The 72089-nt window shown below is 42.1% G+C and overlaps 3 protein-coding genes and 1 pseudogene across 3 annotated transcripts; all 4 read right to left on the reverse strand.

The window, feature by feature from the left end:
- LOC131310466 (transcription factor MYB106-like) overlaps window positions 1–2979 on the reverse strand; it is a 39901-nt pseudogene extending 36922 nt beyond the window's left edge.
- Window positions 2980–16675: 13696 nt separating this feature from the next.
- On the reverse strand, window positions 16676–20654 carry LOC131309380 (transcription factor MYB106-like). The gene is made up of 4 exons (XM_058336030.1): window positions 20222–20654; window positions 18800–19122; window positions 17265–17330; window positions 16676–16693 (listed from the first exon to the last, which is right to left on the reverse strand). The coding sequence occupies exons 1-4, from the start codon at window positions 20652–20654 to the stop codon at window positions 16676–16678; spliced, it is 840 nt and encodes a 279-aa protein (XP_058192013.1).
- Window positions 20655–21798: 1144 nt separating this feature from the next.
- LOC131309382 (secreted RxLR effector protein 161-like) lies at window positions 21799–22359 on the reverse strand. Its single transcript, XM_058336031.1, has one exon. The coding sequence runs from the start codon at window positions 22357–22359 to the stop codon at window positions 21799–21801; it is 561 nt and encodes a 186-aa protein (XP_058192014.1).
- A 36817-nt stretch (window positions 22360–59176) lies between these two features.
- On the reverse strand, window positions 59177–60423 carry LOC131309383 (uncharacterized). The gene is made up of 2 exons (XM_058336032.1): window positions 59476–60423; window positions 59177–59335 (listed from the first exon to the last, which is right to left on the reverse strand). Exons 1-2 carry the CDS (start codon window positions 60421–60423, stop codon window positions 59177–59179), a joined length of 1107 nt encoding a protein of 368 aa, XP_058192015.1.
- Window positions 60424–72089: the final 11666 nt, after the last annotated feature.

Here is a 72089-nt window from a genome sequence, read left to right on the forward strand (position 1 = left end):
ACTGGGTCTAGGAGGGTTGTCATCCGCCATGAGTATATTCAGAAAAGAAGAAAAGATGGAAATGGGTACGAATTGAAACCCTAGAAACGACCCACCAAATCTGAGAATGAGATCTCAGATAGAAACCTAAGAAGAAGAAGGGGAATGAGAGCAAGAATCTTACGAGAATATTGTGACGATTCCCTTGAATCCAATCGAGTTTGCAGGCGGCGGCAATGGCGGAAAGCTTTACGGAGAAAAACTGAAAGTTTGAATGTTTTGGATGAAAAACCAAAGAGAGCCCTTTCAGGGGTTTAAGGGTAAGAGACGGAGACGAAACGTCTCCTCTCACGCCGTTACAGGAAAAAGTAACGGAAAGCAGAAACCGTTCTGACGCCGTTTCATAGAACGTCAGTTCGAAGTTAATGCTAGGCATATGAAACGTGCCACGTGGAGTCGTTTACCCCGAAATGGTATAATGACATAGGCGCCAAAAGGCATCAATAAGATATCGAAATTATTACTGCACGGGATCAAAAGAGTTTGGTCTAGATAGAATTCTGTTTCTAAGCATCATATATTGCCCCCGAACAGTGGTAAATATATGAAGCTGGGGAGCAATTGTAGGGAGGTATTCCCGAGCAGGTACATTTAGTTATCGAACACGTGATGTCTAGGAACACGTGGTAAATACGACTAGACTTACCGCCGAGTAGTTCGGTGAACAGCGATATGGACCAGTGATATGAGAAGTCATGGCTATAAATAGACTGTTCGGTTATGATACAGCCGAACAGATGATGTAAAGAACCTAGCACGTGATACGAGTGATCACGGGTTGAAAGCAATGCAATCGATATCCGAATAAATGGTACGTGGGACCATAGTTTGAATATAGACAGGACAGTCATCATGCTAAACAAGTGTTCGGCAATATGGACCAGTGACATGAGAAGTCAATGATCCAGGAAGGTTGTACGGGCTCAAGGACCAGTTACATGTGAGTTAACTGGTCCAAGACGTCTGTTCGGCTATAAGACGGCCGAACAAAGATGGAACTCCAATCGAGAGTAGGAGCAGAGAGAATATTTCTGGAAGATTCCAGAATAGTCATGTCTCATATAGGGATAAAGATCCCAAGAATATAGGATCTGAGAAAGATACCCAACGAGTATGGGATGTTCGGCTCTTAAAGGAAAAAGAATCCTAAAAGGACTCTTTTCCATAAACTGATAAAGGAAACGAGACTCCTTGAATCCTATGGCAATAAGGATGCTTGGACAGCAAGCATCCATAAATCTATAAATATGAGGAAAACCTAGAGGTGAGAGGTACGCAATATTGCATTATTATTGCTTTCCTACTGATAATTAGGGCTGAGTTTTCTAGTACGTGATACTAACAAAAGCATCGGAGGGCCTTTGCCACGAGAGGCAAAGGTGCACTCACCCCCTGTCTATTTTGCAGATTAGGGTTCAGACGTCGAGCTAGGGTTCCGGTGAAGAGGCACGAATAAGCCGTTGCAATCCAGTTGATCCGAAGCGTCAATTGTTTTCATCCCCCTACACCATTAGAATGACCAATCATTCCAATTTTGATTCCATTGGACCAAACATACCCTTAAAGGTTTGACATAAGTGGAGTTACACTGGATTAAAAGCAAAATCTATTTTTAGCGAATTAGTGAAAAGGGTTAAAGGAAATATATTTCTTAGAGTTGTTCCATACCACCCACCTGAGCCAAGCACTCAAGATTGATTAATCCTAGAAGCACTCAACATTGCTTAATCCTAGAAGCTACTCTATTTCTTGTACTCCATTTATTCTCTCCGTTCCTAAATGATAGTTCACTTCAAAAAGACATGCAATTTTTATGTCAAAAAATGAAATACTTTATAGCAATTTTTTTTCATTAATATTTTGAAATGATTCAAAATATTAAAATGATCATGGGCAGACCGATGTCGTCACCCAATAACTAAAATCAAAAGAAGGCAAGATACCAACCAAAACATCCGCTAAAAATAACTCAGCGACAGCTAATACCAAAACAAATTAAAGCCAAAAGATTAAACTTCAAACCCAAAAGAAACAAACCAAAAGGACAAAACCGAAGACTAAGAGAGCAAAGCAAAATAGCCAAACCACAGAATTAAAATTCCAGAGAAATAGAGGCACCATCCTCGAAGTCATCATCATCCTCCACGAAAACATCACTCTCCAAGTCATCAAGAGCATTGATCCAGTCCTCCATGAATACTTTCATGCATTTAAATTTTTTAAAATTAACTTAAAGATTTCAATTAGTTTTTTAATTTGGTGTCCAAAAATTTAAAACTTTATGCAAGAAAGTACTTTATTTTTTTCTTCAAAAATATCACGTCTTTTCGTAGTGACTATCATTTAGAAACGGAGTGAGTAGTCCTCCAAAAATCTAACAATGTGGGGAGCCCAATGCCACCGATTTGTGAACCAAGCAAAGGCTTTATCCCTTACCTTGCGCACTAAGCCTTAATTTTCTTAGCAATGAATTAGAAAGCACATAATTTTGAATTTTCTTTCATATATTAAAGAATTTTTACTGCCCAAATTCCTTCTCAACCCTTTTATAGAGTATCAGCTTCGCAACCTCAGTGCATCTAAGTGTGTACATAGCTACATAACCATTGTACCAAGTGTCCCGGTTACCTAATTGAGACACTTACACGGGAATAGAATTTTTGCGTTACATTGTACCCACCAAAAAAAAAAACAAAAACGAACAGAATCTATACAGGATGACGTGGCAGAATTATAAACCAATCATAGAGATACCAGCTTCTGCGGGGAGAGCACTCCAGCTTCCGGGACCATATTGTTCAATGTAAGCCAAAAGCTTGTGGTCTTCTTCAGGTGTCCGTGGCCCTTTCTTCAACCCCACCTTCTCACAGCATGGTGGCCTGCCCATCCTAGAGAGAGAGAGAGAGAGAGAGAGAGAGAGATGTTTTCCTTGTTTCTTTGTCTGTTTTCTTTTATGGAAGTAAAGATTGGAGAATGTGATGGGGATAGTATGAAAGGCACATCGCATTTTATGAAAAGGTAGATTGGACCATTTAATGGGATAGGACCGTTTAATGGGATACTCGTACATATGGATGTACGTAGTAGTAGAAAATTTGTTGGATTTTTTTACTCTGTATTTATTTTCCCAGGACGTTGCCCAGAAAGGGCAGTTACTAGGTCTGTCAGTGAGATACTGCTAGTACGGTCCATAAATGTTTCCTGTGTAATAAAGGAAGATTTTTACGAAAAATTTAATGTCGACCATGGTTAGGATATTACTATGTGAGTTGTCATTTTTACATTGATAGAAAACAAAAGAGGCGGGTAAAATTCCACAAATGCATTAAGTTACATGGTTTTCACTTTTCAGGTGCAGAGCCGTCTCATAGGGCAGACGAGATAAGCAATTGCTTCTAGCTTTTAAATTTTGGTAAAAAATTGAGGTCTCAATGTAATGTAACTTACATATAAATATTACTCGTAGAAAGTTTCCAAATGAAAATGCAATGATGTACTTGGTTCAGTGGTGAGATAATATTGTCATGTTAAAATTGAAAAATTTGAGCGAGCTAGATATTACTGTTTGTTATTTTTTCACACAAATCATATTTATAATTAAATATGAAGCAAACTATCTTATTTTTCTTACAAAAACACTTGCAATAGTATCTTTTTACGCTTATGAAACGATAATTGTATCCTTTTAGTTTTATTTTTTTATACTTTTATCAAATTTTTTAAGGAATTCGTGAATGTGTAAGAGGCCAAATATTGGAAATTTGCTTCGGGCCTCCGAAATATGTGAGCCGACACTATTCAGGTGGATTTCTACCGAGCGAAAATTACTTTTTGAAGGTTTTATCCTTATTTAAAAGAATTGCGTTCGTTAGTTTTATGCCAAATTTTTGTGAATTATTGATTCGTCTAGTCGAGAGCAATTGAAAAAGTAATTTTTTTTCCAATAATTCTATTGACACACCCAAACTCACACCCACACTCACATGAGTGGTGGGCCCCATACACACACTAGAGTGTGTAGTGTGTGTGGGACCCACCACTCATGTGAGTGGTGGGTGCGGTACTAGCACCATTTTTTTTTTATCCAAATATTTTGAAAAATAACCACTTTTAGGCAAAAAGAAGAAAAAAAGTTTGACTTTTTTTTTTTGTGCTAAAATGTTGTTATTTTCTAAAATATTTGGGTAGAAATAAATTTTTTTCTTTTTCAAATTTTCTCGTCTAGATAATCCACAAAAAATAGTCGCAAAATTAACGAATGAGAATTTTTTTGAATGAGGACAAAACCTCCAAAAGTGCTACAAGTTAAGCGAAACAGGCTCTCAAAATATGGTCGCCAAATGTGATCCCCATAGACTATTGTTTTTTTAAGTACGAAGAAGAATCTCTTAACCTTTGAATTGGGAATTACATCAAATATTAAAAGGACCCTGTTTACCAATTTTTCCCTCGATCGAAATCGACGGAGATTTTGGGAAACAAAGCCAACAACAAAAGTAAAGGCGAATGCGGCTTGTCTCCACAAACGGATTTGAGGTTCCTTGCCGTATTTCAGGACTTCACTGGAAAAGAATTGACGAATGATTCAAATGCTATTCTTGGTGGTGATGAATTGACTCGTAAAAGAAGACCGTCACCCGCCAATCTTCAAGAACGGAATCGACCCATCGATTGGGCGGAGTGGATTGATGGTTTAGTGAAGTGGGGTGTAGCGGAAGAAAAATAACAAATGGACTTTGTTATTTTTCCAAAGTAGATTTACAATAAAAAAGGACGGATCCCCATCGAAAGTAAGAAAATTAAGTTAATTCTACTCCTACTCCTAGTTATAACCCGAATGGGTTGGTAGACAAAAATTAATAACAAAGTTGATTTGTTGAAAGAGTTTACAATGAAGCCAAAAGAGGCTATTTATAGAAAATAAAATGTGCAGGAAATAACTTCCTAACTTCTCACTACTCTTCATCATCTTCCAAGCGTCCAAATAACTTCCCACAAACTCCAAAGTGTGTAGGAGCATGCCACTTGTCCAAATAACTCCTCTTCAAATTCAAAATGTGTAGGACAATGATAAGTGTCTTTTTAACTTCCAAATGTATAGGAGCATGCCAAGTGTCCTGCACTTTATTAAAATACAAACAAATAAAAAAACTAGTTATATTATTAATACGAAATAATAAAATAGGGAGCATTCCCATAAATGCCACCTTTTGATCGATCGACAGGCGGTGAAATATGGAACAAACAATGCCCCCTTTATTCATTTGGGTGAAGTGCTAATGTGACCCAAGTGAATAATTCAACTAGTTTTAAATCACCCATCTATCAATATCGACGGGTGATAATTTATTGTGGTGTAAACATTATGCCCCCTAACTCTCGAAGAGTTTTAGATAAATTTCACACCAATCCTTTTACTTTTCGATGGGTGTAGCAAAGCCTTCAAGGCTTAATTAAAACCCACAGTCGAGAAAAACGTTGCCCCTGTCGATTAGTTCCTTGAAGGAAACTTTGGCCAAACAACTATCAAAGGCTACACTGTGAGCCATTTTAAACACTATAGATTATAGTTGGCCATTTGTATAGTCCTCGACAGAAAAATCTTGTGCCAGCAAGTGGCATTAGGACGTACACTTTTTGTATACAGAAAGCCAAAGGCCTAACATCCAAAGATGACAAATGGCCTGTCGATATCCATGTCAATCGACTGGCCCAAAAACAATCGACCGGCCCAAAAACAAAATGGTTTCTGTCTTTTATATATATATTAGTAAATTTTTGGCTTCTCTGTCGATTCAACAAGGCCAAATCACGTCAAACAAGAAACAACAAAACATGGCCTATCGAATAAAGGCCTATCGATCAAAACTCTAAGAATGGCCTATCGATAAAAGAATTTAATGCCATGAGCCTTAATCAAGCCCAAGCGTTTGCTTACTTAATTTCTCCCCCAACATTTGATAAAGAAAAGGCCAAACCCATGCGCGCAGCAATACGACAACATTCCCTCTATCGAATTCATCCGAGATTTCGAAAAACAAAGTCGAAACAAGAATAAGGGCCAAAAGCAATAATTTCTTTTGGATTTGGAGACCAATAGAGTTCAACCTCCAATAGTAATGGCATGAACATCCTTCACGTCGAAGATCGATTGGTTGCATAATATGGCTAAGAGAAAGATGATCAGTTTGCCCCCCAAGCAAATATGATATCAAAAGAGGGCTATTTCTCATTTCATAATTGGCCACATATGTTCTGATTTTCTTGTAAAATCTGAAACGAAAAATTTATTGAGTAGCCATTGGCCTATGTTTGGCCAAATAAAAGAGCCATTTTCATTATTGGCTTCTGTTTCTCCTCTACATCCTTAAACAATATGGACGTGTATATAAATATACGCCATTATTATTTTGTTTTATCGGAAAACAGACTGTTCCAACGATGAATCTTTGGCCTCGTTCAAAGGCAAAACCTTCCAGAACCATAGTTATGGCTTTCTATATTTTAATGTTCACGTTTCTTTGCATGAATAAATTGTCAAGCCTTGCGAGGCTTTTATTAATATTTGATCTTGCTTCTTCCAGATGTCATTCATAAATACAGGCTCAAGAATTGGCCATTATAGCCATTATCCATGTTTGTCGGTTCTTTTTTTTTTTTTTTCCAGAAGATTCAAGAGTAGGCCAACTAATGGCCGTTATTTCATTTTCGTAAATTGTTCAAGCCTTACATGCAAGGCTTGCGTTTTCACATTGATCTCCACCATTACTTCTGATTTAGTAATGATGCCCTCCTTCTAGCGCCAAAATTGTTTACCAATTTTTCCCTCGATCGAAATCGACCGAGATTTCGGGAAACAAAGCCAACAACAAAAATAAAGGCGAATGCGGCTTGTCTCCACAAACGGATTTGAGGTTCCTTGCCGTATTTCAGGACTTCACCGGAAAAGAAATGGCGAATGAATCAAATGCTATTTTTTTTGTGGTGATGAATTGACTCGTAAAAGAAGACCGTCACCCGCCAATCTTCAAGAACGGAATCGACCCATCGATTGGGCGGAGTGGATTGATGGTTTAGTGAAGTGGAGTGTAGCGGAAGAAAAATAACAAATGGACTTTGTTATTTTTCCAAGGTAGATTTACAATCAAAAAGGACGGATCCCCATTGAAAATAAGAAAATTAAGTTAATTCTACTCCTACTCCTAGTTATAACCCGAATGGGTTGGTAGACAAAAATTAATAACAAAGTTGATTTGTTGAAGGAGTTTACAATGAAGCCAAAAGAGGCTATTTATAGAAAATAAAATGTGCAGGAAATAACTTCCTAACTTCTCACTACTCTTCATCATCTTCCAAGTGTCCAAATAACTTCCCACAAACTCCAAAGTGTGTAGGAGCATGCCACTTGTCCAAATAACTCCTCTTCAACTTCAAAGTGTGTTGGACAATGATAATTGTCTTTTTAACTTCAAATGTATAGGAGCATGCCAAGTGTCCTGCACTTTATTAAAATACAAACAAATAAAAAAACTAGTTATATTATTAATACGAAATAATAAAATAGGGAGCATTCCCATAAACGCCACCTTTCGGACGATCGACAGGCGGTGAAATATGGTACAAACAGACCCCAAGGCCCAAGCATACCAACAAAGTTGGTAGTTGGCACCAAAGTATGGTTTTAAATAACGGTAGCATTTGTAGTGTACCGATACCAAGAGTATTGCAATATATGTAGTTTTAAAAAAACGAAGTTTTGCAATAAGTTTTGAAAAAAAAATATTTTTAATTTCCTGAGTAACCCGTAAGGATCAAGTATTGGCCGTGAACCGGTGGTGCTATGGGCGGCAGCTACGGCTGTAAACGAATCGAGCTGTTCGTGAGTTTCGAGCATCGATACCAAGAGTATTGCAATATATGTAGTTTTAAAAAAACGGGGTATGGCAACAGTTTTTGAAAAAAATATTTTTAATTTCCTGAGTAATCCGTAAGGATCGAGTATTGGCCATGAACAAGTGGTGCAATGGGTAGCAGCTACGTCTGTAAATGAACTGAGCTGTTCGCGAGTTTCGAGCAATAAACAAACCGAACTGTTTATGAGTAGCTCAAAACTCGGGTCGATAATAGCTCGGATCGGTTCGATTCTTGATATTCTAAACAAACGAGCTAGAGCACTCAATTTTCGCTCATTTCGTTTATACATAAACTTGCCGAGCTCAAATTACCCAAAGCTTAGCTTGAGTTAGATCGCAAGTTTGTATATATGTATACAATACAAATAGGCGCATTAAATTGGCTGTCAAGACTTGCAACTTGTAAAATCACGTGCTGAGTAGAGCTACCACCATGAAGCTTATATAGGGGAGGGAATGGTCTCACTACAAGAAACTAGACTATTGGCAACCAGAAAATTTGCTTAGGTAGTTTTACTGTTGTAAAAGGTCAATTTTATTGACTGGGTTTTATATTTGCTACTGCTAAAATTCCTATTGCAATTAGTAATGAAAAAAATATCCATCTGCCACGGTAAAAAGGATCCGTGGCAATCTAAACAAGTAAAAGCAACTGGTTGGTCCTCATGGCAAATATAGGGAAAAAATATAGAGTTTTAGTTTCGTGGATTTTTCCCCTCCCCACACTTAGCGAATAAAAAAAACTTATGGCATAAACTTATGACATAAATATTATGGACTATATTTTTTTAATTTCAGTTATATAAAAAAAATTGAAATGGAAAGATATTTTAATCTCAGTAATCTAAAAAATGATATTGTAACTTAAAGAATAGATCTCATTTTCAAAAAATTAAGATTACATATAAAATAATATATCTAATTTCAAAAACACATTGAAAAAGAAAATGCTATGCCCAAGACTCGAACACACAAGCTTGCACAAACTATACAAACGAGTTGCCACCAGTATGCAGAGTTCTGTAGTATGCACAAGAGAACTTGGTACAACATAGGACAGAAAATATATATAATATTTCTGACCGTTGCTTATTTATTGAATCAAAGCAAACCACGTACGCTCGTGATTTTTCACACAATAATTAAGCGTCCTCATATCGTGTACTATGAATAAGGTAGTTCTACGGAGGGGGTGTTCCCCATTCGTCAGTGTATAAAAAGGATTCTGGGCCATCACAAACAATCAATCCATCATCAATGGTTGAAATAGAGCAACAAATTGAAGCTCGTCTCACCGAACGCTTCACTACACAGTTTGAACAACTACAATCTCAAATGTTCGGGTACATGGAGTCTAGGGGCTCAGAGGCTAGATAGGTCAACTTGATTATGTAGAATACAGTTCGTAATTGCTACATTTATCGGAATTAGGATGCATGCATACGCTTACAAATTTCTCATTGATATTGCAGTTTTCGGATGCGACAAGTGGATATTGAACCGTAAGAGAGTCTATCAGAGATGACACCCCATCGTTGGAGCGAGGTCATAGAACACCGACACTTTCTCTAGGACCTGTTGAGCAGGCATCTTATAAATTTTGTTTCATGAATCTTCCTTCAATTCATGCTCCACAACCTGGTCTAAGGTATTTGAATGACAAAAAAATGATGCTATATATACTCAAATAAGGGATTGTTTTTGTGTGTCTGTAAAAATATAAAATTAGGTAGTAAATGTTAGGATGTTGCGATCACGGTTATAGCTGCGATCACGGTTAGCATTGGAGGTACCGCGATCATGGTTAGATGGGCCATTGCGCTGAACCAAATTGGCCATACGGGAGGGGTCAGGAGCAGCATCAGAAATTGTCACAGCCCATGCAAACAAATCACCATTCAGAAACTCATGACTGAGGAGAAGGGCATGCAATTCAGCGAAAGAAACAGGATCGGGACGGGCTGCAAGTGTGGTAACAAGGTCCTTAAATTCTGAACGAAGGCCCTTGAAAACATAGATTTTGAAATTAGTAGGGGATAACGGATGACCAGCAGCAGCCAATTCATCGGAAATGGATTTAGCCCGATGAAGAAATGAGGACACAGATTTATCCTCTTGCCTAATTTGTTGCAATTGCATGTGATCGAAGCTGTAGGATATGGGTGTTGGATGGAGACGCCAACGACGCCTCGAGAGTTTCCCATATGGCCTTGGATGTGGTGAGGCCAACAACCAAGGGAAAAACTTCATCAGAAAGGGAACCAATGAGAAGACTCATTAGCATTTGATCTTGACAGACCCAAACATCGTAGGCCGGATTTTGTGGTCCCGAAGGATTAGCATCATTGGGTGCTAGGTGAGAAGGAGGACACGATCGAATTGGTGCCATCAACAAAACCCATCAGTTTGTGGCCACGAAGGAAGGAGCAACTTGTGTTTTTCAGTAAAGGTAATTGGTGGTAGTTAGCTTGAGAGTGAGAAAATGGTGGGCACTTGGAAAAGACAAGGTGGAAGAATTGCAAGTGATATGTGGAGAGGAAAGAGGCAAACTGGTAGCAGAAGAGGAAGAGGATTGAGAAACCATTTGGCTTTGAAGCTCCGATACCATAAAATAATATTGCAAGTGTTTAGAGAATAAAGGCTCACACACAGAGCCATTAGATTGCCGTGTATTTATAATACAATTCGTTACAAGAGATAAACTTCACCATGATCTAGGATACATACAACTGATAAGGATTTAAAGATTAGATAACTAAACTAACTCTTCTTATCTTTATCTAACAAGGGCCAATTTTCCAATTTCTTTACTGTTGTGTATTACAAAGTAGACCAAAGTGATGATAAAAAAGACAGCATAGGATTTGAGTTATTTAGCAAGTATTTGAAAGCTTGAAAATTGGGGCTTCATTTGTTTTAATAGAAAAAACCGAAGTAGTCATAATGTTGGTAAACTGTGTTTGAATGATGGTAGGTTGGTTGAATAAATGTTAAAACACAGAAAAGACTGACTTTTGTGTTTTGCGAATTGAAACTTGTTTGCCTATAGTAAACATATGAAAGTGCAACTAATAGAACAAGGAAAACAAGATAAAACTCTAAGAAAGAGTGAGAATCAGCATTTCTCATGAAGTATAAGTGAGAGAGCTACTAATGTGCATGGTGAATATGGAGTGGTTGCTGGAAAGTGCCATGTGAAATCCTTGTTAACTTTCATGCTTTATAATGCTTCTACATATTATAAATTGGTGGTTGGAGTCTGATTGAAATTTAAATTCTTTCTAGTATGGACGAGAACTATACTTGCAAACGTCTTGTATTCCAAAATGCGATGTGGGTGAAGGACTCTTTATTACTTCGGCCGATCCTGACATACAAATAGACGGAGAACGACTGGGTGAAAGCTATTGTAAAGTATATGTTGGTAAAGCAGTAATGCCCAATGTTCTTTTGGGAGGACCTCGTCCAGGTGTAGAAACGGTTGGAGATGCTCTCGGTCGCTATGTTGCATGGAATCTTTGTGATGTATGTTGCGACTCTGATTCTATTGTTTCGTTTAATTATTGCTTCAATTAATAAGTTGATTTTAATTTTTTTTTACTATTTACTTTTCAGGTGATCGATAAAGATATTGATGATTATTGAGCATGTTCTTTACAACTTTGTAGTCTTTCTCTTAGAGACCTTGTTTTGTTTTTCATTCTCTCCACGTGTTTTATTATTTTTGTCCATATGGTTGAAAGTGATGGATGATGGATTGTGTTGCTATTAAGGATTTTGAGAATTATGGTTTTATCAAGTTGGTTTTGAATATAGACGAATGGATGAATTCAATACGAGAAGATGATGGATTGTGTTGCTATTAGGAAATGAGAATTAATATGATTTTTTCCATCTTGGTTTTGAATATGGATGAATGGATATTTCAATACAAAAATCAAGATGTTTAGTTTTATAATACATGAGCTTGAATGAATGGTTGATTTTAGAGCTAGAGAAGCTCGTTCATATTGTGGATTAAATTTGGTTTACAAAAAAGAAAATTTTGCAATGGGAATTTCTGTAGTAGCGAAAACTACCAAAAAAAATTGCGACGGGTAATATTATATTTGACACAGTATGCTATACCACGGCATCAGAATATGATTTTTCCTATTTATTTGCGTCGGGTAAATTACCGTTGCAAAGGATCAATTTCTTGTCGTCAATACTTCGCAACGGGACTATCCCGACGCGAAAATCCATTTGCCACCCCCTTAATGCCACCGTCCAATCCTATCGCTGCCCGTTGCAAAAGCCTTTTCACAACGTATTTGTCCAGTTGCAACGGTAATTTCCTGTCGCAAAAACTGTTATTTCTTGTAGTGCTCTTGAACTGGTAAATCTTCCGATGGGGACAATGTTCAAGTGAACTTCCTCCTTTATAAGATGATGGCTCCACGTTTCCTTGAGCGGTGAACCTACCATACCATCATGTTTTCGAGCCAAAGCGAGCCGAGCTCAAGCCGAAAAAATTAAGATCGAAACATGATTTTTTTTAATAAATACGAAAATAAGCCGCTTATTGGCTTAATTTTGTCTTTGTTCAAAAATTTGAGTTTGGATCGTACCTTTTAGATTCCTCTCGTTGTGATTGCTTTTGCAACGAAAAACTAAGAAATGCAAAAAAAAATTGAATAAAAAAAAATCTAAATGAATTATTTGGGCAAAATGCTCTGTTCCACTACCTTGAATTCATTATCATTTTGGTGGTTATGGCCAGTGGGTAAGCATCATCATCTTGAAATTCATAAATTCAAATAAAACATTTAGGTGATTTTTAAAGTCGGATAATATATACTTGTCCTTTGTTGGATTCATAGAGCATTAATTAATTTTACCACTGTACATGACTCGTACTACCATATTAATAACCAAGTTCATACCTCCATAATCGTGTGATTTTGTTTGGGTCTATATTTTGTGGTCCCATAACTTCCATTTGAATAGATATCTCTAATCAATCTCACAAATATAATCCACCTAATTATTTCACAATATTAACTAGGCATGTCCACCTATCCGATCGATGACCATACCTGACCCGACCAAAAAATAGGCAAAATAGACTCATCTGATCACCTTTATCGACCAGGTTCGGGTCAGATTTGTCGGATATTTCATTTGGTCGGTTGGGTGTCGGATGCACCTAATCTTTTTCAATCCGACCGAACTAGATAGACTGTTTACATATATAAGAAGAAAAACCCTAATTCGGCCCTCCACCACTCCACACACACGCTCCTAATTGATTAGACGACCTAAGAACCCTAAATGCTAATCGATCAAACGACCCAAGGTTGCTAATCGATCACCCAACTCCTCTCTCAGAGCCTACAACGATTGACTCAATGACTCCGGATATATGGTTCATGTATCGGATACTATTTTCAATTACTCCAATTTGGTATGTAGTCTCAGAGCCTCCGACGATTGACTCAGTGAATCCAGATATATGGTTCATGTATCGATACTATTTTCAATGATTCCAATTTGGTATGTAGTTAAGTTCGTTTAGCTTATCTTTGTTTTTATCGGGGAAGAAAATATTGTGTGATCACTTAATAAGATACATTGGGGAAGGATTAGTAGCCAAACATCATGGTTTATTACAACATTTTTTTTTTATGGTGCTTGTTTCATATTATCTTTGTAGTTATGAACTTATGCATGAATATGTGCGGTATGCACATAACATAACGATCAGTTTGACAACTATGAAAAATATTATTGAAAGTAAGAATCGTGTACTACACCCTCAAATAATTTTCAATTTTTTGTTTGGATAAGGGCTAAAATATTTCATTTAAGGCAAGTTTTTCTCCATCTCTTTCCACCAAAAGTAGCTCGTGCTAAATTTTCTCTATCATCCTTTAAATTTCCTCTCAAATGATCATTCGAGATACTCCTAGTCAAACATTCCACAACAAACAAGGCTGGCTCATAAATTTTTGAGACTCCAAACGAACCTCTTGAATGAGGCATTTCTATATTTTTCATACAAAAGTAGTCTACATAGAGTCTCATAAAAAAAAACCATTACAAAAGATTTACCATTACAAAATAGAAACATATAATTATCCCAAAAAAAAATGCAACTATTCTTCCGGCTGTCCCTTCTTCTTTTTTTTAATGCCTTAGTGTTTCTAATCAGTAATTCACCATTTAGGCATATTTTGTGTCTACTAAATTTCAATTGGACTTATTTTGTGTAAAGGAGGCGAGTGCAAAATTTTTTGGGCCACACACACACACACACAAAACTTTCAATAAGGAGCGCCCTTAACTTAATAAGTTAAGGACGTTCCTTTTCAGACTAATTTGCGATGATCCGACCCGCTCAATATGTTCAGAATGTGATTTTAAGGGTACGGGCGAGAAATCAGCAAATAAAAAAAGACCGGAAAGGACTTGATCCGAGTAGTTTTTGTTTGTACTCCCTCCGTCCCATTTTTATTGTCCATTTTCGTTTTTCGTGTCGTTCTTTCAACGCTTATATCTCCTAATCTACAATGTTTTTTATAATTTTGAAAACTTTGTATTATAAATTTAATCGAGAACTATCAAACAAGATCCATATTGCATATTTTTAGAGATACATATTGGAAGATATAAGCGTTTAAAGAACGACACGAAAAATGAAAATGGACAATAAAAATAGGACGGAGGGAGTATTTTATTGAACAGTTCAAATAAAAACTACTCAAATCAAGTCTTTCTCGGTCATTTTTTTGCTGATTTTTAGCGAGTACCCTTAAAATCACGTTTTGAACACATTGATCAGCTTGGATCATCAAAATTTGATCGAAAAAAGGGAGAAAGTGGAACGTCATCCCTTTTTTGATCAAATTTCGATGATTCGAGCCCCTTAATGTGTTTAGAACGTAATTTTAAGGGTACCCGCTAGAAATCAGCAAAAAAAAAAGATCACTAAGGGCTTCATTCGAGCAGTTTTTGTTTATTTTTTATCGAATGGTTAAAACAAAAACTGCTTAGATGAAGCCCTTCCCGGTTATTTTTTTTTTCTGATTTCTCGCGAGTACCCTTAAAATCACGTTCTTTTTCACACTGAGCGGTTGAATCATCGAAATTCGATCGAAAAATGAGAGAAATAGAGAGGTCCTTATTTTAACTAAAATAAAGACCTTCTCATTTGAAAGTGACTTTCTCTCTCTATATATACACTCGGGATCTAATGAGGGATTCCGCACGGCCTTACTGTGAGGGAGTACTTCCCTTTTCCGATTGAATTGCGACGATCTGATCCGCTCAAAGTGTGCAGAATGTGATTTTAAGGGTACCTTCTAGAAATCAGCAAAAAAAAATGATCGGGAAGGGCTTGATCCGAGCAATTTTTTACTGAATCGTTCAATAAAAAACTGTTCGGATCAAGCCCTTTCCCGTCAATTTTTTTTGCTGATTTCTCGCGGGTACTCTTAAAATCATGTTTGGATCACTTTGAGCAGATCGGATCGTCGCAATTCGATCGGGTAAGGAGAGTCCCACACGGTAAGACCGTGCGGGATCCTTAGGATATCCGGACTGTATATATATATATACACACACATACGGATCCTAAAATTTTGGGGGTCATCATTTTAAACTTTTTTTGGGAGCCAGAAGCCTATGCTTCTCCTACTTTTGCCATAAGCCGGCCTTGAAAACAAAGCCACACATGAGTAGGGTGTAACCCATAACCGGAAAGCCGGACCGAACTGGAGGTTTCGTCCTCCATTTTTTTTTTCTCGGTTCTGTCCCGGAATATAATTTCTCCCAATTTTAAAACTGGTTCAGTTTCTAGTTCTTGTGCCTAAAAGCCTGACCGAACTGAACCGGGCAGGTAGTACATATATATATGACTCACGTGACCCTGCCCAGCATTATGAACCCTAATTTTTCCCGTGACAGGAGAATCGATGGCGCTGGCGAGGCACGAATTGAAGCAACCGATCCAACCTGATCAGATCGACAAGATGAGTGTAACTACAATGCCAAAAATGAAAGAGCAAATCGATCGGTAAACCGAAGCTAAACTATATATGGCGTCATATATTAATGCCAAAAGGAAAGAGCAAATCGATCGGTAAACCGAAGCAAAACTATATATGGCGTCATATATTAATTACGTCCCAGGATTAGTTAGCAATAATAATAACCAAAACACATCTCTATACAACGATATTTATTATCTCGAAAATAATTAACTCTAATCTCTGAAGCTAAATTCGAAAATGTCCAAACAAAATGAAGTCACGGAAGCGCACACAGCTATCAGAGCACATGGAAGTCAATTTCTGTTCTCGCGCGTGCACGTGGAAGGCGAGATTAGGTCAAAACGAGTGACTAATCGGAGCAGATCATCTAAATATTAAAAAAATCCTACCAATTAATGCACGATTTCGAGAGATACTAAAATAAGAAAATCAATTCCAAATTTGGATCAATTATCTGAGATTTGACTATAGTACCAACGTATCTGACTCTAACTGTAACGCTCCATCCTCCATGTAGATTATTGGCTCAGTATCTTGATTTTGATCCACAAGTCATACCACGCGGCCCAAAAACTTAAGCCCAAAGTACTAATAGTAGTTTACATGGTTTATTATATGTCCAAAATTACCCATGTAGACTTCCGATATGAAATTGATTTTGAGTCCGAGATCTTAAGAGAGAACAAACTCCTAAGTCGCATGCTTTACCTACAAGGCCAAACACTCAGGGTTAAATTGATTTACGTTAAAGCAGTGGCAACACTGTATTACGTGACGAATTCTACACGTGTGAAAGCACTTATTCACACAAAATCATTTAGTGATGGGCTTTTTACCACTAGGTATAAAAAAAAGTGCATCTTAATATTTCTATTAAGGAGTAACACACTTTTTAATTATCACTAAGTCTAGGCGTGTACTGAGAAAGTTCTTAGAGCTGAGAACATCTGAGAACGAACTACTACTAAGTCTAGGCATGTGTTGGGAACGTCTAAGAACATTGTCAGAGTTGAGAAAGTTCCCAATACTGAGAACGTTTGATGACGAATTACCACTAAGTCTAGACGTGTAATGAGAACGTTCTTAGCTTTGAAATATTCAGAGCTATCAGTATTACCACTAAGTCTAGGCGCTGTCAGTATTACAAATAAATCTAGGCATGTGCTCTCACGTTCAACGTTCTCGATGAACGTCGGTGGTCAATGATCAACGCCAATAATTGGTTAACAGTCAACAATAGTGGTGGAGAAGTAATTTTGTTATAAATTTTTTGACTTACCTTGAGTCTATATGTTTTTTCTGATTTGGGCCCGACCTGGTGTAAATTATGTTGGATGTTCTGTACCTACACGTAAATTGCATGACAATAAGATTATGCTTCTTTAGCAGCATCCTTTTTACTTTCCGAAAGCTAATGCTTTATATTTTTGTTTTTGAAATGAGCTAATGCTTTATTGGCTTTACCCATAAGCAAAAACCGCCAAGAAGCAACCCTCAGGGTAAAATAAATACATACGTACGAGAAATTTTTGGGTGCTGGGTGGGTACCACATCATCCGGCCGGCGTGGTGTTCGAACAACACATCCGGACCGTTCAAAAGTGTATTGAACGGTTCAGATTGAAATACTTTCCCCTCTCATCTTAACACTTTTCTCCTCTTTCTCTCTCCATATCCGAGCCGTCCAAAACCAAAATAGATGGCCCGGATGCGCTGAGAGTGCACCATGTAGTACCCGCTCGGCACTGAAAATCTTCATACGTCCGCATTATATACCCAAAATCGTGCCTTATTTGTAACTGTGCTTGAAACAAAAAGTATAAAACCACATTACGAAAACGCACAAACACTCACAAGGATATGAACCCAGGAGGTCCCCAAATGGGACGGAGAGAGTATTGACTTAAATTAGACATCAATTGTGCTCTAAACAATTTACAAATGTGAAATTTTTTCTTCTGTCAACGTAAAGCTATATAAATAGCTATTGATGCTTTTGTCTTTCACAAACGTAAACAGTATACACAACTGCTGATGTTCGATCATGGTTGTGACTTTCGATCCTTGTTGAGGATCGGGAGTGGGCTCACAATGGTTCAAAACCAAACCAAGCTGGAGGATAGGAACTAGACCAGAGCTTGGTGACTTGGTCTCCTCTCCCCTCCGCCGTTTCTCTCCCCACTTCCCACTTCAAGTACCATTACAGTTAGATCTGATCAATTACGTTCGGAAGAATTAAATGTTATAGTACTATTAGTTTTGACAAATAAAAAAAGAAGGTTTTTAATTTACTAAAATGCATTTCACAACACCACTGGGGATGACAAAGCCGACTCATATATTTTGGAAGCCCAAAGCAAATTTCCTATATTGAGCCCCTTCCATAATAATGAATTTCTTAAAAAAATAATAAAAGTACAAAAAAAAAAAAAAAAATTGAAAGGATACAATTAAAACAATATAAATGTAAAAAGATATGATTGTAAGAGTTTTTGAAGAAAATAAGATACAATTGTGTTTTTATTTGAAACATTATGATATTATGTAAGTTACATTACAGTAGGGCCTCAATTTTAGACCAAAATTTGGGGGCCAGAAGCGGTCCTTATGAGCCGGCCTTGGGGGATGATAGGAGCAATTACGAAATTACCTAATACTTCTAACTTAAGCTTTATGCCTTTATCAATAAGCATTGCAATTAATAAATTAGCAATGCTTATTGATACATTAATTGCAAAGTGCAAACTAATACATTAATTTTCTTATCGTGTCATACAAGAAGTTAGTATGGAGAATTCTGTCTCGTTCAAAATACCGGCGAACCCGATTGTGAACAATTCACCAAATTCAAGATGCTGTTCCCGTAATTATTCTTGTTCTCTTCGAGATTGCCGCAGAAAGTTCCAGCGACCATACCGGAGTTTTCGCCCGCGATGGATGGGTACAGTTGATTAGAACTGTCGAACAACAGATCGCCAAGCCCTGCTGCTTCCATAAAATTAGGTAGCAGGATGTTTTCATTTCCTGTAGCCATAGAGTAGTCATCATGATCTGTGGAATATCCCAAGCCCTGAAGCTGCAATAGTTCAATCTCCATTCTTTCCAAGTCAGCCCCTGCTTTCATAATCATGGCTTCACCTGTATTGGAAAATTATCCAGTGTAAGCAATTAATTGACAAGAAAAATGTTCTGTTACCAGTTTTTTTTTTCTTTCCTTCAGACTTTCATTTTTATGGAACGAATCGGAAAAGTAAAATTTTTTACTTTTACCCAAATATTTTGAACAAGAACCACTTTTAAGTAAAAAAAATTCGACTTTTTTTTTAGTTAAAAGTGGTCATTATTCAAAATATTTGGGTAAAAGTAAAAAAATTTTACTTTTCCGATTTGTCTCATCGAAAAGAATCAAAAAGTCAAAAAAATTTGACGCAAAACTACCAAATGAGAAAAAAAAATTCAAATAAGGACAACAAAAAAAGTGAAAAAAATTGTTAGCGGAACATCACTCAAAACAGCTGTGTTACGCTAACCGCTCTATTTTACTACTTAAACATTCACTTCTTAACATTTTACCGTTGATCTCGGCAATCAATAATCGGAATTTTAAAATCACGTACTCTTTCAGGGAAGAGTGATTTTAAAATCCGGACAGCCCAAAATACTTTTGAACGGTGAGATTAAAAGCAGTGGTGGAGCGGTGGACGTGGAGTCTTTGATCTCCAATTCAGACCATTAAATTAATTACTTCCAAATAAATTAGCACCGATTAATAACCTACGAGAATTTGTTGATACCCTATAGTGCGGAAAAAACAGGTACGTTATATATATATATATTGCTGTCGTGGTACTTTTGACATTATGAGCCTAAGCTATTTTTTTGGAGTTCTAAATGAAAAAGAATGACCAAAAAAATGTCACATAATTAGATGTCTTGATAACTCATGTTTCCGGGAGGAAATAGATATTCGTGTTCCAAAAATTACTGATGGCGCTCCATTGTGTTCATGAAATTACTAGTAACTTCACATTATAAGTGGAGTGCCATCAGTAATTTTGGGAGCGCGAATATCAATTTTCTTCCGGGAACACTACAAAAAAAGAGAGCAATACTCACAAAAAATTTGTCACTAAAAATTTTTAGCTACACACTTTAGTGACAACTTTTTTTTCACTATTGCTCAAATTTTTTTTTTGGTAGTGAAAACAGATATAGAGAACAATTAATTTGACATTACCTTTTTTTGAGAAGTTCAATGTGGATGTAAGAGAGTCAAGAGAACTATTAGTGGCGGCAAAGGTACGGGCGGCAAAGTCGTTATATTTTGGTGCTTTTAGCCATGATCCCAGCCAAGCTATTAGAACATCCAGACATAGTGGTTGGAGTGGCAGAGGCGGCAGTGGTCGTTTAGTTGTCGTTTCGTAAATGAGCTGAGTTGAACCCGAGGAGCCCAGTTGTGTTTGGAAAGGATTGGGGACTTGTAGCTTGGACTTCCAAACGAGTCGGGCTTCGGCTTCAAGCCGTGCGCCCTCCCACTGAGCCATGTGGCTGAGGTTGGCGGCGTCCTTCAACTGGTCAGGACTGCGGGCGTGGCTCTTCTGTTTATGAGTCACTGGATCGATTCCCATCTTGATTAACCTCTTTTTGAGGTGTGTGTTCCGGTAGTTCATCGGTTCTCTTTGGTAAGTGAGCTGCTATGACTGACCATCTAAATTAAATTAACCGAATTAGTGACAAGTATGATAAAAGAAAATACTACGTATGTTGTTTTTGTAAATCTATATCTGTATTAAAACTATTATGCGGAAAACAGATATAACAGGATCTTGAATTCAACACATCTCAAGAACAATAAATAGCGTACCTTTGATGGCCATCGTGATTAGAAAGAACAAACCCTTTAATTAGAAACATCTTAATTCTTGGCTCACCTTCTTCTCTATGTCTCTACTTTTCTAGAATACCCCAGTACTTTAATTGATGGAAAAACCGTATGAATAAGAGGGGAGTATTCTACCTTTTATAGAGTAGAGAAGAAGACCTTAGAGATAATTATTAAAAGACACATAGTCCATCAAAGTCTCTTTTATTATCATGAGTTTTCCTTAATCTATAATTCTAATTAGTTATCGTAATGAACCATATCATTTTATTGGCTTATCTGATAGTGGAATCCCACATATACAAAATGTGAAGGCTAGTGGGCCACACTAATGGGAAAAAACTAACATTCTCCCACTTGACCAATCAAGCTGATTGTGATGCAAAGTGTATTTCTTCAAAATATGCATTTTGTTTAAAATGACTCGAGTGGGCTCCACACTAAAAAACTTTGACATGTGATCACGGATTTAAAAATAGCCAATAGGTTCAAACCAATTAGAAACTTTAATACTGTGATTAATTCAGATCACCAATGTGAGTCATAGCGGTTGTATAGCACCATGCCACATTCCCTTCTATGCACCACACCATTGATAACCTTCACTAATCAAGTCCATAATAGGAAAAATATCATTATTTAGGCTGTAATGCCTAAAGCTCTTGTAATTTGTCTTGTTAAGACATTTCCTGTTGAACATAATCCAAAATAAAATGTGCACGCATAATTGAAAACAAGAAAATCAGAAACAAATTTTTTATTTGCTCTAAATAGTGTCAATAACAATAAGTACTCAACTACTAATATCAAGTATTACTCAAAAGACCCATCCTAATAACATGTTCTTTGTATGTCTTTGGAGGCAATCCCTTTGTCAACGGATCAGCAATCATAAGAGTTGTGCTTATGTTTTCAATAGACACTTGTTGTTTCTAGACTCGTTCTCTAACAACCAAGTACTTTACTTCCATGTGTTTCGAACCACTAGAGTACTTTCCATTCTTCGAGAAGAAAACTGCAGCGGAATTATCACAATAAATCTTCATCGGTCTGGCAATTGAGTCGACAACACCAAGATCAGAAATGAAGTTCCGCAACCATAACGCATGACCTGTGGCCTCAAAGCACGCCACAAACTCAGCCTCCATTGTAGATGAAGCAATAATGGATTGCTTCACACTCTTCCATGACACTGCCTCACCAGCTAATAGAAAGACATAACCTGATGTAGACTTTTTGCTATCGTGACAGCCAGCAAAATCAGAGTCCGAGTATCCGATCACATCCAAATGATCCGATTTGCTATAAGTAAGCATATAGTCCTTAGTTCCTTGGAGATACCTCATAACCTTCTTCACTGCTTTCCAATGTTCCATTCCTGGATTACTTTGATAACTGCCCAGCATCCCTACTGCAAAACTAATATCCGGTCTAGTGCAAGTCTGGGCATACATCAAACTCCCTAATGCTGATGCATATGAAATTTCATCCATTTGCTTTTTTTCTAAGTCATTCTATGGGCACTGGCTTTCATTAAACTTGTCACCCTTGACAATGGGCGCATCACTTACCGAGCAAAGCTGCATATTGAATCTCTCTAGAACTCGGTTAATATATCCCTTCTGAGACAGTCCTAGTAGTCCTCGAGATCGATCTCTAAAGATCTCTATGCCAATAACATAAGCTGCCTCGCCCATATCAACCATTTTAAAGTTTTTCGAGAGATATCCCTTAGTTTCATGTACTAAACCAAGGTCATTACTGGCTAACAAAATATCATCCACATATAGCACCAGAATGATAAACATACTCCCACTAACCTTCAGATATATATACATTGATCAACAGCATTTTCTTTGAAACCGAAGGAGGTAATGGAATCATTAAACCTTAAGTACCATTGCTTGGAAGCTTGTTTAAGACCATATATGGATCTCTTTAATTTGAATGCCAAATGCTCTTTCCCTTTTATTGCGAATCCTTCAGGTTGCTCCATGTAAATATCCTCATCCAAACTACCATTCAGAAAAGCGGTTTTCACATCCATCTGATGCAGCTCCAAGTCATAATGAGCTACTAGGGCCAAGATGATTCTAAGTGAGTCCTTCTTTGACACAGGAGAGAAGGTCTCTTTATCGTCAACGCCTTCTTTCTGAGTGAAACCATTGGCCATAAGTCTGGCATTAAATCGTTCGATATTGCCTTTTGCATCGCGCTTAGTCTTAAATACCCATTTACAGCCGACTTTCTTACAGTTAGTAGGCAATTCAACGAGATCCCAAACTTTATTCTGGTCCATTGATTTCAACTCATCATTCATAGCGTCAAACCATTTATTAGAATCATCACTATTCATGGCTTGTGAAACGAAATCGGGTCTTTCTTAATCCCAATATCGAAATCCGATTCTTGTAGATATACCACATAATCATTTGAAATGGCAGACTTTCTTTCCCTCTGAGATCTTCTCAGAACTGCCGGTTGTGGTAGTTCTACAATACTTTCAATGGCAGTATTCTCATGAAGTGGAGAATCATTACCTACATGTTGTTCATTCTCCTCAACTGGTTAAGGAATAACAACTTCTCGACGAGGAAGAATTGTTGGGATATCAACTCTTTCTTCATCGAAATTAACCTTTCTTGATTTCTCACTCCCACTATTTTTGCCATTTTCTAGGAATTTTGCATTTCCGGTTTCAACTATTCTCGTACTATGGTTAGGACAGTAAAATTTGTACCCCTTAGACTTTTTTGGATAACCAATAAAATATCTAGAAATTGTTCGAGAATCTAACTTTTTCTCTTGTGGATTATATATTCTAGGTTCCGCTGGACAACCCCAAATATGTAAATGTTTTAAACTGAGTTTCCTACCAGTCCACAACTCAAAAGGAGTAGTTGGAACTGCTTTACTAGGAACCCTATTTAAGAGATACATAGCGGTCTTTAATGCTTCACTCCACAAGGAAATAGGTACATTTGAAGAACTCATCATACTTCTAACCATATTCATAAGTGTACGATTACGCCTATCAGCAACACCGTTCTGTTGTGGCGTACCAGGCATTGTGTATTGAGCACGAATATCTCGCTTTTCTAATAGTTTGGCAAATGGGCCAGGATTTTGGCCTGACTCATCATATTTTCCATAAAACTCACCACCTCTATCTGACCTCACTATTTTGATCTTTCTATCTAATTGTCTATCGACCTCAGTAATGTACACCTCAAGGATGTCAACGGCTTGAGACTTTTCATGAATTAGATATACGTAACCATAACGTGAGAAGTCATCTATAAAGGTGATAAAGTATTTTTGTCCAGTAAAACATGGAATATGACTTTCGCAAATATCAGTATGGATTATCTCAAGAAGTGCATTCTTCTAGTGGCACCTTTCTTTGTGTGTTTAGTTTGCTTTCCCTTAATGCAATCCACACAAATTTCAAAATCAGTGAAATTTAGGTCTTTTAAAATCCCATTCTTCACCAATCTATCAATTCTATCCTTGGAGATATGCCCCAATCGTCTATGCCACAGGGTAAATGATTTTTCATCAATTCGACCACGTTTTAAACCAACATCCGAATGCAGGGTCACTAATGATTGTGCATGTAGGTGGATAAATTCAAGTAGTGCTTTGAACAGCACTGGAATGCAGCGGCTCCACGTGCCTCTTGAACATAACCCTAATTCGTCAGAGAAACCCTTATCCTGCAAAACAGACAAGGAGTGAGCGCACCTTTGCCTCTCGTGGCAAAGGCCCTCCGATGCCTTTGTTAGTATTTCGTACTAATGATCAAACCCTAATTATCAGTAGGAAAGCAATAAGAATGCAGTGTATTGCGTACCTTTCACCTCTAGGTTTACCTCATATTTATAGATTTATGGATGCTTGCTGTCCAAGCATCCATGTTGCCATAGGATTCCTAACTCGTATAGGAAACCCAGGATATCAAGGAGTCTCGTTTCCTTTATCAGTTTATGGAAAAGAGTCCTTTTAGGAATCTTTTCCTTTAAGAGCCGAACATCCCATATTCGTTGGGTATCTTTCTCAGATCCTATATTCTTGGGATCTTTATCCCTTTATGGGATATGACTACTCTGGAACCTTCCAGAATGTTCCCTCAAATAGTACTTCTCTCTCTGTTCGGCCATCTCATGGCCGAACAGATGGCCTGGACCAATTACCTCACGTGTTACTGGTCCTGAGGAAATAATTTGAACCATATCCTTTGTAAGGAGCTTTCCTCCTGTTCGGCTCTCTCTTGCCGAACAAGTTTCTATGAACAGTGGCATCTCATGTCACTTTTCTTGTATTTGGTCCTAATAACATCTCATGTTATTGTACCGAGAATCGTACAACCTCTCTGGACTATTGACTTCTCATATCAGTGGTCCACAGTGCGTTGACCCTCAGTTGACCATGCTCGGGCTCATTTTGCACCTGTTCGGGAATACCTCCCTACAATTGCTCCCCAGCTTTGCTCGTTTATATTTTACTCAGATGACGAGTAAAGCTTTTAAGCGAACAAATTCACTTTGTTTCTGCACCTTATTTCACATATTGGTGCAATATTTCACCACTTTGCTTAAGAAAAAATCATCTTTTCTTGTGGCCGTCACAGGCTTTTAGCCCTAACCTTTACACGCGTCGATCATCGTATTGCGTTCCATTAAATACGAGCTGACGTGTTTATGGGAAAACGGAACGCTCAAACGGCGTCTGGTATGACGTTTCACGTACGCCACCCACTTTTGGGGTATTTTTGGGTTTTCGTCCCATTTTTCAAAACACCCCAATCTTCCCCTTAGACTCCCTCTGCAGAAGAAAAAACTGTTCAAGCGTTCGCCCGCCATTGAAGCTCTGTTCATCGTCTCAAGACCTCTCCTTTTAAGGATTCCATCGACTATTCTCGTAAGTCATCATTTCTTCTTCTTACAACTCCATTTCTCTAGTGGATTATTTTCAACCGCAGTTTAGGGTTTCATTGTCCCCATTGTTTTACACTTCGTAGAATTCCAAAATCCTATCTGGTAATGGGTAGATTTCGTAGGCACTGTAGTACTCCTCAAGCCATGGCTAGTTTCAGATCTCGATATGGGATTCCTGACAACGTAGCTACTGTTTTGGCTCCTGAGGATGCCATTCGTGAAAGCTTCGATTTTGACACCCTTCATATTCCAGTAGTAGCCGTCGTTGAAGGCGGAGTTAGGTTTCCCCTAGCCCCTCTGCTCCGCCAAGTCTTAGCGTATTACAGGCTTTCGCCAATGCAGGTTTCTGCTAATTTCTTCAGGGTAGTTATGGGCATAAATACCTTAAACCAAATGTTAGGGACTTCGCTAGGCCTGTATGATATTCACCATCTATACAGTATTTCCAGAACTGGGGATGCCCTTACTTATTATCTAAAAAGTAGGGATTCTAGAAAAAAGCTAGTCCTTGAACTCCCTGACTCTGCTCGAGGGGATGACGACGACTTCCTGATTGTCACGGGCAACTTCGAACCCAGAGATGAGGACGGCCAAGTGATTGGTTTTCATGCCCCTCACATATTCGGGAGCCCACGTTAGTGCTTTTCCCTAATTTCATATGTGTTGTCCTTTTTCATAGGAAGAGCTTTTTCGTGCTTCTAATTTCTTTGTGCCTTTTTTTTCAGCATCAAATATCAACCGTGGTTATAACATTATAACCCCTCAAGTTCACGTAGCTGATATCAGACGAGCACTTGCATTCAACGGCGAAGGGACATACCTTGCAGGCCGAGCAAGAGCAGCCCAAGTACTTCTCAGCTACAAAGCTTCATATGGTGGGTTTATTGATCGGCGAACCCGAGCAGCTGATAATCCTGCAGTAGCTGGTCCTTCAAGACCAGTTCCCGAACAAGAAGAGAGGCGTTCCCAGACTCCTCCAATCTCTGACGAGCCTATCCCTCTTGCTGAGGAAGCTTCCAGTTCCACATCCAACTCGTCTTCCAGCGGCCGTACCTTCTCAACTTCAGAGATGAACCGGCCAATTGACTTGGGCAGCCTCCTCACCATTCCTGGTAGAGGTCGTGGTCGGGGCCAAAATGTTCAAGGTCGTGGTCGTCGCCTCCAAACTCAAACAGATGCTCCCCCTGGATTTTCCCTTGAAGAGATTGAAACCCTTCACCGTGAAAAACGTCAACGAGTGGAGGAAACTCAAGAAAGACCCCCTACATCCTCCTCATCTCCTGCTCCCCTCTGGGCTCCTCCTTTCTCACACGGGAGCCGAGCTATCACTGTTCGGGACAGTGTTGAGTCAGAAGGCACTGCCCTTGCCTTGTCTCAAGCTTTTCTGCTGCCAGGAGATATGCAGAAGGAGGTGGCAAGCTCGCCTGACAACCTTCTAAGCTCATTCATGTCTCACAATGCCAAGGTAAAAAGTTCGCTTTTGTAAATCATAGCATACCATAGCATTTGGTTTCCATGTTTAACTATTTTGATCGTTCCAGGTGATGCAAAAAATGGTGGCTATGGCTCAAAAGCTTAGCCAGTCTGAGCCTCAACGTGTCAAGCTTGCAAGTGAGAATACCAAGCTTCAACGTACCATCATTAGGCTCGAGAAAGAAAGGAACCAAGCCTTGGCAGTGGCAGATGGGTTAAAGGGACAACTGAAGGGGGCGGAGGACAGTCTTGCTCAAACTTTGAAGGAGCTTGAGACGACCCAGACTGAAGCCAAAGCTGCTTTTGAGAAAGGATATAATGAAGGAATCAAGATTGCCACGGAGAGCTATACTAGCCAAATGCCTGGGATACAAGACCAAGTCTGGGTGGCCTCTTGGACAGCTTGCCTTGCCAAGGCTGAGATTCCTGAATCATCTCCTCTATGGACCAACATTGAACTACCCAGTGCTGCTAGTCAAGAGGAGGATGTTGCTGAGGAGACAAATGATGAGCAGGAGGTGACCATGTCTGCTGAGCAACCTGTGTCTGAAGTGGAGCCTCAAGTTAATATGACCAATCCTGGCCAAAAGGAAGTCAGTGATGGTCAACTTGGAGATGAAAATCCTATAGAAGAGCTGGCTGCTCCAGTAGCTCCTATAATTACTCCTGCAGCTGTCCAAGATCTCACAGAAGATGAATGAGCTCTGCCTTTCTTCACATCTGTTTTTGAATTATTCCTGTCAAGATACCTTGTCCACATGTTGCTGATATGGATGTTTTAAGATGTTTTAAGTATTTCGAACTTAATTCGTCTCACGTATTTAAAATTTTCACGTACTTTTATGCATATATGCGTATGCTTCCAAGTTTTACGTACTTCTCGTAGCGTTTAAGTTTCACGTACTTTAAACGTTTAAGTTTTACGTACTTATATGTTTGAAATTTACACAAGTATTTCGAACTTGTGTTACAACTTTTAAGTGTCACGTACTTAGAACAATCTCTCAAGTATTTCGTACTTGTTCGTACTTGCGTTCTTTCAAGTGTCACGTACTTTAAAGTATCACGTACTTAGAACAATCTCTCAAGTATTTCGTACTTGTTTGAAGTTCACACAAGTGTTTCGAACTTGTGTTCAAGTATCACGTACTTAAAAGGATATCCTATACCCTGCTCCCCAATACGAATGAGGGAAACCAATGTCGTGATTTCGTATTCAAAACAAATACCAAGAAAACAGCAGTCTAGACAAAAAAAAACGTAACTTCATTTATAAACTGTAAAACCCAAGAGGGCGTTACTCGTATCCCTTGTAAAAATAACAAAACTAGAACACAAGAGAGTTTTATTCGTAACTCCCACACAATCACGATGTGCATAAAGAAAAATTATATAAAAAACTTTCTTAGATTATGGACATTCCAAGGTCTTGGCACTGGGTTCCCATCCAAGTCTGCCAATCGATAAGCCCCAATGCCTGCGATTTCTGTAACTCGATATGGGCCTTCCCAATTTGCCCCCAGCTTTCCCTCATTAGCCACTTTAGTATTGCCGAGCACTTTTCGTAGCACAAGGTCTCCAACACCAAACTCTCGTGGGTGTACATTCTTGTTATAACCTTTGATGAGCTGCTCTTGGTATGAGGCCAAGTGCACCAAGGCCCGTTCTCGTCGTTCCTCGGCAAAGTCTAGCTCAATCTCCAAGGCTTTGTCATTTCCTCCACTTTCAACCAAAGTGGTCCTGTTGGTCGGCAGACCTATTTCTAATGGAATAACAGCCTCTGTTCCATATGCTAATGAATAGGGGGTCTCTCCCGTAGACCGCCTAGGCGTTGTTCGGTATGCCCATAGGACCAATGGCAATTCATCGGGCCATTTCCCCTTTGCTTTATCCAAACGTTTCTTAATCCCATCAAGGATTGTTTTGTTCGAAGCCTCTGCTTGTCCGTTGCTCTGAGGGTAAGCTGGAGTTGAATAATAATTTCTTATCCCATACTGGGCACAGAAAGTTTTGAATTTCCTCTGAAATTGCGATCCATTGTCTGTAATCAACGAATAGGGTACCCCAAAGCGAGTTATGATGCTTTTCCACACAAACCTTTCTATCATAGGTTCAGTAATCTTGGCCAACGGCTCAGCCTCAATCCATTTAGTGAAGTAATCTGTTGCAACCAATAGGAATTTTCGATTCCCAGTTGCTTTGTGTAGTGGACCCACTATGTCCATTCCCCATTGAGCAAACGGCCAAGGACTTGTCAGTGGCACCAGGTCCTCGGCTGGTGTTCGAATCATTGGTGAAAATTTCTGACACTTCTCACAAATTTTTACGTACACCTTAGCATCTTCTTGCATGTACGGCCACCAATACCCTTGGGTGATTGCTCGGTGGGCTATGGACCGACCACCAGCATGGCTTCCACAAGTCCCCTCGTGAATTTCGTGGAGGAACTTTTGCACCATCTCAGGATGCACACAAAGCAAGTAGGGTCCTGTAAAAGACTTCCTATATAGTTTTCCCTCTGGGGATAACCAGAACCGAGCAGATTTGGTCCTGATTTTATGTGCCTCCTTTTTGTCCAAAGGAAGTACTTCATCTCGTAAAAACTCCACTATTGGGTCCATCCAACTTGGTCCTTGGCTCACGTCCAAGACCATCTCTACACTTCTGCCAATGCTCGGCTCAGCCAAATATTCTACGGCTATTTTTCTTCTAAACTCAGATGGCACAGCTGCAGCTAACCATGCCAATGAATCTGCATGAGCATTCTTTCCAGAACTTATCTGTTCAATATACACTCTTTCGAAGGTATCGAGCAGATCTCTGGTCACCTGTACATATGCCGCCATCTTCTCGCTCCGGGTTTCATATTGCCCGGACAGTTGATGGACCACGAGCTGTGAGTCAGAATACACCCTAACTCGTTTAGCTTTTAGGATTTTTGCACTTCTCAAACCAGCTAAGAGTGCCTCATACTCTGCCACATTATTTGACGCACTGAACCCTAGCCGAACAGATAATTCTAACATTGACCCTTCAGGGGGCAAAAGCACAACTCCAATTCCTGAACCGGTGTTGCAAGCTGATCCATCAACAAACAGCTTCCATTCCAGGGGATCTTGTTCAGCTAATGCCTGTTTCTTCGTTACAGGAGACTTTGCTTCACACTCCTTTCTCGTAGGAGGCAGAGGTGCAACCGCAGGTGAGAACTCTGCCACAAAATCTGCCAACACCTGGCCTTTGATTGCTGTGCGCGGCTGATAGTCGATGTCATACTGGCTCAACTCAACGGACCAAGTTGAGATCCTTCCCGAGAAATCTGCCTTTCGGAGCAGCGATTTTAATGGGAACTCAGTGTAGACCACAACTTTATGGCTCTGGAAATAATGTGGCAATTTTCTAGTTGCTGTCTTTAGTGCTAGGACCAGTTTCTCGAGGGGCAAATACCTTGTTTCGGCATCTAACAAAGTTTTGCTCACATAATAAACTGGGATTTGCTCGGATCCCTTATCTCTTAAAAGTACTGCACTTACAGCATGCTCAGAAACAGCTAAGTATAAAATCAGAGACTCACCTGTTTCTGGAGTCGAAAGAAGGGGAGGAGAGGCCAAATATCCCTTTAGATCCTGAAAGGCTTGTTCACATTCTGCTCCCCATTCGAACCCTTCCCTTTTCTTCAATAACTGAAAGAAAGGTCTGCACTTGTCACTTGATCGGCTAATAAATCGATTAAGAGCTGCTGCCATCCCTGTTAATCGTTGGACTTCTTTCGTTGTCCGAGGGCTTTCCAGATTCTGTAAGGCTTTTATCTGGTCGGGATTTGCCTCTATTCCCCTTAGAGTTACAAGATGGCCCAAAAACTTTCCAGAGCCGACTCCAAACGCACACTTCGAGGCGTTGAGTTTCAACTTGTATTTCCTCAAAATCTCGAAAGCTTCTCTCAAATCTGCTATATGGCCTTGCCCAGATTTACTCTTTACCACCATGTCATCTATGTAAACCTCCATAGTTTTGCCGAGCAATTTTCTAAACATGATGGTCGCCAGTCTCTGATACGTTGCCCCTGCATTCTTCAATCCAAAAGGCATGACATTATAACAGTACAACCCTCGTGGTGTAATGAAAGACGTCTTCTCCTGATCTGGCCCAAACATTGCAATTTGATGGTATCCTCGATATGCATCGAGAAAACTCATCCGTCCATATCCCGCCGTTGCATCAACCAACTGGTCAATCCTTGGAAGAGGAAAACTGTCTTTAGGACACGCCTTGTTTAAATCTGTGAAGTCGACACATACGCGCCATTTTCCGTTCTTTTTCTTGACGACAACAGTATTCGATAGCCATTCTGGATAATAAACTTCCCTTATTGCCTTGGCTTCCAACAAGTGATCCACTTCTTCGATTACAGCGTCAACGTGCTGTACGGCTGCCCTTCGTTTCTTTTGAATGACCGGTTTGTGCTGTGGATCTATATTCAAGTGATGGCAAATAACATCTGCATTTACCCCAGGCATCTCCTCTGGTGTCCAAGCAAATACATCGACATAAGTTTTCAAGAAACTTATTAATTCATTTTCTTCCCTTTCTGGCAACGATTCCCCAATTAGAAAATACTTATCTGGATCAGTCTCGTTGATCAGTGTTTTCTTCAAATCCTCAACTACCCTCTCGGTTGGGTCTTTTCCAATATCCTCAATGGTCGGCAGATCCGGAATTTCCACGGTATTAACATGGTGGGCATTATGGACTCTTTTAATGATGGAAACCAAACATTGTTGAGCTATCTTTTGGTTACCTTTGATGTGCTCAATCCCATTAGACCCTGGGAACTTTACCATCTGATGGAAAGTTGAAGAGACTGCCCTCATCTTGTGCAACCATGTCCTTCCTATAATCACGTTATAGGAAGACGGTACATCCACCACTAAGAAGTCGGTTCGCAGCACCACCGTCCCAGCCCGAACAGGCAGAGTTACTTTGCCTAACGGCCAAACTGCTCCTGCTCCAAATCCGACCAATGGAGTTACTGATTGTACCAAATCTTCTTGTGTGAGCCCCAGTTTCTTGAACGCATCGTAGTATAGTACTTCGGTGCAACTTCCTGAATCCACCAGGATTCTCTCCATATCATATTCCCCAACTCGTAGGGTTATGACCAAAGCATCATTGTGAGGTACCTGGACTCCTCCCAGATCTTCATCAGTAAAAACTATGCCTTCGTTGCTTGCCCCTTCGTTGCGACCTCTTTTCTTCCCCAACTGCATCACATGTTGGTTATGTTTTACTTGCCTCTGAAGCAATCTCACCTCATTTCTCGTATAAGGTTCGGCTAATCCATGTATCATATGGATTACCCCTTTTGGATTTTGTTCGTAATCCAATTCCATTGCTTTGTCTTTATCCTTGGAATCCTCTTGGATAAATTCTTTGAGGTAACCTCGTGAGACCAAATCATCAAGATGTCGTTTAAACATCTCACAGTCCTCTGTCATGTGACCCCAATCCTTATGGTAACTGCAGTGCTGATTCGTAGCACGTTTTGCATCTTTATTCCCACCAAGAGTTGGGGGCCATTTGAAGTATGGTTGATTCTTTATTCGATAAAGAATCCTGTAAATGGGTTCTTTCCAAACCGTGTTTATTGAAAAGAATGACTTGGGATCCGGAGCTTGTTTATCCTTGTACTGCTCTTTCTTCGCCTGCCCATAGTCTTTCCTTTCACGATAAGTTTTGGGCTCTGGCTTGTCAACTTTCTTTATAGGCCCCTTCGCTTGCTCGGCGGCCAACTTTCCATCCTCTCGTAGGATGTCATCCTCGTTCCTGGCGTGCTGCTCAATCCTTTCCATTAATTTTGCCAATGTCTGCACGGGACTCATGTTTAGAGATTTACGCAGTTCCCCCCGAACAGGTAAGCCCGTTTTGAACGTGGCTATAGCGTATTCTTCACTACATCCTTCAATTTCGTTGAAGGTTTCCCAGTACTTCTTTGCATAAGTTCTGATCGGCTCGTCCTCTCCTTGTTTCATAAAAGAAAGACTCTCAAAGGTTTTGGGAGCTTTCCTGCTCGTCAAGAACCGTGCAGTGAATTCCTCGGCCAATTGCACCCATGTCCGGATGGAGCGCGAGCCCAGTTTGTGGAACCAGGACAGAGCAACCTTCCCCAAACTCGACGGGAACATTTTGCACATGATTGCATCATCCCCTTCATGCATAAACATCGCTTGCTGGTAATGCTGTATATGGGCCACGGGATCAGCGTCTGTCTCGTAGAGGATGAATGTCCCGTGCTTTACCCTGGTCGGCAATCTAGCCTCCTGTAACTTTCTTGCAAAAGGGGAGGATGCTATATTCTGCAGTGCTTTCCGTGCTGCTTCCCGTGCAGTCATGGCTTCATCCTCTGGTCCTTTCTTGGATCTAGTTCGTTCCCAATCGGAATCAGGCCTCTCGTACCTGTCCCTATGATGTTTTCTACTCCCTTCTTCTTCGGGGGTAGAACTCCGACCTCTGCTTCTCCTCTTTCTTGGAGATATCCTCCTTCGCTCGGGTGTTCGGATCCTGCTCCTCCCTTTTCGTGGAGAAGTTTTACGTCGCCTCGGGGTCAGACTTCTGCTTCTGCTCCTCCTTCCTCGTGAAGGAGCCTTTTGGTACTGTACCAAAGCGTATTCACTGTCTTTAGAATTTCTTCGAGATAGTCCAGAGTCTTCCGGATGTTCTCTGATTCTCTCTAATTCTCTGATCTCATGTTCTCGTTTTTTGATCAAACGAGCATATTCCTCGATTTCTTGTCTCTTCTTATCAAGAACGTCTTCGCTACGGTATATACTCCTGGAGTGTGCAATCGATTCATCCCCTCGATGGGATTTAGTCCTTCTCGTGGACTTCGATGCCGTCTCTCCATCTCTATTTCTGGAGTTGCCATGGATAGTAAGGGGGTGGCCCTTACTCGTGGTCTTTTTGTGTCCTCCTTCGGGCTTTCTCGGAGCCCCGGGTGGAGACTTATCCCCTCCTCCAATTAGCACATCCTTCGGGTCGTGTGGCGTTGCTGGCTCTACTTCCACCATGGTCGTATTTCAAAGGGAACTCTTTCGTTTCCCACAGACGGCGCCAATTGTAGGTGGATAAATTCAAGTAGTGCTTTGAACAGCACTGGAATGCAGCGGCTCCACGTGCCTCTTGAACGTAACCCTAATTCGTCAGAGAAACCCTTATCCTGCAAAACAGACAAGGAGTGAGCGCACCTTTGCCTCTCGTGGCAAAGGCCCTCCGATGCCTTTGTTAGTATTTCGTACTAATGATCAAACCCTAATTATCAGTAGGAAAGCAATAAGAATGCAGTGTATTGCGTACCTTTCACCTCTAGGTTTACCTCATATTTATAGATTTATGGATGCTTGCTGTCCAAGCATCCATGTTGCCATAGGATTCCTAACTCGTATAGGAAACCCAGGATATCAAGGAGTCTCGTTTCCTTTATCAGTTTATGGAAAAGAGTCCTTTTAGGAATCTTTTCCTTTAAGAGCCGAACATCCCATATTCGTTGGGTATCTTTCTCAGATCCTATATTCTTGGGATCTTTATCCCTTTATGGGATATGACTACTCTGGAACCTTCCAGAATGTTCCCTCAAATAGTACTTCTCTCTCTGTTCGGCCATCTCATGGCCGAACAGATGGCCTGGACCAATTACCTCACGTGTTACTGGTCCTGAGGAAATAATTTGAACCATATCCTTTGTAAGGAGCTTTCCTCCTGTTCGGCTCTCTCTTGCCGAACAAGTTTCTATGAACAGTGGCATCTCATGTCACTTTTCTTGTATTTGGTCCTAATAACATCTCATGTTATTGTACCGAGAATCGTACAACCTCTCTGGACTATTGACTTCTCATATCAGTGGTCCACAGTGCGTTGACCCTCAGTTGACCATGCTCGGGCTCATTTTGCACCTGTTCGGGAATACCTCCCTACAGTGCAAACTCATGATTCAAGGCAATTTTATATAAACCATCATATAAATTACAAGAACCAACCATTATTGAATTAAACATCAATTTGAGTTTTCAACAACCAAATGAAATTGAATATCCAGAACAATCTAATCTAGATAAAGAAATCAAATTCCTAGAAATAGAGGGAACATAAAAAGTGTCTTCAAGATCTATCTGATGACCCGTCTCTAAAACCAAACGATAGGTACCAACAGCTACCACTTCAGCCTTGAGACGGTTCCCCATAAAGACAAATCTCTCGCTTTCTTCCGGTTTTCGGGTTGAAAGGTATCCCTGCAAGGAATTCGTAATGTGAGTCGTAGCACCAGAATCAATCCACCAAGTATTAGAAGGAACTTCAGCAAGATTTGATTCATAACATACAAAAGAAAGATTATTACCTTTCTTTTCGAACCAAGCCTTACGCTTGTTACAGTCCTTCTTCACATGTCCCTTCTTGCCACAAAAGTGACACTTGACTATGAAACCATTATTTCCATGAGCTTGGCTACTTTCCCCAGGTCCATTGGCTTTCTTTGGTGGATACTTCTTTGCTTTACCCTTTTTCTTCATAGCAACTTGAGTCACTGCCAATGCAGTGTGACGCCCTTCCCCTCTCAATCTCACTTCCTCCTGAACACACATGTTAGTTAGCTCATTCAAACTCCACTTGTCTTTATTGGTGTCATAGTGAATTTTGAATGGGCCAAACTGTGCTGGAAGTGAGTTGAGTATAAACTGAACAATGAATGACTCATCCACTTTCATTCCCAAGGTTGCAAGCTTTGCAGCTTTGTCAGACATGTTCAAGATGTGCTCTTGAACTCCACGACTACCATCACATTTCATGGTGGTTAATTTAGCCATAATTGTGCTAGCGAGTGACTTATCAGCAGATTTAAAGCGGTCTTCCACAGCCTTTAAGTATTCTAGTGCATTAGTATTCTGTGGTAGGGAGGTTTTGATGTTATTCGCAATGGTCATCTTCATGAACATTAAACTGAGCCTGTTCGACCTTTACCATGCATTGAAATTGAACACTTGATCCTCGAAACTTTCATCAGTAATTTCCGCAGGTTTTTCAATAAGTAAAGCCATATCAAGGTCCAATACACCCAGTGTGAACTGAATATGCTCAGATCATTCCGAAAAATTTGGTCCAGTGAGGGTTGGAACATTGGATGCATGAGAGTGCAGTGAAACAGGAACTGTAACTGAAATAAAATAGGACAATACTTAATAAGAAACTTTGAGAATTGTAAACATTTATAATGATGAACTGTTGACATCACCTAGGTCCTCCATTGGGCGAAACCTAAGCATATCTATTGTTCACTCATTAATTAGGTGCAACATAATCACCTAAATAGGTCTAAATAATTTATACAGCTCATCAAGTTAGTCATGTTATCTTTGGATATCCAATTCTAACCCGCTAAGTTGCATAAATTACTCACCCTACCCAGTTCATAATTATTTAAATGTGACTCTCCTTTGGGCCTAGTCCCATTCTTATAATTATGACTGGAATTGAGAATATCATTGACTTAATTGTTACCATTTTAACAAAACTTTGATGTAGTTTAATAATTATAAGTTTCACTAACCTAGGCCACTTTGGTGACTACCAAATTAGTAATTCCTATGAATATTAAACTAACGAATGATATACTCTATTCTTTTATTCGAGTTATGTGGATGTCATTCTTTTATTCAATCACTACTACCGAAAAATAAAATATACAACTAAGTAATTTTTTTTTTATGTGATTGATAATCTGTTCATGACACTCAATCTAACCATAACTCTCACATACACAGTAACACAGTAATAGAAAAGCTTTCCCAATTAAATGCTTCAAAATAATCATACATAATTGCAGAAAACATAATCTGACAAAAATAAATTAATTTGCAAGCATGTAGTTATGATTGTTTTTTTTATTTCTTTTACTGACCATGACCATAACGAAAACAATATCCATACATACATTACCAAAAAACATGTATATGTTTTCCAGCCCATTAATTATGATTAGAAAAGCAATAATTCAATCAAAACGGAGAGAGTCAATCTATTTACCATAAACTGATTTGCCCAATTACCATACGCAAACAATATCAATATATAAAGATGGCGAACTGTTAGTTGCATAAAGGAGTAAAATTAATAGACTCCATCAAGTAAAATCCACTACGGCAATTAAGATCTTAAAATCACATAGCTAACATGTGAACTTTAGAAAAAATAATTACGAGTAATTGCCGAGTCGAGGACTTCTTTACCGAAACATTAATTAGCAACCAACGAAGCAAATAGTAATCGATTATGCTACTACTATATTAACCCATTGTTCAATAACGGCATGAATACTTTCTGGATTCAACGACAATTAATAGAACACTTAATATTCGAAGGCCAATTTCAGAGATCATGGATCTCTTTACCGCAGTAGCAGATGGGCAATAAACAAAGCAAGAAAAAATGGTTACAATACTATATCCACTTTGTTAGCCCACAGCAGTAAACCAATGACGGCAAGTAAGGGTAGCATAAAATATTCGATCATTCACAATAACTATTTGCCCAGCTCACCGTAAAGGCTAATCGACATGCGAGATAATTTTAATCGACACACAACACGACAGTATGTTCGACATAATTTTATTCTAAGATGTATCGATTCAGAAAACCATGCTCTGATACCAAACTGTAAATCTATATCTGTATTAAAACTATTATGCGGAAAACAGATATAACAGGATCTTGAATTCAACACATCTCAAGAACAATAAATAGCGTACCTTTGTTGGCCATCGTGATGAGAGAGAACAAACCCCTTAATTAAAAACACCTTAATTCTTGGCTCACCTTCTTCTCTATGTCTCTACTTTTCTAGAATACCCCAGTACTTTAATTGATGGAAAAACCGTATGAATAAGGGGTGAGTATTCTACCTTTTATAGAAGAGAGAAGAGGGCCTTAGAGATAATTATTAAAAGACACCTAGTCCATCAAGGTCTCTTTTATTATCATGAGTTTTCCTTAATCTATAATTCTAATTAGTTATCGTAATGAACCATATCATTTCATTGGCTTTTCTGATAGTGGAGTCCCACATATACAAAACGTGAAGGCTAGTGGGCCACACTAATGGGAAAAAACTAACAGTTTTAACACAACTTCAGCAATCACACGACAGTGGCATAATTATGGTTATGGTAGCATGCATGAGATTTTTTATTATGTACATCAGTATTTATATAATGATGCACGCACAATATGCATTTTATTTGTATATATGAGCCTGTTTGTTTGATCGAAAATCAGTATCAGAGTGGACTACGTATTCTGAGACTACTTTTTTTTAGTGTTTCCTTAAAATTATTAATGTCCAAATTCAATGTCTATCGGGATATATAATCTCACAAAGTTTGAGATTTACGATATCCTGAAGGGTGTGGAGTTATTTAATTATGTCATCGCTATTTTCTGAATTTTCCAAAAAAGTCACTTGGCGTTTTGGGTTTTTTTGTTTGTTTTGTTTTTATTCAATTTTTTCCCTAGCATTTGTTAGTTTCACGCAAAATTTTGTAGATTATCAGTTCGTCTCGACGGGAGGAATCAACAAAAATAAAATTATGACCGAAACCCAATTGTTTTTTTGAAAAATTCAAGGAAAAGCTGAAAGATTGTATGCAAAACTAACAAACGCAATTTTTTTTTGATTAAATACAAAACAAAAGGCGAAGTTAGTTTTTTTTTTTTTTTTTGTGTGTATGTGGAAAACTCAACCTTCTTGTTGAATCCACTTATCCTATAGAAATGTATATAACCACTTTAATTCACTATTAATCCCATCAAACTTTTTTCACTATGTACGTTGTATAACATCCATTATAGTTGTATACAAGTGTACTATATGCTAATGATCATAGGGGTGAGTTCTCGCTATAATTTTTGTCATCAAATAAACGCCAAGATACTACTAGTTTTCACTAAAAATATCAAAAATATCATTTAGATAACAAAAATTACCACTAGTAGTTTCCACTAAAAATGCCAAAAATACCATTTAGATAGCAAAAGATACCACTTGTTTTCACTTTAAGAACTAAAAATACCATTAGATAACAAAATTAAGGAAAATCAATTGTCTTGAATAATGAGTATTTTTTGGGCTAAAATACTGATTAAACAGTACCGCAAACTCGCAATATTTCCTAAATGATGAGGGCTCTTTTTTTTTCTAAGCAAAAAGGATTTATTAATCTTTATAAAAGATTACAAAAATTAAAAGGATCGATGACACACTGACATAAAGCCACCGAAGACCTAATGGAAGGCAATATGCCAACCGAAAAATAAAAACCAATTAACCAGAGAAGACCAACCTGAAAACACGAAGACCTAACAAGCAAAAACCAAAAATCAAAGCACCAACCCAAACAAAATCCATTCCATTCCCTATCTCTTTGTTTCCCCCCAATTTCCATCCCTCAGCAACTAAAAAACCCTAAACATAAGTCCCCCAAATCATTTCCCTCCAAACCCAGCGAACAAACACCTTTCCTAAATGTTTCTGCCAAAACCCACCCCTTAACTTGACAATCTTGGCAAAATCAAGAGAAGAAGATCAACGCGCAGGGGTCAACAACTCGAACAGGAGTGGGACATGCTAAAGCCAAGGTAAATCAATGGTATTGATCGAGGTTTTTGGTTTGTCGGCTAAATCTATCTTAAATAATACTTGGGCAACAAATACTAGTATTATAGTATTATTATTTTTAAACACCATCTTTTTGTATTGTATTCGTTGAAAAAACAAAGGCCACCCATGTGGTGAGATTGAGAGTGATTTGTGGAGAGAATTCCAGGGCCATTTTTGTATTCATTGAAAAAACAAAAAACATATTGGCCTTTTTTGATTACTTTATAAGAGCATCCGCAATGATAATAATCAAAATCAATAATCAAAATGTGCCACGTCAGCATTTGATTATCCATTTAGTTCATAATCAAACTTAACAACCTCTACCTCCACATTGGTTATTTTTGCATCCCTAACCAAAAAAAACCCCACAATACACAATGCGCATTTGTCCAATCGCAAACGAATTTCAATCACGCACCCGACCATACCAAATTATTCGCCTCGATGAGACGATTCCAATATGGGGTGTTTTTGAGTTATTGAGTTTTGAATTTGGTTATTAAGTTTGATTATTGGTAAAAGTTGTTAAGTTTGGTTATGGAATTGGTGAAATTTGGTTATTTGCTACTAAAAGACTTGTAACTTTGTTTATTACAATATGGGGTGTTTTTTGAACATTATTGTTAAGTTTGATTATCCAAACCCATTTGCTTATCACAATGTGGATGCTTTAAGTATCTTTTAGTAATTTAAGTTTTTTGTGGTCCCTAATATGTTTCTTGTTAACAATCAATGCATTTGGCTTTCTATGCATTTTGTAGTCCCACATTGAATGACTTCTATTGATTTTTTTTAATTTTTGTTTTTTGCATTGAAGAGATGGCTGGTTTGTTTACAGTTGACGTGTAAAAGAGAGGCCCATAAGCAACAAAACCATTTGCCACACGGGCATTTTTTATCCAAATTTCGCGGGAAGGTAACATTAAAATCGTGTTAAAACTATGAGGGTAAAATTGAAACAAAATTTTTTAGGATGACGAAATTGGAACCGAGTCAATTTTGTAAGGACCAAATAAGTCTTTAAGCCTAAAAAGAAAATCTATGTCTGAGCGAATTGGTGAAAAGGTTTAAAGGAAATAAATGTGTTAGACTTGTTCCATATCACCCCCGGGCCATGCACTCAAGGATTGCTTAATCATGGAAGCTACTCTATTTTTTGTACTCCAATATTTATTCTCTCCATTCCTAAATGATAGTTCACTTCAAAAAAGACATGCAATTTTTAGGTAAAAAAATGAAATACTTTCTTTTGATCGGCAAATTTTTTTTATTTATCTTTGGAAATAAAGGATTAAAAAGATTAACATGATCATGGGCGCACAAACTGACATACGTCACCTGTGAACTAAAATCAAAAGAAGGCAAGATGCCTACCAAAACACTACAAACAAAAACAAAAATAAAAGAAGAATGGCCGCTAAAAACAACCCAACGATAGCTAACACCAAAATAAACTAAAGCCAAAAGAATAACCCCAAACCCAAAAGAACAAAATCGAAGACCAAGAGAACAAACCAAACCGCCAAACCACAAAAATTCCAGAGAAAGAGAGGCACCGTCCTCGAAGTCATCATCATCCTCCGCAAAAACATCTTCCTCCAAGTCGTCAAGAGTATTGATCCAGTCCTCCATGAAATATTTTCAACCATTTAAATTTTTTAAAATTAAATTAAAGATCTCAATTAATTTTTTAATTTGATGTCCATAAATTTAAAAATTTACGCAAAAAAGAACTTTATATTTTTTCAAAAAATATCAAGTCTTTTCGTATGGGACTATCATTTAAAAATGAAGTGAGTAGTTTTATATTGGATACCTCCAAAAATCTCACAACATGAAGAGCCCAGTGCCACCGGTTGTGAACCAAGCAAAGGCTTTATCCCTTACCTTGCACGCTAAGCCTTAATTTTCTTAGTAATTTACAAGCAAGCACATACTTTTGGATTTTTTTCATGCATTAAAGAATTTATACTGCCCAAATTCCTTCTCAACCCTTTTATAAGAGCATCAGCTTCTTCTCAATATATAGAAATTGAACCAACCACCTCAGTGCATCTAAGTGTGTAGCTACATAACCATCGTACCAAGTGTGTCGGTTACCTAATTGACAGGGATGATGCCAGAATTTTCGCGTAGGGGGCATGACTATATAATTTAATAATATCTTTTTCAATGTAACAGTAGCACTTCTATACAGGATGACGTGGTAGAATTAGAAACCAATCATATTCACATGTTACCAGCTTTTGCGGGGAGAGCACGCCAGCTTCCATGACCATATTGTTCAATGTAAGCCAAGAGCTTGTGGTCTTCTTCGGGTGTCCATGGTCCTTTCTTCAACCCCACCTTCTCCCATGCCAGCATGGTGACCTGCCCATCCTAGAGAGAGAGAGAGAGAGAGAGAGAATGAGAATGAGAATGAGAATGCGACAGTGACATGTTTTCCTTGTTTGTCTTTTCTTTTTTCTTTTATGCTAATGGGCTCAGTTTGAAAGGCGCATTGCATTTTATAAACGTGCATGGAAGTTAAATTGAATGGCATATGTGGATGGCAGTACAAAATTTGTTGGGTTTTTATCTTTCCAGGACGTTGTAGCTAGCCTTAATTTCCCTCGAAAGGGGTGTTGTTAGGTCTCTCTGTGAATTACTGCTGGTAGGGGTTGTAGACACCCCATTCTGGACTGTCCAGATAACGTTATTTGTCGATCTTTTACTTCCCCAATGATGATTATAGTCGAAAACAGATCAAGAACAAAGGTGCGTTTGAACCTTTGAGCGTCCCAAACCCCTTTCAAACCCATTTCCAGCCTTTCAAACCAGAGCCAAACGGCCCCAGCAAAACCCAACTGGCTTGCGCCAGTATATGGGTGACGTACGCCAGTAAGCTGCCACGTGTCAGTCATCGACCATGGGCCCAGCTTTCACTGGCGCACGCCAGTTATAAGTAGCGCACGCCAGTCAAACCCGGTCAAATCAACTTTATTCAGCCACTTGGGCGGGACTTTTGTGCCACCCTGACGTCGACTACAGTGTGCCTGATGGTTGCTTTCCGCAGGAGGCGTCCCCTCTCTCTCCTACACTCCCCATCACCTAGTCCCATGCATTTAATGCATGGAAGGCCCATTTTGCACCTAAGACCAGCCAAACAAAGCCTGGCCTTAACTGGTCTCAGTCCATTCCCCCCCTATAAATACCCCCTTTGCATTCATTTGCAAGGGGTTAGCAACATTAAGAAGTGCCATCTCTCCCTTTCTTCATTCTCCAAGACTTCTTATTCTTTCATCCATTGAAAGATAAGAGAAGGCCATACACTCCCATATCTCCTGCTGCAACCCAGTCACCATATAAGCCACCACCTTCAACCCTCAAGTTCAAAAACCACCACAAAACCACCATACTAAGAGGTATACCACCTTTGTGTTCTCTTCTGTTTTCATCTCCTGAGGGGGATCAGAAAGGTCCAGGCTAGTAGACAATACTAGTCCTGGCCTTAAACTGATAAAATACAGCAGTCGTTTAAAACAAAACATGGCGCACGCCAGTAATTATATGCCGTGCGCCAGTTATGGTGTTACGTGCAATACTGGCGTGGGGATCATGGATCGTCTCTTTTACTAAGTTTCATTCCTGTCAGTCACCTTAGCATGCTAAATAACCAGTTTACTGCTTTCCATATTTAGAACTGTTTAGCGGTTATATCCTATCTTTTTTTTTCATTTCTGTCATAAAAGGCCTCTGGGATCCTTCTGGTCATATTCCAGAGCCCAGATGATGCAAAGCCAAACACTGGAATCGAGGGCTGAATGGCGTGCGGTAGTACCATACTGGCGTACGGCATTAAGTTTTTGGGTCCAGTGGCAGGCCCTTGCATCTGAGCGCAATCTAGGCCCATCTTTTGTCCCCACACTGTTTCGGGGTGTTCTGCTTTCTTTTATGGCCTAAAGCCACTCATTCTGTCTGTATTTGTGCATGTCCTGCTATATTAAACTGCGTGGTTTGCCCTGGGTGTGCGCTGGTCCTTTTCCAGAGCCCAGAGGGTTGCAAACAAAGACTGAGATATCCAACAAGTGGAGTACGCCAGTTTATATGTGGCGTGCGCAGGTTTTATCACCATGCAATGGCTCGACCAGTGCATGCTGGCAGAATCTGCTCACGTCACCTTGTGACAGCATGCTGCAGTTTGCTCGGGATACTCAGTGCTTGTTCTCAATCTATATTTAAGCATCGCAATCAAACCATTAATATACATTTTGCTATAAATCACGACTTGTTACAGTATTTTAATCCCCATTAGCTGTTCCCCCGCCCTAACTGGCTAAAAAATGACTAAATGAGAGAAAAATGCAAACGCTTTATAAAAATGCCTGAGTAGAGACCGATCTCCGGATTGGGCGAGAGGGGTGCCATAAAACCCTTCCCCTCTCGTAACATGGCTCCCGAACCTCAGATATCGAAGGTGACGACGGACCAGTCTACAAGCCTTTTTCAAAATCAAACAAACGTGGCAAAACGTTTTCGAGTTCGGTTCCTTGGGTGCATTCACCGCTAAAACCCGAGTGGCGACTCTGAATCAAGGCATTTCGCCGCGTCTTTCCAAACAAAAAGGGCCGCACCCGATTTTACAAATGAAATTTCCGGGGGCGCGTGCCCACAGTGGCGACTCTGCTGGGGACCGTTGCGTTGGTTGATTTTTTTTGGCGATTAATACATAATAGAACAATTCTCAAAAGCTTGTCAAAACAGTACGCTTCGCGCTGCTGAAGAACGGAATGGTAACGTAACAGGATCTCAGCATCCGACCAATCCGAACTGGGGCTTTTACTATTGTTCTCTTGTGTAGTTTTCTCCAAAATATCAATTAACAAAAGTGAGCCAAGCTTCAAAAGGCGTTTGTTTTCAAAAAGTGTTGCATGTCTTTTCTCTCATCTAATCATTCTTCGGCGTTCTCCATTCGTATCGATGGTTGGTCAGCCCCGTTGAGGTGTTTTGGGTAACCGGCACAGTTTACTGGAGCCCGGGGTCCTCGAATGCCCAACAACCTTGGACGATGATGAGTCGTACTACCGTTCGACCTTTGCTTTGCTCCACGCATTGCAATGGGAGGTATATCGCGGCTCTAGTCAGAGGAACCCCTTTAAGCCAAAACCGGCCTCTACAGCGTGTACAAAGCATTAGCACCTTTCAACCTAAGACAGGAACCCGCAGGATAGGATTACTTGCTTCTAACCCCATATCCTATCTATGTGTTACCGCTTTCCATATCGCATGCCTGTACATACATTCATGATCGTTTTGCGTAGGAGCATGCTAGGGCGGCTTTTAGGATGTCTTTTGTCGAGTCTGTCTTGCGCCCACTCGGCGATTGCCTTGGACCGATGACGAGTCATGCATCTCGATGGTGCATGTTTTCAATTTTCAAAGTCCTTAATCAATGAGACTTCGGGAAATCGACACTTTCTAAGTCTTTGACCAATACCCCATCGAGGTTTCGAACCGAAAACTAGGAACAACGGAGAACATGGCATGATGCTTACACCACTCAGGTTAAAAGTGCTAATCACTTACACCAGGCTCCAGCACAGTGCTGCCTACGCCACTTCGGTTACGGTATCATGACATCTACACCGAGCTGTTCCAAAATCAAACTTTGAAACTTCGAGAAGGGAGAAAGTCAAAGGCTTAGGCTGTTTTGGCATCTCTTAGTAACATTCGATTCAATCAAGGTTACACCGTCGAAAAGAAATCCGAGGATTCCATGGCAACCGTCCGAATGGTGTAAAGCAGACTCCCCCTAGTTCTAGAGTCTAGGAGGACACCGACGACGTTGGCATGATCATTCTTCAATTCCCGTCTATTCTTTCAAATAAAATGACTGCAGGCTGTCACTGAGCTCTTGTACTTTGCCGTCTAGTCATGCTGATGTCAAAGCAGAATTCCGAGATCAAGAGCCAAACCTACTTGGGACCGTCCGCCGAGTCTGTTTGAGGATCTGATTTGGGGTTCGTTTTTCAGTCGACCGCAACGGAAGTTCTGGCCTGCACTGTGTCACGAGAGGATTCACCGCCGACTACTCCGCACGAGTCCTCTCCGTCTACTCCATCTCCGCCAGCATCTCCCAAACCTGTTAAAATAGAAGTACTAGCCATGGCGGATGTCCCACCTCCGAATCTTGCAATCGTCCTAGCCGATCTACAGCGCAACCTGGCCATCATGCAACAGAGAGCCGACCAGGCCGACGCCTCTATGGCCAATCTCCAAACCCTAATCGAGGAGCGACTTCCCCTGGTAGCAGGAGGGGAAGGCGGTGAAAGGCGTGAACAGGGAGCCGCCGGCCAAGAGGAACCATTGGTTGAGAACCCCGCTCCAAGCCCAGAAATGGCAGCTTTGGTCGCCAAGATCGCCAAGTTGGAAGAAGCCGTCGCCAAATCTGAAAGAAAAGGGTCGGGAGCACTAGACATGGACCGCCTCTGCCCGTTTCCGAATGCTCGGCTGCCCGATCGGTTTAAAATGCCCGACTTTGCAAAATTCGACGGCAGCGGAGACCCGAAAACTCACTTGTTGGCCTATCACGGAGCCATGAAGCTGCATGGCGTCGAGGAGGATGCCATGGCTCAGCTATTTCCGCAAACTCTGGCCGGTCCCGCCTTCCAATGGTTTCTGTCCCTCGACATCGCCAAGAGGCGGACCTGGGAGGACATCGGCACGGCCTTCAATGCTCAGTATAGCTACAACGCACAACTCAAAATGACCACTCGGGAGTTGGAATCCACCAAGATGACTGCAAAGGAGTCCTTTGCAGACTTTATCCAAAGATGGAGAGCCAAGGCCGCTCTCATGCCCGACCGCCCAAGCGAGAAGGATCAGATCCGCATCATCTCCCGTAATCTGCAGCCCGACTTCGCCAAAAACCTCGTGTTGGTTCAGGGCGCAAACTTTGAAACCTTCTATGACTCCGGGCTGGCCATCGAAGAAGCCCTTCAAACCGGCGTTCTGCCTAGGAGTGACAATTCCTCTTCCACTTCAGCCTCAAAATCAAAGCCTCGTGCGTACACCGGGAACAGCACTGCTCTGTTCGGCGGCAACAGCTACGCCAATGCGAACTCTGCTAACAACCCCTCTGCCCAAAGCTCTAACCACATTGCCGACATTAACCAAGTTCAAACACCTCAAAGACCCCGAAACCGCAACCAACCTCGTAACTTCGCCAACTTCGAGGCACCTCTCTCCTCGGTGTTGGAGAAGCTAATCAAAACCGGGCACCTCAGGCCTCTAGCCCCAACTCCACTTCCTCAAAATCCACCCCCTAGCCATAACCCCAACGCTTTCTGTGCGTACCATCAAATGCCCGGCCATTACACCGATTCCTGCTACCGCCTCCGTCATGCGATACAGGATTTGGTGGACAATGGCACCCTTCCAACTCCACCCGCAAAGCCCAATGTCATCTCCAATTCCTTACCCAAGCATGACCCTAACCCCCAAGTGAACCAGATAAACCTCAGCTCCACCATATTCAACCCTACCGACCATATTACCTCAACCTTTAACCCAAGACCAGTTGTACCCTTTCCCTCCGAACCAAGCATTAACATGATGGCGGCCGGTTGGGCCATGGAGGACAGAGCCAAGGAATGGGAAGAGCTTTGCAGTGATTGGACTGAACAGTATAATATGGGATTCCCCGCGCACCCTCAGGTCAATCAAATGTGGCTAGATCAGTGGCAGGAAGAATGGCACGCGGCGCAGGCTGACCCTCTGGATGGTCTTTCCTTGTTCACGCTCTTCTACCAGCCCGAATCAAACCCCGTCGAAGTGGAAGCCGAGGAGTACGTGTGGGACCCACAGCCTGATGGATGGCAATTGGGGCAGGGCCTCGAGGCGGATGTGGATCAAAACGATTTTGATGAGAAGTACTGGGACCAGTTCCAAGAGGGAGAAGTTGTGCCCGAAGTTCGTCGCCCGCTAGGCGCCATGTTACCCTTGGTAAATGCTATTGCTGACACGCTCGACCGTCGCATCCATGAGTGTGATATTACCCTCGACGTTGTTTCTGTGGAATGGCCGTGTCCTGTCATTTCAGCCCCTGGGGATGACTGCTCAATCATGGTACTAGATGCGCTTCCGGCCGACCTCTGGGATGCGGAAGAAGCTGTTAAGACCTCACCGCCTGCTGATATTTGGGACGTCGATAACATTGTCGACCTAAACATGGGGAACGAAGTATGGACCGTCAATACTGCTCTTGTCGATGGAGGATTTTGGGACGTTCCGTTCATCACTAACCCGGGAGCACCCTTCGAAGAAGAGGCTGCACAGGATCCCGCCTTTTGGGAAGGTCTAGTGATGGAGGATTTGGAATGGGATACCGCTCTGGGGACAGATTCGACTGCAACGGTGGCATCAACGGACAAAGGGAAGCGCAAGCTGGAAGAAGTACCGGCCGATCTGTGGGATTCTATTGACTCATCATCTTGGTGGGACGTGGCCAATGTCACTAGGAGCGGCCGAGTGTTTCAGCCCTCCAACCTCCAGGCTGGAAGCTCGTCCAATCCGCCCGGTCAGAAAGCCACTGTTCCCGCTGCTCAGCGAACTGACCCGCTCTTTCCAAATGGGGCTCCAGAAGAAGACGCCATTTTGAAACAGCTCGAACGGATTCCTGCCGCCGTCTCTATCTGGGGTCTGATATCGTCATCAAAGGAGCATCGTGAGAAGCTGTCTTCCGCATTGGCCCGGCTCACTGTACCGATCGACATTACCCCCGAGGCCATGATTGCTCTCGTGCTGCCACTTCTCTCTAAACACTCCGTCACTTTCACTGAGAGGGATCTGCCCGTTGAAGGAACTGCTCACAACCGCCCGCTGCACATCACCATCAAGTGCCGGGGACATTGGGTGCCAACCGTGCTAATTGACAACGGCTCAGCTATCAACGTTTGCCCGATGAGGGTTGCCTACCGTTTGGGATTCTCAAAGAGCGACCTAACGCCCTCCAATCTGGCTGTCAAGGCATATGACAGCACTCGCCGCATGGTGGAAGGAACTCTGATGCTGAAACTGGATGCTGAGGGTTTCGAAATGGATGTAGAGTTCCACGTGGTCGACGTCCCCGCCACTTTTAATCTGCTGCTGGGCAGGCCTTGGCTTCATAGGGCCGACATTATGGCTGTACCTTCAACCCTACACCAGAAAGTCATGCTGGGGCTGCCTACCGGAACCTTAACAATCTGCGCGGACTCTGGGATCCGCCCGCTCACGGATGACGGCACGCCTGTCTTGGGCATTATGCACGGGGAAGAAGACTCGGACTTCGGGGGTTTCTCTTTCGACACATCTGGCTCAGTCCTCGCCATTGCCATGGATGATGACTTCACCATAAGCTCAACTGTCCTCGAAATGATGAGGAAGATGTCATTCATGCCGGGCCTAGGACTCGGGGCCAACCAACAAGGGATCGCCGAGTTCCCTGTCTTTCCTTCCAACAACGGCCGCTTTGGTCTTGGTTACACTCCACCGGCCAAAGGCGCCGAAAAGAGGAAAGACACGGGAAAACCTCGAACCCTTTTTGGTAACCCCGACAGCTACTTTGTGCGAGAGGGAGGAGGTTCTGCTTATTCGGGACAGATAGAGCCGTTTTGGGATCCAGAGGCTTCCACTTGGCTGCCGGGATTTGAAATATTTGCTGCGGACGCCTGGTCCGATGAAGAGACGGCCGAAGAAAAACTGGCCAAAAAGGAGTTCGAGAAACAGCTGGGTCAGACCAAGGGAGAGTTTGACTGGCTGAAGGCTTTTGATCAAGGGGATCTGGAGATGCTGTTCTCCCAAGTAGGTTTGGTTGGCAAGGGCGAAGAAGCTGAAGTGCTGATGCTCGGGCCCGACTCCCCAGATACTCTCGAGGATCCTACCTCTCTCATTGTGAAGGCACAGGGAAGTCTCAATAATTGCATTTTCACTCCGCGTCTAACATGCATTGACGATGAGTCTGAGTCTGACACAGAGTCTGTCAAGTCTAAGTCTAGCTCAGAGTCGGAGCTTGTGCCTCTCGGCCCTCCACGTCGTAGCTTTTACTTCGAGTTCGAGTCTGTTGTACTTGGCAACCCCGTGGGGTTTTATGAAATGCATGATCCTACTTCTGACTACTTTGCTAGCTTCTATATAAACTGTGTCGACCCTGACGATGAAGGAACAGACTTCGACGGGGATATCCCGGCTGAGTTGCGTTCCCTCATCGAAAAGGAAGACGAAAGGCGTGCTCAGCCTCTAAAAGAAGAAGTAATTTTTGTAAATTTGAAAGACGAGGATGACCCCCGCATGATGCAAATCGGTGCAAATCTATCCCCGGAAAATCATGCCGGAACTATCGGGCTTCTTAAGGAATTTCCCGAGGTTTTCGCGTGGTCTCATAAGGATATGCCCGGCATCGATCCCGAGATAGTGCAGCATCGCATCCCGTTAGAGCCTGGGGCTGTCCCCGTCAAACAGAAGCTCCGCAGAATGAGGCCGGATTGGGTTCAGAAGATCAAGGAAGAGGTTACTAAACAGATTGATGCAGGGTTCATAAGGGTTGCAGAATACCCCAAATGGGTGGCCAACATTGTGCCCGTTCCTAAGAAGGATGGAAAGATCCGAGTCTGCGTCGACTTTCGGGACTTAAACAAGGCAAGCCCCAAAGACAGTTTTCCCTTGCCACACATTGACGTGCTTGTGGACAACACGGCGGGGCATGCCTTGCTCTCTTTTGTCGACGGATTCTCCGGATACAACCAGATCTCTGTGGCACCCGAGGACCAAGAGAAAACGACATTTGTCACGGAATGGGGGACTTACTGCTATGTAAAGATGCCGTTTGGGCTGAAGAACGCCGGGTGCACTTTCCAACGGGCTCAAACGACCTTGTTTCACGATTTTATCCACAAGACCGTCGAGATCTACGTCGATGACATGATTGTGAAGGCAAAAGAGGAAAAAGACTATCTCCCGACGCTCAGGCAATTTCTCGAAAGGCTCCGCAAGTACAATGTGCGCCTGAACCCACAAAAGTGCACGTTTGGGGTCACGTCTGGAAAAATGTTGGGGTTTCTGATCACCGCAAGGGGAATCGAAGTGGATCCTTCCAAAATCAAAGCAATCCTTGAGATGGAACCACCCAAGTCTGAAAAGGGTGTGCGAAGTTTTCTAGGGAAAGTCCAGTTCATCAGCCGTTTTATCTCCAAGCTAACTCTAACCTGCGGGCCGTTGTTCCATTTGCTCAAAAAGGGGGTCCCATTCGAATGGACGGAGAAATGCCAGACCGCTTTCGAGTCTATTCAGAGGTATTTGCAGAACCCACCGGTGCTGATGCCGCCAACGCCGGGTCGACCTTTGATTCTCTATCTGTCCGTTTCTTCAACAGCCACGGGGTGTCTGCTAGCACAGGAAGGAAGCAATGGGGTCGAGAAGGCTGTGTACTACCTGAGCAAGAAGATGGTCGGATCTGAGGAGCGTTATACCCCTCTGGAAAAGACGTGTTGGGCGCTAGTTTGGGCTACAAGAAAGCTTAGACACTACATGCTAGCCTATTCAGTGAGACTGATTTCTCGGATGGATCCTATCAAGTATCTGTTCGAGAAGCCGGCGCTCACCCATAAGCTAGCACGTTGGTTGCTTCTGCTGGCTGAGTTCGAACTCCAACATGTCACGAGGAAGTCTGTAAAGGGGCGCGCTGTGGCCGAATTTTTAGCTGATCACCCTATCGACGGCCCGGAAGACGTGGATTTCACATTCCCCGACGAAGAGGTTCTAACAGTGGTCGAAGAAGTATGGACGCTCTATTTTGATGGGGCTGCTAACCAAAGGGGATTCGGGATCGGAGTATTGTTGATCACGCCCGCCGGTGCACACATTCCTCTCGCCTTCAAACTGAATTTCGATGTCACCAACAATCAAGCCGAGTATGAGGCCTGCATCGTCGGAATGGAAGCTGCTATCGCTTTAGGGGTCGAGAAGTTGGAAGTAATTGGCGATTCGAACTTGGTGGTTTCCCAAGCCAATGGAGATTGGAAGGTTCGTGAGGAAAAGCTGAAGCCTTATCACCAAGATTTGGAAGAACTGATTCCTCGCTTCAATAAGGTGACTTTCACCCATGTCCCACGCTTGAAGAATCAGTTCGCCGATGCCTTGGCGACTTTGGCTTCAATGATCGAACTTCCAATAGGAGTTAAGCTGCGGCCAATCGTGATTGAACAGAGGGACTTGCCCGCTTACGAGTATATCAACGCCATTGACGATGTCGATGATGGCCTACCATGGTACTATGACATTTGGAACTTTGTGGAGCGTGGGGAGTTTCCTACTGAGGCCACGAAGAAGGACCGGATTGCCTTACAGAGGCTGGCTTCTCAGTACATCATCTGTGGGGGGAAGCTGTATCGAAGGTCGCACTGCGGGATGCACAAGCTCTGTGTCAACGGCGTCGAGGCAACAAGGATAATGGAAGAAGATCACGAAGGAGTCTGCGGGCCTCACATGAGCGGCGTCATGCTCGCTAGGAAAATCCTCAGGCAGGGTTACTACTGGTCTACAATGGAGACGCAGTGCATCGACTACGTCCGACGCTGTTACAAGTGTCAAATCCACTCAAACTTGCAGCATGTCCCTCCGTCTAAGCTGTATGGCATGACTTCGCCGTGGCCGTTCTCTGTTTGGGGCATCGATGTTATCGGGATGATCAGACCGTCTGCTTCAAACGGCCATAAGTTTATACTAGTAGCGATAGACTATTTCACCAAATGGGTCGAGGCCGAATCCTACAAGACGCTGACAACGGTTCAAGTTGCTCAGTTCATTCGAAAGAACATCATTTACCGGTACGGAGTTCCTCAGGCATTTGTATCCGATAACGGGAGCCATTTCAAGGGGAGGGTTCTGGAGCTCTTCGAGGAATTTGGTATCGAGATCCATCATTCAACGACCTATCGCCCGCAAACAAATGGGGCGGTCGAAGCTGCAAACAAAAATGTCGAGATGATCATCAAGAAGACTGCCGAGTCTGCAAGGGATTGGCACGAGCAGCTGCCTCTCGCCCTCTGGGGGTACCGGACATCTATTCGCACTTCAACGGGTGCAACTCCTTTCTCTTTAGTCTATGGGATGGAGGCGGTACTTCCCATCGAGCTCGAGGTACCATCGCTGAGAATCATGGTCGAAAGCGGTCTTGAGGAAACTGACTGGTTAAGCGGAAGGTTTATCGAGTTGATGTTGTTTGATGAGAGAAGACTCCGGGCCTTGTATCATGTTCAGGGGTATCAGCGTCGAATTGCCCGTGCATTCAACAAAAAGGTGAAGTCCAGGGGCTTGGTCGAAGGAGACATGGTCACAAAGGAGATCCGGGCTCCAGTGTTTGATCCTCGTGGGAAATTCAGGCCGAAGCGATCCGGGCCATTCATCATCAAGGCCATCCTATCCGGGGGTGCTGCTAAGCTCATCGACCTCGACGGCAATGAATTCAACGCCCTGGTCAACCTGGATCAGCTCAAGCGTTATTTTCCCTGAGAGATGCTCGTTGGGTCAAAAACCACAAGGGTGGGCGATTCCAAGCAAAAGTTAGAGCGGCCTGCTAGACCGAAAACCTGCAAAGGCGGCTCTAGGCAAAAATAAATGGGCAAAAAGTCGAAAGCTCGCTAGACCGAAAACCTGAAAAGGCGGTGCTAGGCAAAAGTTAGAGCGTAAAAGGAGAGGTAAAATACACGAGTGAACCTTATCCTGAACTACGTTCTGACCTGATTCCCTGAAAAGGGATACGTAGGCAATCTCACCTTGAGATTCGGTCACATTCCATCAAAATTTCGATCCAGGTTCGACATTTTTGGGTCAATAGCGCAATTCGAGGGGGTCAAGCGCAAGTCAAAGGCAGCACCGAAGCGAGTCAAAAAGGGGGAAACCTGTTGTCTTTCAACTTTATTGCAAATTACTATTTCTAATATATAAGCTGAGCACAAAAGCCTTAAAAAAAAAAAAAAAAAACAGTTGAAGCATGAAAAAAACAGAACAAAATGCTTATGAAGCCTAACGGCTCGCAGTTTATTCTAAGCATAGCAGAGTGGCCCGGAGTCAGTCAATATTTTCTCTTTCATTCACATCTGCTCTCAGCCACTGTCTGTAGCGCCTCCTCAGCCCTGTTGAAAAATCTGGCATCTCAGCCTGAAGGGCTCTAAGGCCCCAGCGCCGTTGGTAACCGCCGAGTGTTTGAGCGTTGAAATTCGGGACACGGAAGTCCCCAATGCTGGTGCGGTGGTTCTCTTGAGAGGCGCCCAACTGTCGAAGAACACGGCCGGGAATGTAGAAAGTGAAACTCGATAGCCCAGCCATCACCATCCGGTCGAATCCGTCGGAAGAAATAGCCATATCCGGAAGGTCCAGCCAGGGGCACCTCCAAGCAATCTCATCAGGCTGCATTTGCTGCATGAACTCATACCAGCCTTCTATGTCCATGTCCGGATACCGCATCTCCCTTTGATGGATCCTCTTCGGAAAGAGATTCCAGCCCGCTACCGGAGGATGCAAGAGATTCAACTTGTCTGACAGCCACAACTGTATGAGAGGAAAAGACAAGTAAGAAGCCAGATAGAGCCTGAGCGAAAAGACAAGTAAGGAGCTAGGGAGCAGCCTAAGCCGAGTGTCGAGGTAAAAAGAGAACGTGTGAAAAGCCGGAAAAAGGTGAGCTGAGTGAGATTACCTGAAGCAAAAGCGGGCTGCCGCTGAAAACGGCGGACTGGCCCGTATACACCAAATCCAAACCCAAGAGAGTTTCGGCCAGGACCAGAGGGACCACGTTCCTTCGCGCCCCCATCTGTGCAGCAACGCTCACCAGTGAAGGGCTGACCCGCCCGTCGGCCGGCACAAGCAAGTAGGCGGCCAGCAAGCAGATCACCAAGGCAAAGCGGCGACGCGCCTGAGCATCATCACTAGCCAAATCGCCGTCCGGGCTGTACATTTCGATCAGCCGCATGATATTCAATTGGCCGCCCTCCAGGATGGTACTCGCCAAACCCCGAGAAATGTCGAGCGAGCTGGCCAGCAATTTGGGCATGCTCGCCTGGTAGGGCGGAACTACAAGCGTAGGGGACGAGAAGGTCCGAAGGTACGCCTGGAATTCTTCGACAGTCGGGCACATCTCGTCGTCGCCAAAGCGAAAGACATGGACATCTGGATCCCAGAATCTGAGAGCAGCCTGCAGGAGCGCTGGGCGGAGTGGCACATGTCGAAGAAAGCGGAACGAGGCGAGACCGTGGTATTGAAAGTTGAGCCAGTCAACGCTTAGAAATTGCGCCAACCAGGGCCTAAGTAAAGTCGGGAGGGGGTTGTCCATGGCAAATATTGAAGTATACTGGAGAAAAGGGGAAGCAAGGCACTCTGGGAAACTTTCGCAGGGCCTCTGCTTTATAGGCCTTTACCCTTTGAATTTCTTTCCACTTATGGGGGCATCCAAAGCCTCATGCTAGACTCCAAATCATGCTCCTGCAAAGGACACTGCCCCCTGAGACACCCAGAAACCGTGTGCAAACCGTGTGGGGGTGGAGACAAAGTGGCCCCCGAAAAAGGACAGTGGGTCAGTCAAGTGGATCTGGCACTCAAGAACCTGGCGTACGCCAGTTATTAACTGGCGTGTCCGTGTCCCCATATACTGGCGTACTGCGCTCAACTGATGGCGTACGCCAGTAGGTTTCCCCAGAAACCAGTTTGCAGCAGCTACTGCCTCCGTGTGGTCGTTTTCAATCCCGGGGCTGGCTTTGGCCATTTGTTGGTTCCTACAAGTCACAAATGACATTTAAGACTATGGCCAAGCATCGGATTCCAAAAGCCACGCCTGATAAAGATTTTGGACCCTCGGTGGCCCGTGTCATGCCAAAATCAAGGATACGGATGGGCAAAACTCGTTTCCGGGGCTCTTGCCAAGTTTTGTCATACCACACAGGTTGCGTAGGACTTATATGACTGTGTGGGGGTGTCGGTTTCGGTCCGGGACCATATCGAGTCATTTTTGGCGTCTTATGCCCGTTTTTATGGCATTTTTAGCATTTTTTTTGGTATTTCCCCATCACCAGGACATTTCTATCGGTATTCGATGGTTCGTACAAGTCATTTTGCATCTATGTCACCTTTCAAAAGGGTCAGTTTCCTTCCCCGGGGTAAATGATGGAGTTTGGCCTACCGGCGCCCAAAACTCCCGTATCCCCCGCGTGTCTGGGATACGTGTCGTATCCTAGGACGTTTCCGTCCATCTTTTCTTCGAGCTAAGTCAATTATGTGCGTATGAAAGTGTCTGTTGTCGACTCAAAGTATTCATCAATGCATGTTAGATATTAGCGGATGTTTTGTCCTTTTCCTTTACCAAATCTCACCAGAGTGATGGGAAAGCGATAAAACAGAAAATGCATCTATTATATACTACTGTGTCGAAGCTAACGGTGGAAATGTATCAAGTATCAAACGGCACAACGGCCCGGGCAGAGCTAAATGTATCAGGGCACACTCGCCCGCAAAATCAAGAGGCACGCAGGCCCCATCCAAAATGTCGAGTATCAAAGTGTCTATCCAAAAATGGCAAGTACTGGCAAAATAGACTAAGGCTCGGTGATAGCCCTCAGTCATCAAAAAGGTCTTCCTCGTCGTCCTCGTCCTCGCTGTCCTCCACCTCCCTAGGGTCTATCCGGAACCTCGGATCGCTCGCTGAGTCAGAACCGCTGCTGAGGGACGTCCCCTCTTCCTCTTCTTCCTCTGCCTCTTCTTCTTCTCTCCTTTTCTTCTGCGAGGGTCCCTCGGCAGGCTTCTTCTCTGCAGGCCTCTTCCTCAGCTCCCGGCGGAACTGGAGCTCCTCGCTGGTCGGAGTGATTTGCACTCCCTGTTCCACCCTTGCCGCTGGCTGGGAGGAGCTCGAAGCTGCCTTCTTTGCTGGGGGAGGCCGCACGCTCTTTCTCCTAGGAGCCGCCCTAGCGTGTCCCTGCATAGTCATTCAATTCAGTTAACATACATTGTGCATATTGTATATATTGAAATGCTGAGTGCAGGAAATGTCAAAAGCAATCCCGATCAAAAGTAAAAGGAACAGTTATACCTGAGGCTGCTCAGCGGGAGCCGGAGCTGGAAGTGGGTACTGCAACTGCAAGGAGGCGCCGCCCGCTATCTTATGGAACTCCTTCTCCATGGCTTTTATCAGCCGAGCTGCCTCCCGCACCCATTCCATCGGGGCCTGCAATTCAATTATCGGGCAAAGTCAGAATCAAATGCCAAGTATACATGCTGAAAGTGAAGTACAGAAACTGCAAAAGGGATAAGGAATGCCTTACCGGTCCTACTATCTCTGCCGGGTCTGTCCTGGCAGGCTCGAACTGAACAATGGCCTCCTCTCCTTGGGCGTCCCGCACTGCTAGGGTCCAAGAAAGCCGAGGCAGCCCGGTCGCCGTGGCGTAGTCGCTCCTCTCTCTCGGGCGGGCTGCCCTGCTCTCCCGGCTCAGCCTCTCCTCGCCAGCCTCAAGCGCCTCGCTCTGCACGGCGACATGCTCCAGCACACCGAGCGGCCTCGCCAAGTGCTGCCTCCGGTAGACAGCATAGTCACGCTCAGGCCTCAGAAAAGCAGCCAGCCCGGTCGGAACGGTGAAGCGCCTCAGCTCAGCCAGGGTGTACTTGTCCGTATGGGAGGCGTGGCGAGGCAGTGGCCCGGGCACCTGAAAGTCAAGGGCACCTAGTGACTGCCGTGTCACCCGGTCACCCAGGTACCACCGCCACCCGAAGGCCGACTCCAACAGCACCCGGCTCGCAGTCACCACCCTGCTCTCTGCCAGGTACTCAGGCTCAGGCTCAGCGCCGCTCCAAGGATTCCAATCCACCTGCAAGGCATTGGTACAGTTAATAAAGCATCAGCGACAGCATTAAAGCAATTCTAAGGGCAGAATACCCAATTCAACATGTTGCATACCTGAGTGCCCGACAGCTCGTCGAGGTAGGTCCGGAAAGCTAGGAGGCTCCCTCTCGACTTCTTCTTGCCACTGTACATCGGACCCCAGATCATGGCACGGGGAAGCATCCTCAGGTTCGGGCACTTGTTCTCCGGAGGGTACATTTTCAGCACCTCGTAGGCCCATAGCTGCAAATGATCAAACAATCAAAGCGTCAGAATACAGTTCATATGCAAATCAAAGTACAAAAGCAATAAGCAGAAAAGCGGTAAGTAAACGATGGGCTTGGGTTCTTACCTCCCACACCCTCCAGTAGCCGGCAGCCGCTTTCTTTCCACGCGAAAAGGCCCCCATGAAACCATAGCAGGTACCCAGTGCTGCTCCTCCCCAGTCGAACCTCGAGGCCGTGCTCAAGTCATGGAGGGCCGGTAAGTAGGACAAGTGCACCGTGGACCGCTTGTTCGGGTACAAAGTAGCCCCAAACAAGTACAGCAAATAGGCCCTGGCCATCTGCTCCGCCTCCAACTCTGACTCCGGCTCCCTCCCGTGCAAGTACCGCTTGAATTGGTCGTAGTGGACAGTCTCCGCCTCACCTGCCGGCGCCTGCCCTAGAAACCACGCCAGAGCCTCAGAGTCCCTGTACATCTCCGAGTCGAACGGAATAGGCTCCCCTCCTACCCTCAGGCCGGTAAGCGCTGCGAAGTCTGACGGAGTCACCGTCATCTCTCCAATCGGCAAGTGGAAGGTGTTCGAAGAATCCCACCACCTTTCGGCCAGCGCCGTCAACAGAGCGTGGTCGCTTCTCACGGGCGTCAGTGTAAGGATGAAAGGCCGGAATCCTGCCGCATCAACCAAAGCCCTGACTCGCTCGGGCAAACTCCTGTACAGCTCGAGCGAACTCGCCGGACCGCCGTGGCCACGGGTGCTGGCTGCTCCCCTCTGCACAACAAAGACAGACAACAGAAAGAATTTCATCAGTAATGGCAATCCAAGCCGTTAGTCGAATTCAGAATCTCAAAAGGTAACTACTACAGTCGAAATGAGCATCATAAAGGTCGAGCAAAGCTACCGGGCACTCATACTATACCATTCAGTTATGTCATCAGTCGAGTCAATTCAAGGTGTTTTTCGGGCAATTTCCGAGCTACAGGGCCTCTTTTCTCTCAGGGCACATCTCTCAGTCGATTTCGCAGGTTTTCAGCTTATCCGTATGGTCGAATCAAATTACAGGGCACGCCATCCCGGCGTTCAACGTGTCACGGCAATTTACCTAGTCGAGTTCAAAGGACAGCCCTATCAAATCAAAGCCACTTAATGTCGATTCAAGTCTGGCACTAACCATTTTTGTCGAAGTCACGAGCATCCTACCAGTCGATTCAATTATTTCAAGTGTTCTATCATTCAAGTCAAGTTTCAAAGTCGAGGCATACTATTCAAGATTCCATTTTCGCAGTCAGGTTACAGTCAAGGTTCTAATCTACATGCATTATGGGCTAAGCTACTACAGTTCAAATGGCATATCATAAAAACGGTAAGGCATGAAATATTAAAGCAAGTTCAAAGGAATACCTGCGCCCAGTCCACTGACAAGTGCCTCTGGGGGTCCCTCAGTATCAGCTCGGCGTCGTAACTCTCCCTCAAAGGCGCGAGGCTCTCGACCCCGGACGGTATAAACAGGTGTGGCTCGGGCGGAGCATATGTAGCCGCGTCAAACTGACGGCGGGGCGCCAGCCGGGCGGACTCTGCAAGCGTCACCGCTCGCTCGAAGGACCACACCTCCCCCTGAGCCTCCTCTGCTGCCCCAGCCTCGCTCTCAAAGGCCTCCTCCTGGGCCCTGGCCCTCTCAGCCTCCTCTCTCAGGCGCTCCTCCTCCTGCGCCCGCTCAACCTGCCGGGCCCGGTCCTCCCGCGCAGCCAACACAGTGGCCACCACCCCCGGGTTCTCCCGGAGCAGCCAGCCGAGTTCCTCCTCGGACACGAACTCTGCAAAGTCCCCCCGAGTGATGGGGACGTGAACCGAGGAGCCCACCGCAGGCCGGAACGCCACCTCCTCTACGGGTACCTCTCCGGGTGCACCCTCCTCAACCACAGGAGCCTTGCCCCTTGCCGGATCCCTCGTTGGAGTCCCCGGTCGACCACCATCTCCACCATCATCACCAACATCACCACTGCCGCCGCCACCGGCACTGCCGGCCCCCGCCGAGCCAAGGCCCGTGATCACCACCCCTTCTACACCACCCCTGGCGTCCAAACGACGAACTCGTGGGCCCACTGACCCTGTAGCACTTGGCGTACGCCCCTCTGATCCTGGCGCACGCCGCCCTTCGCCACTGCCAGCCTCCACTGCATGGCCACCGCTGCCGCCGCCGCCGCCTGTACTGCCAGCGCCGGCGCTCGGCGACACCCTCACTGTCGTTTGATCGTCGATTTGTGGCCTCGGGGCCTCGATTTCACCCCTTGGTCGGTTTTCCTCTCCACCAACACCACCATTGCCGCCACCTTCGCCGGGTTCTGCCATGGATGAGTGTGGGTAAGTGGGTTTGCAAGAAGGATGAAAGATTGAGTAAGAGATTGGGAAGTTTTGAGAGACTTGGGGAGATTTCAGAATTTCAAAACCAAAGAAGTGCGGTTTCTGCACTGGTTCAGGAGCTTATACGTCGTATGGGACGTTTGGGCCGGGTCTGGGCTCGGGTCTGGGCTCGGATCTCCTTCAACCATGGCGTACGCCAGTACGAGTGTACCGTACGCCACTAGTTTGTGGGCCTCAGGCCCAATTCAGGGCCCATGCCAGATTTTTGCTCTCCGAGTGAAAGCCCGACTTATTCTGAGAAGTTGTGGACCCAGCCCCAAGCAGAGACTCATCCAATTTCAGTTCAACGACGATCTATCCGTCCAATTTCAATTCAACGACGATCCGCTCGTCCAATTTCAATTCAACGACGATCTATCCGTCCAAATTCAATTCAACGACGATCCGCTCATCCAATTTCAGTTCAACGACGATCTATCCGTCCAAACTCAATTCAAACGACGATCCGCTCGTCCAGATTCAAATTCAGCGACGATCCAATCGTCCGATTTCAAATCAACGACGATCCGCTCGTCCAATTTCAATTCAACAACGATCTATCCGTCCAAATTCAAATCAACGACGATCCGCTCGTCCAATTTCAATTCAACGACGATCTATCCGTCCAAATTCAATTCAACGACGATCCGCTCATCCAATTTCAGTTCAACGACGATCTATCCGTCCAAACTCAATTCAAACGACGATCCGCTCGTCCAGATTCAAATTCAGCGACGATCCAATCGTCCGATTTCAAATCAACGACGATCCGCTCGTCCAATTTCAATTCAACGACGATCTATCCGTCCAAATTCAAATCAACGACGATCCGCTCGTCCAATTTCAATTCAACGACGATCTATCCGTCCAAATTCAATTCAACGACGATCCGCTCATCCAATTTCAGTTCAACGACGATCTATCCGTCCAAACTCAATTCAAACGACGATCCGCTCGTCCAGATTCAAATTCAGCGACGATCCAATCGTCCGATTTCAAATCAACGACGATCCGCTCGTCCATTTTCAGTTCAACGACGATCTATCCGTCCAAATTCAATTCAACGACGATCCGCTCGTCCAATTTCAGTTCAACGACGATCTATCCGTCCAAATTCAATTCAACGACGATCCGCTCGTCCAATTTCAATTCAACGACGATCCGCTCGTCCAATTTCAATTCAAACGACGATCCGCTCGTCCAGATTCAATTCAGCGACGATCCAATCGTCCAATTTCAAATCAACGACGATCTATCCGTCCAATCTCAAAATCTACAGGTTCTTCAAATTCCATGCATTCTGGATAGCCTCGAAGAGGGTGTCTAGAAAACCTTTGACGTTACTTGTCTCCAGTCAATGGCGCTTCAAGTGCCGTCAAAGGGGGGCTTCTGTAGACACCCCATTCTGGACTGTCCAGATAACGTTATTTGTCGATCTTTTACTTCCCCAATGATGATTATAGTCGAAAACAGATCAAGAACAAAGGTGCGTTTGAACCTTTGAGCGTCCCAAACCCCTTTCAAACCCATTTCCAGCCTTTCAAACCAGAGCCAAACGGCCCCAGCAAAACCCAACTGGCTTGCGCCAGTATATGGGTGACGTACGCCAGTAAGCTGCCACGTGTCAGTCATCGACCATGGGCCCAGCTTTCACTGGCGCACGCCAGTTATAAGTAGCGCACGCCAGTCAAACCCGGTCAAATCAACTTTATTCAGCCACTTGGGCGGGACTTTTGTGCCACCCTGACGTCGACTACAGTGTGCCTGATGGTTGCTTTCCGCAGGAGGCGTCCCATCTCTCTCCTACACTCCCCATCACCTAGTCCCATGCATTTAATGCATGGAAGGCCCATTTTGCACCTAAGACCAGCCAAACAAAGCCTGGCCTTAACTGGTCTCAGTCCATTCCCCCCCTATAAATACCCCCCTTGCATTCATTTGCAAGGGGTTAGCAACATTAAGAAGTGCCATCTCTCCCTTTCTTCATTCTCCAAGACTTCTTATTCTTTCATCCATTGAAAGATAAGAGAAGGCCATACACTCCCATATCTCCTGCTGCAACCCAGTCACCATATAAGCCACCACCTTCAACCCTCAAGTTCAAAAACCACCACAAAACCACCATACTAAGAGGTATACCACCTTTGTGTTCTCTTCTGTTTTCATCTCCTGAGGGGGATCAGAAAGGTCCAGGCTAGTAGACAATACTAGTCCTGGCCTTAAACTGATAAAATACAGCAGTCGTTTAAAACAAAACATGGCGCACGCCAGTAATTATATGCCGTGCGCCAGTTATGGTGTTACGTGCAATACTGGCGTGGGGATCATGGATCGTCTCTTTTACTAAGTTTCATTCCTGTCAGTCACCTTAGCATGCTAAATAACCAGTTTACTGCTTTCCATATTTAGAACTGTTTAGCGGTTATATCCTATCTTTTTTTTTCATTTCTGTCATAAAAGGCCTCTGGGATCCTTCTGGTCATATTCCAGAGCCCAGATGATGCAAAGCCAAACACTGGAATCGAGGGCTGAATGGCGTGCGGTAGTACCATACTGGCGTACGGCATTAAGTTTTTGGGTCCAGTGGCAGGCCCTTGCATCTGAGCGCAATCTAGGCCCATCTTTTGTCCCCACACTGTTTCGGGGTGTTCTGCTTTCTTTTATGGCCTAAAGCCACTCATTCTGTCTGTATTTGTGCATGTCCTGCTATATTAAACTGCGTGGTTTGCCCTGGGTGTGCGCTGGTCCTTTTCCAGAGCCCAGAGGGTTGCAAACAAAGACTGAGATATCCAACAAGTGGAGTACGCCAGTTTATATGTGGCGTGCGCAGGTTTTATCACCATGCAATGGCTCGACCAGTGCATGCTGGCAGAATCTGCTCACGTCACCTTGTGACAGCATGCTGCAGTTTGCTCGGGATACTCAGTGCTTGTTCTCAATCTATATTTAAGCATCGCAATCAAACCATTAATATACATTTTGCTATAAATCACGACTTGTTACAGTATTTTAATCCCCATTAGCTGTTCCCCCGCCCTAACTGGCTAAAAAATGACTAAATGAGAGAAAAATGCAAACGCTTTATAAAAATGCCTGAGTAGAGACCGATCTCCGGATTGGGCGAGAGGGGTGCCATAAAACCCTTCCCCTCTCGTAACATGGCTCCCGAACCTCAGATATCGAAGGTGACGACGGACCAGTCTACAAGCCTTTTTCAAAATCAAACAAACGTGGCAAAACGTTTTCGAGTTCGGTTCCTTGGGTGCATTCACCGCTAAAACCCGAGTGGCGACTCTGAATCAAGGCATTTCGCCGCGTCTTTCCAAACAAAAAGGGCCGCACCCGATTTTACAAATGAAATTTCCGGGGGCGCGTGCCCACAGGGGTCCATATATGTTTTCCTTGTAAAGGAAGACTTTTGACTGCTGGTCAGAGAAAAAAAATATGTGCACAATATTTATGCGATTAGACTTTCTGTATAGTTTTTTTTGGGTAAATACTTTCTGTATAGTTATTTGTGGGAAATTTTTATTTTGAGGGCCCCCCAACACGCCTTAAAGGCGTCATTACAGTTGTTGATAGAATGTAATCATGAGAGCTTCTCCACGAAAGTGGTCAAAAGTGAAGATGTCAAATTTTTTTTTAGACTTATATATGTGGCATTTTGAATTGACATTAGAATTTGCATCTCTATATCAGAATTTGCATCTCTAGAATAGTCACTCCAATTAATATGCCAAGTTTTCTTATTAAGGTATATTTTCAATTGAATTTAGGTTTTGGGGAGTAAAGTATATATTCTGACATCACATGTCAAATTTCAAATTTGAAATGAGAGAGGAGATATTAAATTACACCTAAACAATTGACAAATGGGTTGGAGTTAGTTCAAATGGCAATTCATCTACTTGGCAATAGTTGGCATGCCATGTTATATTTGACCTTATTAGAGCATCTTCAATGAGAGACGTCAAAGTTGAGGTGGACAAGTTAACGGTCATTTTTGGCATCAACTTTCAATCCAACTTATTTGCCTTCACTCATGCCAAAACTGACGTGGCTTTGACATCTCTCACTCCCATGCCAATTTTGACCTCTACCTCTTCACATGCCAAATTTCAAAAACTACCTTTGGAAGTTCAAAAAAAAATACTTCCTTCGTCCCATAATGTTTGGCACTTTCACTATTCCAACCTTATGAAAAAATTAACAATATCTTTTAATCCATAATATTTTTTGATGAGCAATATGGATCTTGTTTGATAGAGTTTAATTTGTTCTATTATACGAAGTTCAAAAATTGCCTAAAATATTGTGAATTGAAAGATATATGTAAGTTAAAAATGGCACGCATTCTTGAAAATACCAAACATTATGGAACGGAGGGAGTATGTCATTTGAGGAATTCTTTTTGTTTTTTTTTTCTTTTAAGTTGAAGCTCTATTTTTTTGACACAAGAGGGTTAATTGGAGAGGGAGAGCTTGATGTCAAATTGAAAATGTCAAAATGCCACATAAGCCTTCAAAAAAATTTTGACGTCACCAATTTGACATTTCTTGTTGGAGATGCTCTTAGATTGTTAATTACCAATACATCTAAAAGCTTAAGCTGTTAGAGCTAGAGATGGGTAACTTTATTACTCCCTCCGTCCCTTTTTTTGTGTCCAGTATTCCATTTTGGGCTGTCCCTTAATAAGTGTCCATTTTGTAAAGTTAGGAGGGTAAAAGTTGGTGTATTGTCTATTTTGTTCCTAAAAGTAGATTTTATTTTGAAAAGTTAGTGAGTAAAAATGTAATGATGATGGGTAAGTAGGGAAAGTGGAGGAAAAAGTTGATGTGAAAGGTGTAATGATGATGTCTTTTTAATAAGTTGGAGTTACGAAGCAGGACACTTAAAATTGGACGGAGGGAGTATTTATAATCTCAATATGCTCCTCACGTGTAGTTAGGCTTTCCTCCATAAGTAAGGTAAACATGTGTAAATTTTAATCGTTTGATAGGTGGTGAGGTTTGAACATAGGATCAATTGATTGCTCTGATATTATATTAGATTGTAAACTACCAACTCATCTAAAAGTTTAAGCTGTTACAGAGAGAGACAAACTTTATTATTTATAATCTCAATTAAGGCTGTAAATGAATTGCACCATTTGTGAATTGTTCGAGGCTCGGCTAAGTAAGGGTTCATTTCGAGTTTGATTCATTTATTAAATGAACCAAACCTGAACCTCAATGGTAGGCTTATTTGATAAATGAACCGAGCCTGAACCTTACAGTATTCGGCTCGGTTAGACTCGCGAACTTGTAATTAAATATCATTAATAATTCTGTAGGGGTCTATATGCGAACATAAAAAATTTCAAAGTTATATATATATTTTGATACTTATTTTTCTCCTAAATTCTATATGACCAATGACCAATGACCAATGAGAGAGTTTGAGTTTGGTTGAGTTTAATCATGAGTCGAGCCGAACCAAACCCAAGCCCCTAATCTACTCCCGCCCTCTCCCTCCTCATCCTCCTAACCGTCTTCCTCCGCAAACTCACCCGCAAGCATACCATCTTCCTCGGCTCCTTTCCCGGCCCACCACCGCCACCAACAAAGAAGAATCGACGTCACGTCCATCCAGGCGGAGCACGAATTCCATAACGAACTCTTCGATCGGCGGCTGAATCGAGTCCGACTATGTCATCTCTGTCACGTTCTTCTCCTCCGACCACAAGCACTGGGTCATGCTGCTTGTCTACGAGCTCATGAGCAAGACAGCATCCATGACTGCTTGCTCCACCACTGCTGTGACCAGCCCATGATACTCTCTCTCTCTCTCATTTTTTGGAAAAAGAAAAAAGTAATCTTTTTCCTTTGCAGTTTCGGATTCGGATTACTATTGGATTTATAAAGTTCGGATTCAGATCGAATTGAAGGTGTTTTGTATTTAGATCTTGTCGAATTTAAATTCAATCCGATCCATCAACAGACCTACTTCTAAGATTACATAAATTTAAGAATACATAAATTCTGGATCATACTTACCAAATTGAGCAAATAACTAAGGCCACACTTAATCATAGCCGACTAAACTGATTTTTCACAACAATTTAAAAATATATATTTTAAACAAATTGAGCGACTCTGATAAATTATATGAGATCTTGAGATGAGTAAGTTTCACACAATGCGATGCATTTCTGGTGTACAAATGTACACCAAATAGTGTAGTCGCACTCAGAAAGAAATTTGCAATTTTTATGTGGCCTTCTCCATGATGTAGAAGGCGGACTTCGACAAAATGGTAATTAATGAGTAATAAATTGCTCCACGTGATTTCAAAAAGCAATAATTTCGTTTCCTTGCATTCAATGTACCTACCGCCATCGATCTTCAAAATTTTTAAAAACCCAACTTTTTTGGCTAAATAATTAATTTGGATTATTTTTTTATTATTATTCAATTTTTTTTGCATTTGTTTATTTTTTTTAATTTTTGTGAATTATTATTACGTCATGACGAGAGAGATCTAAAAAGTAAAAAAATAAGATCGAATTCTTATTTTTTTAATAAAGACGAAAATATGCCACTTATTGGTTTATTTTGTCTTTGTCAAAAAATTTGGGTTCAGATTTTAATTTTGTACTTTTTAGATTCCTCTCGTCGACATGACGAAGTAATAATCCACAAAAAATTGACGAAAAACTAATAAATGAGAAAAAAAAATTGGAATAAGAAAAAAAACCTAAATGGATTATTTAGCCAAAATGCTCTGTTCTACTACCTTGAATTTATATTCATTTTGGTGGTCATGGCCAGTGGGTCTCTTACATCATCAACTTGAAGTTCATAAAGTCGAATAAAACATTTAGGTGATTTTTAAAGTCGGATAATATATACTTGTCCTGTGTTGGATTCATAGAGCATTAAATTTACCAATGTACATGAATTTTACTACTAGCTACTACCTTAAATATAGTAATAACCAAGTTCATACCTCCATAATCGTGTGATTTTGTTTGGGTCTATATTTTGTGGTCTGATAACTTCCATTTGAATAGATATCTCTAGCTAATATAATCAATCTCACAAATATAATCCACCTAATTATTACACAATATTAACGAAGCATATCCACCTATCCGACCTGATCGATGACCGGATACCTGGCCGATCAAAAAACAGGCATAACAGACGGTTCCGATCACCTTTATCAGCCAGGTTTGTGTCAGATTTGTCAGATATTTCACTTGGTCGGTCGAGTGTCAGATACACCTAATCATTTTTCAGTCTGACCCGACCAGATCGACTGTTTACATATATAAGAAGAGAAACCCTAATATGGCCCATTGGGCCCTCCACCGCTCCACACACATGCTCCTAATTGATCAGACGACCTAAGAACCCTGAATCCTAATTGATCAGACGACCTGATACAGCGCAGCCTCCTCTTACGAAATTAGTTGTAAGAAGAGATCACAAACTTACTTATGTTAAAGATTCTATCTTTGAAACATAAACACAAATAGGTATGAATTTGAGGTACTTCCTCGTCGAACACATGATAATGAGAAAATTCTCATTTTTTCTTTAATTCAATAACAACCACCTCCTGCCGTAGGGCTTACAATGATACTTATTGGGCAATTGTTGGGCAAAGAAACCCTAAACCAACTAGGAAACTAATAAACTTGCTAATCAAGTCTAATTTAAAGAAATTACAAAATTACTGTAACGCCCCGATTTTTCAAGGAATTTTGGAGGCATTAAATGATAAATTTTTATTGAAATAATTCTAGAGCGACTCTAGTCTCGATACGGATCCCAAGCATAATCGATCTCTGCCCCTTGTATTCCTCCCCTATCAAACTGCTCCAACATTGAATCCTGTACCCTCTGGCAAATTGGTCTCTGAAGCAACCGATTTATCAGGATACAGATGTATTCGTGAGTGATAATTCATCCAGTAGAATAATCCAACCCAATTACCCGCCTTACTTTACAGCTATCAAGTAAACAATATAATATCAATGCGAAAGAGTAAAGCAGAAATTTCACACATAAACTGATTTATTACTATCCATTAGATTGACGTGTGATCTAAGATCTCATCCGCGAGATCCTTTCCTCCCATATCAACTGACTATGACCGTGTCATGGGATAATCCCCCCTTGCTTGTCCTGCATCCGGGATCATAAATGAGTACACCTAAATTATGTACCTAGCATGAATTCATTTAAGACCATAGCAAGGGGCACGATTACCCTTTGAAACTTCCCATAGCGTACCATAAGTTAGGGTCACAACAATACTTAAAACACTAACTATAACCGTGTCATGGGACATTCCCCCCTTGCTTGTTCTGCAAGGGCACGATTACCCTTTGGAACTTCCCATGGCATACCATAAGTTAGGGTCGCTACAATACTTAAAACACTAACTATGACCGTGTCATGGGACAATCCCCCCTTGTTTGTTCTACAAGGGCACGATTACCTTTTGGGACTTCCCAGGGTGTACCATAAGTTAGGGTCGCCACAATACTTAAGCACTAACTATGACAGTGTCATGGGACAATCCCCAATTGCTTGTTCTGCAAGGGTACGATTACCCTTTGAAACTTCTCATGGTGTACCATAAGTTAGAGTCACCACAATAACATCACCGGCCTGCAGGTAACCCATATAGGGCCCAACAAGTAACCCTTGCCATAGCCATGGCCCAAATCATAATCCACAATCTCACAACTCCAACACTTTACCACTTTTACATTAACTTAACATCGTCTATGTGAAAGCTATTCGAAACCAACCCATGAACCTAGGTCCGAACTAGCATGTACAACAACAATAAATCCATAACAGTCTAATCAAAAGACAAAATACAGTTCAATGCAAAAACCAAGCATAACAATTGATATTGTGCGAGTAAGTAAAACACGTAGTGTTTTATGATTTGGCCGGCCTATGCCCTTAAGGTTTGTTGAACAAGTAAATTAGTTATATTTTTTACTAATTCAAAGGTGCCATTAGCAATTTCGTAGGCTTAGCTTATGTACTGGGGTACCCTTTTCGGATCTCAAGTATAATTATTGAGTCACATAATTTGAATTCATTCAGTAACTTACAGTATAAAAATCTAAAGGTGCAATTTTATATATTGGCAAACCCTATTTACTTGGTTCTCTTTTTCCAGACTAGGTAAAATAGTAATTTAGTAGTTTTCATAATTCATTAGATTAAAATGAGGACATTGACTAATCTAGGATATTACCGTCCAAAATATATTATTAATATTTAGGGCTGAAATATAACCTTAATAAACTTTTGGGGCTAATTTTAATACGTTATCAATGCATGAGGGCCCGAATCCTTCCCTTAAATAGATAAAGGGGAAAACTATAATTTAGGTGTCTTTTTGGTTTTAAAAAAAAACTGGTATGAACAGTACTAAAAACGTGAATAGTAACCACGCCTATGAACAGTGAACAATGAATTTTCAAAAAAACCTGGGTTTCGTTTATTTGATTCCAATTTCGATTCTTTTCGATTCTAATCATAAAAACTAACATATTAGTACATTAATATACTTAGGGAGAGGTAGGAGAGGATTATAATACCTCGGTTCCAGCCAAAAAAAACGGGTAATGGCTCCCGACGATTTTCGGACAGTTGGAGAAGACGACGGAGAACGGGACCTCGGGGTGAGTGGGGTATAGTTCTGAGATGCTCGAGGACTGGGCTATAGATGGGTAACCCGAATTGGTGTTCGGCTAATGTGGAATTGAATCCCTCCGGGTTTCTCTTTCTAGACTTCCATGAATGGAGCTCAAATTCTCTCTATTTCTCTATTATTTTCTACAGTAGTGTGGTGTGTTTTGTGTGTCAAATTCAGAGGTGAGGGCGTGATTTTTATAGGGGAATGTGGGAGGAGAAAGAGTGGGGTGCAAGTTTGGAATTAAAGGATGGATAAGATCGTATTTAATGTGGGAGAATGTACATGGCTCTTGGGAGGGGATAGGGCTGGCGAGGTGGGGAAGAATCCGGTGGCTTGGTGTGGGGAACAAGTATTGAGAGAGAGAGAGAGAGAGAGAGAGAGAGAGAGAGAGAGAGAGAGAGAGAGAGAGAGAGAGAGAGAGAGAGAGAGAGAGATGCATGCATGCATGTGTATTAATGTACATATATACATATTATCAAAAAAATAATTAAAACCTAATATGAATTCTATTAATAATTTTAGTGCTATTATTATTATAAAAAAAATAAGGTAAAAAAATCTGGATCGTTACAATTACCAAAAATAAAAAATTGAAAATAAACTACCGAATCAAATACTAGGTGAAATAAGAAAAATACCAAAACAAACGACAACCAAAATGGAATTTCCTACTAGAAGTTATAAGCAAATCAATTATTTCCAAAAATAACAAAATCTGAAAATCGACCGATCGATCTGATTATCCATCTGAAGTCAATCGAAACCTTCTGACTTCTTTGAACGTAACGTGGGACTAGACGGATCGATTAGAGTATCAATTGGGAAGTTTATGCGAAAATAGAAAGATTCCTAATGAAATACTAATTTCAAAAATAATAAACTAATATTCTTATATTACTAGAATAATTAATTTATTGGCCGTCATCATTCTCTCAGGTTTGAAGAAACTCGTCCTTGAGTTTATATAGTTGAATTCGCCGAAACTTATTAGCATCAATCTTGTACTTCAAATTTATTTTCTCCAACATAACTTTTGAAGAATACTGGTCTTTAAAATTGAAAGGATAAATTTATTGTTGTAGAAACACAATTAATAAGGTCTTCCTTTCAAAGTTGTCAAAAATTACTAAAAAAGGATCCACAAATTGATCAGCTTCAAGTATAGTGTGTTTCACATCATCACAATCAACGCTTTTTGTGCCAATTCTAGTTGGCCGTTTATCCATCACAACTTCTTCCACTTTATGAATGACAGTTTCCTCCTCATCCGGGTACTCATCAAATTTTGAAGGTGACTCCTAATCAATTTCTGACTGTGGAACGGCGATGGATTATTGTCCAAAAACATTTTATCGGACTCTTCCTCTAATACATCGTCTCGAGAGTCTCCTATGTCTCCTTCAACTAGAATATCTTCTATGACTTTTTTTCTCTTGCACCAACCTTTAAGATTTTTTTTTTGGTGTCATACCTTCCTGGATCTCAAGAAAATTGATCTTTAAACCAGATTCCCAAAGTCATGAATCATGATTAGGAACCTTGACCGCCCTTGTCCTCCTCATCAACTGATGGTTACCTGGCAACGATTTGGTGATAGAAACATTATCCAAAAAATCTACCTCCGTTTGAAGACTAGGTTTAAATGGTTGGCGGCGAGGCAATCTCCCAACATATAGAGCCTTCAAGCGTTGTATAACAGATACAACCCTCCGCTCTAGTTATTGAAATCTTTCCTCCACACGAGCACCCCGAGCAGCATCTTCTCTCTTATAGACTTCATCAACATAAGCTGTATGACCTTCTCTTCCACCTTGACCTCTAGCTAGGGCTGTAAACGAGCCGAACCGAGCCGAATATTAGAATACTCAGATTCGTTCATTAAGTTTTTTAGCGAACTCGAGCTCGAG

This window comes from Rhododendron vialii, chromosome 12a (genome assembly GCF_030253575.1).
Source record: "Rhododendron vialii isolate Sample 1 chromosome 12a, ASM3025357v1".
NCBI classification, from domain to species: domain Eukaryota; kingdom Viridiplantae; phylum Streptophyta; class Magnoliopsida; order Ericales; family Ericaceae; genus Rhododendron; species Rhododendron vialii.

What these genes read in the sequence shown, in the direction of transcription:
- LOC131309380 (XM_058336030.1), bottom strand. Translation starts at nt 20,654, where the DNA reads ATGAACTACCGGAACACACACCTCAAAAAGAGGTTAATCAAGATGGGA. An exon ending in ATTGAACTTCTCAAAAAAAG is followed by an intron (nt 19,123 to 20,221) that starts GTAATGTCAAAT and finishes TTTCCAATACAG; the next exon opens with GTGAAGCCATGATTATGAAA. An exon ending in GTTCACAATCGGGTTCGCCG is followed by an intron (nt 17,331 to 18,799) that starts GTATTTTGAACG and finishes ATTTACGTGTAG; the next exon opens with GTACAGAACATCCAACATAA.
- LOC131309382 (XM_058336031.1), bottom strand. Translation starts at nt 22,359, where the DNA reads ATGGATGAAATTTCATATGCATCAGCATTAGGGAGTTTGATGTATGCC.
- LOC131309383 (XM_058336032.1), bottom strand. Translation starts at nt 60,423, where the DNA reads ATGGCAGAACCCGGCGAAGGTGGCGGCAATGGTGGTGTTGGTGGAGAG. An exon ending in TGTCAGTGGACTGGGCGCAG is followed by an intron (nt 59,336 to 59,475) that starts GTATTCCTTTGA and finishes AATCTTGAATAG; the next exon opens with TATGCCTCGACTTTGAAACT.